The sequence below is a fragment of the Aricia agestis genome, chromosome 22 (assembly GCF_905147365.1).
Source record: "Aricia agestis chromosome 22, ilAriAges1.1, whole genome shotgun sequence".
Classification (NCBI taxonomy): domain Eukaryota; kingdom Metazoa; phylum Arthropoda; class Insecta; order Lepidoptera; family Lycaenidae; genus Aricia; species Aricia agestis.
This window is the reverse complement of record NC_056427.1, coordinates 315,272-368,629: the sequence shown is the minus strand read 5'-3', so window position 1 is coordinate 368,629 and position 53,358 is coordinate 315,272. Positions and strand designations below refer to the sequence as shown.

At 38.5% G+C, this 53,358-nt stretch overlaps 1 protein-coding gene across 1 annotated transcript; it reads right to left on the bottom strand.

The window, feature by feature from the left end:
* Positions 1–2,506: 2,506 nt before the first annotated feature.
* Positions 2,507–38,232, bottom strand: LOC121738005 (putative serine protease K12H4.7). Its single transcript, XM_042129799.1, has 11 exons — positions 38,215–38,232; positions 36,623–36,771; positions 34,639–34,826; positions 18,108–18,218; positions 16,809–16,942; positions 16,106–16,244; positions 12,701–12,846; positions 10,560–10,688; positions 4,862–4,994; positions 3,654–3,845; positions 2,507–2,749 (listed from the first exon to the last, which is right to left on the bottom strand). Exons 1-11 carry the CDS (start codon positions 38,216–38,218, stop codon positions 2,593–2,595), a joined length of 1,482 nt encoding a protein of 493 aa, XP_041985733.1. The 5' UTR covers positions 38,219–38,232; the 3' UTR covers positions 2,507–2,592.
* Between the last annotated feature and the right edge of the window lie 15,126 nt (positions 38,233–53,358).

Sequence of the window (53,358 nt, the reverse complement as noted above, 5' to 3'; positions counted from 1 at the left end):
GCTGAAGTAACACAGTTTTGAGGAACATTTGACTATTTGCGTTTAAAAATAACGGAGAGAGATCATTAGATAATAATAGATTTTCTGAGAAGCGTTTTTTAAACATCCTCCCTCTTACTAATAAATATATTTTATGCAACATATACAAGGTTTGCTTGCCTCAGGGCCTGTTTCACCACTTCCTGATAAAGTGCCGGATAGGCTATCCACAACTTATTTGACAGATTCTCCATACTCTATCTGTCACGTTAAGTGGTGGATAGCCTATCCGGCACTTATCAGGAAGTGGTGAAACAGGTCCATAGTCTGGCACGTTGGAAACGTCACATTTTTATGTCGTGTATCTTTTCCAATATAGTACTCAACCCACAAAAATTACGTATCGAGTTATCAGTGCAGTCATGTTCTTTAGATCATTTAAAACAAGATTGCATTTATAGCTCAACAACAAAATAGTTGTGGGTTAATACACAGCGGCCAGCAGGCTTAGCATGGCCACCATAGAATTTTATTCTTACGGTAAAGTAGACAAAGTGGTGGATGTATAAAATCTCTTAGTTTGTCCGCAAAAACTGTCAGCATTTCTATTCCTTCGCATTTCTACAATGGCCATGCTAAGCCTGCAGTTATACTGAGCGTAAATATTATGTTTGTTAGTAAGGAGGAAAGTATCTACCCTCCATATACAAATTCCTATGTCGAGAGCTTTTTAAAAATATCTTTGTAATCGTATTATTAAGAAATTAACATTTTTGGATGCTGTTTAAATATTTATATATTGTATAACTTTTTGGGGATGTGGTCTGTTTCGGTATTTTTCACAAATGTTGCGTAAAAAATGATATTTATATGATTTTTAGCTTTTCTATCAATTTTTATTTTATATCGAAGAAATGTATTTTCTGTATAATATCTACGAAATCAATATTTTGGTGTTATAATCATAAGTACAAACAATGCCATATTTTTAGCGCATACAAACCAAAGTAGACCTGCGTCCCTGGTAATCTTTGCCGAGGGACATTATAAGAGTGATGAGTGATGACCACAGCCCCTATATAGCGCATTTCAAGATCAAATTGTAACATTTTATATTAGATACCAATAAACCATACAGCGATAGTGGTGTTGTTATTTTAATAACCTCTTCATGTATTATGGGTTCCTGGTACTCAATTATTATAACTTGGTAGTATTATATAACCTCTTTACTCGGTAATTACTCATAACTATATGCGTTTATAATTCCGTAGTATAACTTCTTTACTCGGTAGTATTATACTCTTGAGTATAATTACTATATTACTATATATAATATAATTTATAAACGCATATTTAAGAGGTTATGAGTATAATACTCATAACCTCTTAAATAGTCGTTTATAAATCCGTAGTATTATATTATAACCTCTTTATATATTATGATATGCGCACCTGGTACTTCAAGTATTATAGCTCGGTAACTGTATTATAGTATAACCTCTAACTCGGTAGTATTAAAATACCTTCATACACTATACGCTCGGTACTTTAGGCTCTAGTCACTAGAGAGAGATGTTTGTCGCAGTCCCACTGTCCACTAGAGCAGAGGTTCCCAAACTTATTTTGTGTACCGCCCACTTTAAGAACAAATTATATTTTAGCGCCCCCATTGTTTCTATTTAAAATGCATCCTGATGAAATAAATCACCCCTAAGCCTACACAACGCCCCCATTTTTTTCTGGGTCCCACACCGCCCCCTTAGCGCCCACAAGGGGGCATTATCGCCCACTTTGGGAAAGGCTGCACTAGAGTCTAGTGGATAGGACTGTAACAAATATTTATGGATAACAAGGATTCCCACAATGATCGTGAAGCTATTGCACAATCCCTCTACATGTTAGCCATGATGGGTAACCAAGATTGCGAACCTGGTATTTACAATCGACATCGATCATGAGCAAATATGCCCATCTACACGTTCGCAATCGTGGCCATCCATCAATGGCCAATGACATACTTGAGAGGGAACGAATCAATTAATGATAGCTTACACTAGTTTTATTATGTAGCTGTCTTTTGTAACCGTTTCTATTGAGTAATTAAAATAACAGAGAAAAAGTTTTTATTTACATTAACAGTAGTCTATTTGACTATTATACAGGCTGTTAACAAAACTAAGTGATAATACTTTAGGGTGAGTACTGTGTATGGATGGATCCTGTATAGAGTTCGCTGCAGTAGCGTCGTTAGGGGGGGGGGGAGGTTTTGACGCTGGGCGACCGCCCAGGGCGCCGGAGGGGCGCTAAAGGCAAACATAAGGGGCGCCAAATTTTTTCAACACTATCAGCAGTCACCCTGGGCGCCGAAGAAATCTCGCCCAGGGCGCTGGTAGTCCTAAAACCGGCCCTAGTTCGCTGTGAAAGTGGCAGCGCAGAAAGAGTATCTTTTTTATATGTATTATATTATGTAAAAATCACAAAAAAATTTTGCTCTTTCAGCGCTGCTACTTTCACAGTAAACTCTCTACACACATACACACCCTAAATTATCATCACTTTGTTTTGTCACACCTATGCCCATGCGGGGCCACAGCAGCACCGCCGTCAAGTCTACTGCACCAACAGCGCGATAGCTAATAACAGCACTGATGCGGTGAGTCCACCAGCTCCTGAAGGTAGACTTCTGCCGGTAGTCCAGTAGACCATGTGGTCTACTACGGCCTGTTTGGTCTTCTCCAGTTCTTCCGTCTCGCTGTTACCGAGAGAACTGGAAAGAGACGAAAAATATAAAAATGCGTGTGGTACTCTGGGATTGCCGCGGTATAGCTACTGCATAGTATTTTTAACAATGTAATATGCAATTGTAATTTGCATACGTCTAGTCGTACGCACTCTAACACCGTGACAAAGTCTAGCAACTCCGCACCTACCGACACCGGTTGGAGTGGGTTGTGTTAGGTTTTTTTCGTTACATAATTTCGTGTTTTGGTCGCCGCGCTCAAAACCCGCGTAAAAGCTATGCAATAGCTTAAAAATATGTTACTAACGCGATAAATATCAGTATGTGTCTAAACACAGTAGGCCGAAGTTAGGTACGCGGCGTAAATTCCGCATGATTACGCCCGCAATGTCAAACGCATACAAATACGGACGGAACGCGACGGAATAGTGTGTCATCGGTAATTTAAAATACATTGTGGGCGTAGTCATGCGGAATTTACGCCGCGTAACTTCGGCCTAGTGTGTTTAGACACTTAGGCCCGTATAAATAGTCAGTACTCAAGATGCATCTCGGTCTCAAGACACGGTTCAAGCTCTGTGATTGGTTGGCTGTCAAAATTTGGACCAATCACAGAGCCGAACCGCGTCTTGAGACCGGGTCGCATCTTAAGTACTGACTATTTATACGGGCCTAACTCTGTGTGTTATCTCTTCAAGCTTAAATTGTTGAACCGAATTTGGAATAAGCATACCTTGATAATGTTTATCATTTAACCAGAAAACTGTACGTTTCCCCGTGAAAAACGAAGTTCGGCGCAAAAAATAAATTCTCAATAATTACGTACGTACATTTTTGAAGTCGATTTTTATCTTTTTAAAATACTTTTATTTAGACTATACCATAAAGTTAATATACCTATACATATATTAAGTTTATGGACTAGACTCACCTCACAGCTCTACAGTGTGACACGCCGTCCACGACATACACGGGCGCGTGTTGGTGCGCGTCGGACGCGTTCGGCCCGACGGGCGACCAGGGGTCCGCGCCGCCCGCGACCGACACCACGCGGTCGGGCAGCTGCGACCCCCACAGCAGGTTGGTGCGCGATATACCCGCGCGGAGGAAGGTGGGCGTGAACCTGAAAATATATAAGTAAAAATAATATATTTTTTTTCTGAACGTCAGGAAAAGGAAGAAAAATAAGAGAAAGAGTGGTAAAAATAGGACTGTCAAAGACGGAGTATAAAACAAAGCTTAGGGTGTGTTTGTGTCCTCCACATAGAATTCATCGTGAAAGTGGCAACGCTGAAGGAGTTAATCTTTTATAATGTAGATATGCCGTATAGGCATATACATGACGTTAGGGCTTTTTTCATAGAAACGTAGAACTCTATCAACGAAAAAAAAAAAGTGTCCATGGCGTGATGGACCACAATTAATTAAAATTCATAATATTATTTCAATTATCCTTGGTGCGAAAAATCTAAATAATAAAATAACAAAAAAAAGGATATGGACGAACAGTCCATAGACGGCCACAATTTTATAATAAAAAAAAACTCTATCAACGCTGCGTTTTTCACATACTCTATACAGGGTGTAACAAAAATAAGTGATAATACTTTAGGGTGTGTACGTGTTCCTTGTAGAGAGTTCACTGTGAAAGTAGCAGCGCTGAAAGACCAAAATTTTTACAATTCGAATTTCGAATTTCTATTTTTTTCTACTTGACTCGTATTTCTTCATCATCATCATTTATCTATCACCACCATTATATATCCCCTAAATCCATTCAAACACAATCAAAGTTACACAACATAATACAACCATCAGCAAACTCATGACGATCAAACAGTCATCAACTATCACCCCAATCCCCACCAACAAAATCCAAGTTACCAGGCCAACATAAACTCACAAGTCACAGCCATCACATCTCTACAAATCAAGTAACCAGGCCAACATAACATCACCATCAGTGACTGAAAGCTACCAGCAGGCTTAGCATAACAAACATAGAAACGGGAAAGAATGGACATAATGACAGATTTTAGTAACGAAATGGTGGATTTCCTTTGTTTAACTGTAGTAGAAAGAAACCGATTCTACGGTGACCATGCTACGTCAGAAGCCTGCAGGCCAACATATACTCACATCTCTCCGAAGAAGTCCCTGCACATCTGGTGGAAGTACTCCAACGGGACAGTATCACGGAACGGCTGGTCCGAGCTGGTGGTGGTCTGGTACCAGCCGTACTCCACGCAGGTCTGGTAGGTCCACAGGCGCACTGGGGGAAAAAGTGGGGTTAAGTTGAGTTGGATAAATGTGGGGGTGATTTGAGTTGGGTAAAAGTGGGGGTGAGTTGGATGAAATGCTGAGTCATTGCACAGCATTTTTTTATCAACTTATGCAATTATCGTCTAGTCGCACGCACACAAACACCGTGCCGAAGTATGCCAAACGTACGATGCACGGCTTTCAACGCCGCACTGCTGTGCCGGTCGGAACGGGGGGTGTTAGGTTTATTTTCGTTCCGGTGTCTTTTTTTATGAAATAAGGGGCCAAACGAGCAAACGGGTCACCTGATGGAAAGCAACTACCGTCGCCCATGGACACTCGCAACATCAGAAGAGCTGCAGGTGCGTTGCCGGTCGGTCTGTATATAAATCAGTACCTAGTAACCGTACCTTTCAACAAAGTCGGCTACTACTGATTTTTTCTATGTTCTTTACGGGATTCAAAATTTAAGAAAGGACACAGCATAGTTTTAATCCTGAAAATGTAAGTTTTCGGCGCAAATGAGAAAGTTGCGAGCAACATTGAGTTACTCATATTTTAATTTAAACTACTCAGCTACAAAGTCATTTTAACTTTGCTCAAACTTCCCTATTGACAAAACAATCAACTTCAAATGCAGACTTGAACAATAATTTGACAAAAATATTAATTTAACTTAAATATAGCGACTGCTAGCGACCGTCTTCTTACGCGACTACGTAAGCTAAAAAGAAGGGTGACGATTTTCGCAGTTTATTACATAGATATACTAGAGTATATATAGTATATAATATACTAGATATACTAGAGTCTAGACCACGCCCGCAACTCCGTTGCGCCAAAATATATTTATCGCCCGGGAATAGGATAGGATTTTTATACTATAAAATGCACGGTCATTTTATAGTATAAAAATCCTATCCTATTCTTTTTCCCGGGACTGAAAGAAATTCCATACAAGATTTCAGCATAATCATTTCAGTGGTTTAGGCATAAAGAGGTAACAGACAGACAGACAGACAGACGGACAGACACACTTTCGCATTTATAACATGTATGGATAATTGTCGCTTATATTCGCCTGTCTATTCGCAGTTCGCTAGTCGCTTCGCTGTTCGCGCCGCGGTCTCTTCTATCGTAGCACTACCTTTAAGCTTTAATTTAACTTGTAGTTAAATTCTAATTTCTAAACTTAACTGTTAATAGGTTTCTGATTCTGCAGGGAGTGAGGAGTTGCATGTGCGTTATTAATTCTAGTGTAATATTAAATGCAATTCGAGTATAATTACTATTGCATAATACTGGCCTTAGAGAAAATCGACGGTTAGTAATAACATACATAATTTAATCCTTCCTAATATTATTTATGCGAATGTGTGTCGGTTTGTTTCCTCTTTACTCTTAAACTGTTGAAGTATTGAAAAGAGAAAAAAACCAAAATTAGCAACAGAAAACATATTTTTCTAAATATTTAAATATTTTTATTTTCATAATAATTTATTATTATTTATGAACCTTCTCTTTAAAATTTAACATGGGAGAGCCATGCTTCGGCACGAATGGGACGGCTCGACCGGAGAAATACCACGTTCTCACAGAAAACCGGCGTGAAACAGCGCTTGCGCTGTATTTCGCCGAGTGAGTGAGTTTACCGGAGGCCCAATCCCCTACCCTATTCCCTTCCCTACCCTCCCCTATTCCCTTCCCTTGCCATCCCTACACTCCCCTATTCCCTCTTAAAAGGCCGGCAACGCACCTGCAGCTCTTCTGATGCTGCGAGTGTCCATGGGCGACGGAAGTTGCTTTCCATCAGGTGACCCGTTTGCTCATTTGCCCCCTTATTTCATAAAAAAAAATAGTTTAGGTGCTAGGATAGTCTACCAAAACATTGTTAATGGAATCAGGCGTTACTTTGCGGAAATCCATAGTTTAAATTTAGTTTGTTATTATTTTTAGCAATATTCCGCGAAAACAACTTCCACCTTTAAGTAAATGAGTGAGTGTACGCATAGGCATGCGTACAGCACCTCCCTCCTCCCACACTGCCTATGCGTACACTCGCATGCAAGAACTTGCAAACACCACCACCACACAAGCAATAATGTTGGCAAATCCGTGCAAGGCCCCTCACCACCATGCAGGTTGAAAACCTCGACGCGCGTTTCGCCCCAACACCGGAGCATCCTCAGGATGTGGACTCTACGAACAACGTCCGTTAGGTCCGTTAAGTAATTATCAAAATGAGCTTAATACTATTTTCCAAATTGCGATATCCAACGGATATAGTCCAAAAATCATTAATAATATTTTGAAAAATAAAAACAAGAAAGAACTGGTTAAGTTTTTGTACGCAGGTCCTATTGATAAAGAGATAGTTAGATATAAGTCCAGTTTGACCTACATGGGAGAGGTATCTGCACGCTTATCCAAAATAATGAAAAGCAACGATATGCATGTCGCATTCAGGACAAATAATACTTTAAAACATCATTTGTGTCATAATAAAGACCAGATTGATAAAAAATATCAATCCGGTGTCTATAAGATCGATTGTCCTGAATGCGATAGTATATACGTGGGTCAAACTGGACGCAGCTTCGAGACTCGGTATAAAGAACATATCGCGGCTTATAGAAATGGTCATCATACTGTGCCCGATGGCCATTCCTATAAAGTTTTACATAAATGCGATAAAGGCTTTCGGCTGAGCGTGTTGGAACAATTAGAGATCATAAAAGAAAAGAAAAATAACAGATTTGCATTGTTGAATGACCAAACTTGCTTGACTACGTCACCGCTTATTAATATGTTCGGGGGTACTAGTGAGAGTAGTGGGGGTAGTGGGGATAGTAGCGGGGCTCGATAGTGTATAAAAGACGGTGTTTTGGCCGGTGGCGGCACTTAACGGACGTTGTTCGTAGAGTCCACATCCTGAGGATGCTCCGGTGTTGGGGCGAAACGCGCGTCGAGGTTTTCAACCTGCATGGTGGTGAGGGGCCTTGCACGGATTTGCCAACATTATTGCTTGTGTGGTGGTGGTGTTTGCAAGTTCTTGCATGCGAGTGTACGCATAGGCAGTGTGGGAGGAGGGAGGTGCTGTACGCATGCCTATGCGTACACTCACTCATTTACTTAAAGGTGGAAGTTGTTTTCGCGGAATATTGCTAAAAATAATAACAAACTAAATTTAAACCAAAACATTACTCCTTTACCTTCTTTCGAGTAAAACAGCTAAATAACGAAATATCTCCTCCAATTAGGTCCTTGTATTACATATTGCTCTACAAGTAACAAGATATACAATATGTGTAATATTATATATACTTATTATACAAGATATATATGTATAATCACAAGATATACAGTATGTCGGAGTCCCGATCAAACAGTATATCAAGTATCAACATATAACTCATATAATATATGACAGACATTGAGGTACCATCTACAGAAGTCGCATGGTAGAAAAAATCTGGCTAAATGAAACTAAATATAAAATAATTAAAATTTATCCCCAAAAAAGAAAAAAATATATAAAAAATGAAATGTCTGTATCTTGTTTCATCACACTGTGCATTAGTCTACCTCTACTTTACTTCTGATTGGTTAATTAGATGCACCCTCTGTTTGCATGTGTGTCTAAGGAGTCTTTGGTTGTATGCAAGGTTAACGTTTTGAAATTTAGCTAAGATTTAGTAAAGCGTATGGGAGAGCGAGTGGCAAAAGATAGAGGCTGTCCGCAGGTTGGTACACGCGGGAACCGTACATTTTTTCGTAATAGAAACTCTTTTGTTCACAGGGTACCTAAAGTTTCTGTATACTAAATTTTATCTAGATCTGATCTGTCTCTAAAGCTTGATGAGATAACAGACAGGCAGACAAGAGGCAGACACAACATTTCGCACCCATTTCGCTTAGCTATCGCTTTGAGCATGGCGACTAAATCAGAAATTCCGTAACGAAAATAAACCTAACTGTCTAAATTCTGTGTGCGTGCGACTAGACGTATGCGTGTAGACTAGCTATCGCTTTACCGCAGCCGTCCCCGAGTGCCACAAGTATTTTTTAAACTATTGCATTAAATCGCGTCAAAATAGAAAGGACCAAATTTTCATTAACCGCGAGTTCCACAGATAGGATACATCGATGTACCAACGTAATTGTTCTCCGAACTCCGCGGGAGGACTGGGCAAATATAATTGTTACAATATGTAATGTGGAGGTAGGGGAGACAAAAGAGGGAGGTAGGGGGAGGTAAAGGTAAAGGGGGAAAAGGGGGAGGTTGTTTAGGACGAAGATTGAAGGTAATATTGTTTTCTTTTGTTCTAGTAACTTAATAATACTCAACTATTGTTAAGCATCGAAATACCTCTACAATAATAATACTAGATGACGCCTGCAACTCCGTTGCGCCAAAATTAGTTTATCATGGGATTCAAGGTACCTACCTATACTTTCAGTAAATGGGTTTAGCGGTTCCCGCCTCTCATAGCATAATATCACCAAATTGCATTAAAATCGGCTCAAATGTTTAAGCGTTTCCTCTTCAGGACACAGACAGACACACTTTCCTAGTACGGTATATCCCACAACCTGCACATTTTGTGGTGCAGTTTAACATAACAGTTATTTTTATTTATATGTAGAATGTAGTTTTTTTTTTTTTTTTAATGAAATAAGGGGGCAAACGAGCAAACGGGTCACCTGATGGAAAGCAACTTCCGTCGCCCATGGACACTCGCAGCATCAGAAGAGCTGCAGGTGCGTTGCCGGCCTTTTAAGAGGGAATAGGGGAGGGTAGGGAAGGGAATAGGGTAGGGGATTGGGCCTCCGGTAAACTCACTCACTCGGCGAAACACAGCGCAAGCGCTGCTTCACGCCGGTTTTCTGTGAGAACGTGGTATTTATCCGGTCGAGCCGGCCCATTCGTGCCGAAGCATGGCTCTCCCACGTATATTTATTATCATCAGTCAGTCAAGGTGTTATGACGCGAGCCCTCACAAAGCTTGGCTTTTAGCTAGTATTATATGTAATACTAGCTGTTGCCCGCGACTTCGTGTGACTTCGTGGACTTCAGTTTATAGCGCGCGGTGTCAACAAAATTAGTGTCAAAAGCTTTTTAAAACCCTGGTACCCCTTAAATCAAAATACCCAAAACTGTTATGAGTTTTGGAACTAACTTAATTTGAACAAATTTACGCATTTTCACGCCCTTACAACCCCTTTTTCCACTTAAAAAGTAGCCTATGTCCTTTCTCAATCTGTGTACAAAATTTCATTACAATCGGTTCAGTAGTTTTGGCGTGAAAGCGAGACAGACAGACAGACAGACAGAGATACTTTCGCATTTATAATATTAGTATAGATAGTATAGATTAGTCCGATACGTCGATTGTCCCCCGCTTTCCTCCACCGATCTTAACCCCACGCGCGGCCTGTTTAAGTAAGTAAGTAATAAGTTTATTTCTCCGAAAAATTACATATGCAATTTGTGGGAGACATGGAGCCCAAACTAAGCCAAGGCCTGTATATTGGTACCCCAGGCCCGCCCTCACAAACAATGGAGTATACTCACTGACAGCATCAGGAGCATCATAGCTGGTGTTGGTGTGACCGGCAAGCACCTCCTGGTACCGGGTCTCGATGCAAGGCTGAGTCCAGGGCTGGGAGGTTATCCAAGTCGACAGACGCTCGACTGGGTCTCCTGAAAAGAAGCATTATAATGTTAAATTAAGAAATTTAAAAAACAACTTCCGAATTTTGATTTATGGCCCTGTATTCCCAAAAACGGTCGATTTTCAAGATTTAAAAGTGACAAGGGACATAAAAATATAGTATTTAAATTCTGAAAAAAATATATGTGCTAGTTAAGGATCTAACACAGTGGAATTTATATGTATTCCATTACACAATATCATGAACTTCACTCGATAGAAAACAATCCCAAAGTTACCTCCTCCTTTAACGAAATTGCCATACTATGTCCAAATTATATATGCTATACGTGGGAGAGCCATGCTTCGGCACGAATGGGCCGGCTCGACCGGATAAATACCACGTTCTCACAGAAAACCGGCGTGAAACAGCGCTTGCGCTGTGTTTCGTCGAGTGAGTGAGTTTACCGGAGGCCCAATCCCCTACCCTATTCCCTTTCCTACCCTCCCCTATTCCCTTCCCTACCCTCCCCTATTACCCTATTCCCTCTTAAAAGGCCGGCAACGCACATGCAGCTCTTCTGATGTTGCGAGTGTCCATGGGCGACGGAAGTTGCTTTCCATCAGGTGACCCGTTTGCTCGTTTGCCCCCTTATTTCATTAAAAAAAAAAAAAAATTGGAATTTTCAGATAATTTTTGCACTGAATTAAAGACAAAGAATATATCTAGGGCGTTTCGTTTTTTGACTCAATTTAATTGATGTATAAAATAACGACGAACAAAAAACTATAAAATTGCAGGCGCAAAGGTTCGGCTGGTACGCTTTCAATCACACACTTTGCGCCTGCAATAGGCTTGATGACTATTTTTTTTTCTTATTGGTAATTGAAAGACCCTTAAAAAATAGAAACATCGCTGAAAGAATGACTCTGATAGCTTAAAAATTCGCCAAGATATGACAATTCAAATATCTCATAAAATAGACCTGCCCGAAACGCTCCATACAAAGTGCTACGAAAGACTGACGTCAGTCTTTCGTAGTTTGTACGCATCGGGAGACAACTTTGTTCGACAGGTATATTAAATATTGCGTTTATGAAAGTGGTTTCATAACAAAAGTTGCTTTTAATTGCATAAGTTATCGAATGGTATACAAATATTAAGAAATTTTATTAAAAAAAAATCGACTTGAATATCCAACTTTGAAGGCGCAAACACAAAAAATACAAATGCTATCAAGCTGAAATTTTGGGAACACTTATTTTTCACCGTGATTTCTTTATTTTATTAAAAAAAATCGTTTAATATTTGACCTTGTCATCATCCCTATTTTATAGTTTTTTGATAACCCCCTATATACTAAATTTCATGAAAATCGTTGGAGTCGATCCCGAGATTCCAATTATAAATATATATTATATATACAAGAATTGCTCGTTAAAGATATAAGATAAGGAAAATAAAAATATTTTTTACGATCTTAAATAGTTCTTACTTTATTCTTATTAAGTATGGATTGTAAAGTACGCGTCGTTAAGTCCTACTTATTTCTAAAGGGCCCCCAGTTTATGAGTAGACCCCTTGTAAAATATGAATGTCCTTTCTTTCATAACTTACTTTAAACATAGTTTATAAGGGTTTGATATAGAGGTTCCTAGATGACGCCCGAAACTCCGTTGCTCCAAAATTCGCGCGGGAACCGTACATATTTCCGGGACAAAAATGTTTCGCCCTTTTCCGGGATTCAAAGTATCCCTATACCAAATTTCAGCAAAATCGTAACAGACAGACACATTTTCGCTTTTATTGGCATGGATTGCTTTTTGTCGTCTCATACATAGAGTTGGAGCTACCGAGCTTACATAAAACCACAAGAGCTTACCGTGACTCTCAGTGATGACGTCACACGCGGCGGGTATGTCCCCTGGCGTCGCGTATTGCACGAGATAGTGCAGATATCTGGAGGTACTAGTCTAGCATAAGCCAAAAGAGCTCACCGCTCTGATCTGTACAATTAAAGAGCTGGAGCTACCAGGCTCACATAATACCACAAGAACTCACCCTGACTCCCGGTAATGATGCTACACGCTGCGGGTATGTTCCCTGGCGTCGCGTACTGCACGAGGTAAGCGAAGGTCTCTGTTATCCCGAACCAGAAGAACGTGGCCACGTCGAGCGGGGACGAGGATTGCAGGAGCGAACAGGTGCTGTGAAAAGTTTTAGGGTTAGGTTAGGTTTGTTAAGGCATAAAAAAAGTTAGGCATATTGCGATGCGATGTATAATGAGCTATTCGAATTTGAACTTTATGTAATAGATAGAAAGATACACATTGAACTATCAATATACACAGTAGGTAAGTTCCGAAATATACCCCTGTGTATTGGCCAACGCTCGTGACGTCATGAATAGACACCGTACTATATATCGTAAATATGAACTTTTTTTATACTTTTGGATGGGCAAATTTATGAGGTTGGGGCATTTCTGTTAGAGACACAGAGGTAAAAAGTAACTCTTTCATGGCTGCTACTTTTACAGTGAATTCTATACAAGTGACATACACATTCTAATTCCTAAAGTATTATAAACTTGTTTTGTTACGTTCGGTATAACATATCGCCCATGACTATTAACAATGTCGGATGTGCAAAATCGTCATTATTGTTTTATTTCATAAAATATGTCCTTATAACCAAGGCTATCATGAGCTGAAAAGAAACAATCTGTATTATGCGTCGTTTCGGAAATAGCCACATTAAAAATGTCGTATATTACTAAGATAGCCCGCTAACAATGTCGGATAGTCACTACCTACGTTATTAACGGAACGCAGAAACGAGTAAAAGCGCACGATGTACCACATCCGACTATGTTAACGGAGGGAATGGACGTCGCGCTGTTTCTTGTTTTTTTGCTACCGTAGTTATATTTTTTTACTTTTTTAACGCCATTTTCAATGTCTACAAGATCAGCACGGCCAATTAAAACTTGGTACTCAACGCAATGAAGAAAAATATAGTAAAAGGCAAAAAATGCTGCTGGTAATATTATGTCCAAAGCTAACGCTAGTGCGGAAAATGGTATTTACTATTCTTTATAAAAAAAAATAATATTTTTACAGTATAGCTTATGTTTTATTGCTTTAGATTTGATTATGAGATAAATTTTTAACTTCATCAACATTAATTTATTGTAGGTAATTTAAAATTGTAGGATGTACCACATCCAACGTTCTTAACCGGTTTTTCAAATGTGTAAAATGTCAGTAGTACCATATACATTTTAATCGGTTTTGTAAATGGTTAAATTGTCGGTAGTGCCACTTCTGACATTGTTATGTGGATTTATAAATTGGTAAAATGTCGGTAGTACTAAATCATAATAATTTCATTTACTATTTTCTGTATTCCCCACACATTTAGGCACTATCATCTCTCCATCATATTTGGAATGTCTAGATGAGATCGATAGCCGGTCGTTCGACTTGCAAATATAATATTTTCCATTACACATCCGTGGTAGCCGCCGCCGTTGCCGCGTCAGCGTGGGCGCCTTATTTTGAGCTTTAATCAAACTGTCCTTACTTCTAAAATATTTGGCCCATGGTAATAATTTAAAGGACAATCCTATTTTTCACATAATTCCGATTAATATTTTGATATTTATGTAGGTAAGGATTAATAACGAATATGCAAAAAAAAATCACGCTAGAAGGAGATGATTTTAAGTAAATTTTTTAATAATAAATAAATAAAAAATGTTTTATTTCTGAGTAGATTTTAAGAAAATACTTTCAGAATGTTAATATTAGCTACGGTGTCTACCACCGGTTCGGGAACTATCCCGGCGAGAAGAACCGGATAATGATAGTAATGGTTATTATCCGTTAACCTTAAAATATAGACATAAGCTGCCTTGGGCTTTTTTGTAGATAATGATGAGCACTATAAACATGTATAACATTATTTTGATGTATCATCAGTATTTTTCGTAGCGGAAGCGAAATAATGAAATTTTTGGCAAATTTTTACCACTTTGAGTTATGTTTTTGCTATTTTCGGTAGGATCTTTGCAAATGATGTAGCTGTGTTCTTTGCAAATGATGTAGCTGTGTTCTTTGCTAATGATGTAGCTTTCTAAAAGTAAAAGAATTTTCAAAATTAGTAGAGTAGTCGAAATTGGTTTTCATCTGTGTGTAAAAATATATGGACGTATACACTTACACAAGCGTGATTGAACATGAATTCTATGAGATTAAATTGTCAACGATAAGTTCTGCTGTCATGTACCTATGTCTTTTTACCACACAGTGTTACTGATAGTGACATCTCGCTTGCTCAGGCCTTTGTTTCTCTTGTTGTTTTTCTCATATTAACTTTATGGTCGGGACTCGGGTACATTACGTCACGAATCACGACCACTAGTCAGTACACTGGGTTACATATTAGAACGCGCTTAAACTTATGCGTGGCATATGCTAGTTCAGTGCCAAGAACTTAACGTAAGTGTCAACTCCATATTTTGTGTATGAACGGTTTCAGATACGGAGAGACAGTTGGCACAACACCTCTATTGTTATGTGTTAGAATTTATTATTGTTTAGTGCAGTGTCGTCAATAGAATAATAACACTATCACTATTTACTATGTATAAAACAAGATTGAGTCTGTCTCTATGTTATTACGGCCGCACCAGAGACATTTAACGATGATTAAACTTAAATTTAATCAAGAGTTTGACATAATTGTATGCCCATTGTGGCTACTAGTACAGTTCGACAAGGCTTTATTTGAACGTGGCGAGAAAAGGAACTTTAGTTCCTTCTATCATAGAAAAACGTCATTTTTGACATGTGTTTGACAGTCTCCTTTACCAGCAGCGCTCCTGTCAATGTCACCCACGTTCAAATAAAGCCTTGTCGAACTGTACGTGAGCCCTAGAACAATTTTTTTTTATTACTATCAAGCAATTTTTTTGTGAATAGCTTCATTTTGATAAGACAAACAACATCTTTATCTGCGAAAATCTTGAAAGTGGTAGCTAACAGAGATAGAAAGGTATACTTACTTTGATTTGATGGTCCTTAAATATAGATTATTCTATTTGTTATATAATTTAAGAGGAACTATTAACCTCCTTCGGCATGGTGTTAGTGTGCGTGCGACTACAAGTATACGATTATAATTATTGCATAAGTTGATAAATATGCTATGCAATAGCTTTACCGCGGCAGTCCACGAGTGCCACACGTATTTTTTACTGCAAAATGTACGGTTCCCCAGCAAAGTTGCAGGAAAACCGAGCTAGTTATTTACAAGCTGATAAAATATCTTAGTTGGGTATCTTGGATAGTTTTTACTGCAAAATGTATCATTCCCCACATTGAGATACTTATATAATAATCTTAGATGATTCCCCACCAAAGTTTCAGGAAAACCTAGCCTAGTTAACCAGCTGATACTTACTTGAACAACTCCGACACCCTCTGCACCCCAGCCGTCGTGGTGATCAGCTCCAGCATCATGTCTACCGCCTCCCCCACCGCGTCCACACATGCCTGGCCCCCCTGCGTGCGCAGAGCCTCGGTTATCACTTCGAGGTATTCTGCAAGAGGTAAATCACCTTCTCAAGGATCTCTTAATATGTTATGGGTTCCTGGTACCTCAAATTTTATAACGCGCACAAAGAGAGGGACTAATAAGGGGGAAAATCGTTTATTGAGGGGAAACCATCCGCTTTTTCGGGATAAAAAGTATCCTATGTCCTTTCTCGGGACTCAAAATATCTCCACACAAAATTTCAGCAAAATCAGCGGGGCTAAAATGGTCGCTTTGAAGAACATGATATGAATCATAATATGATTCATTTTTCTAAAATCGCAAAATGCAACACTGCTTACAATTCATTTCTGTATTTTTGTACTGATTTGACATTTGTCAGTTTGACAGTTTTGACAATTGCTAAATGTGATCATTTTAGCCCCGCGGTTCACTGGTTTGGGCGGGAAGAGGTAACAGATAGATGACAGACATACGCACGTTCGCATATTTTATAACGGTAACAATGGATTGATAAATAGGAAATCCGACATTTTATCACCAATGCCAGTGTTTCTATTCCTTCGCATTCCCCTTTAGCCTTTCTTAGATTCCACCATCACCTCCATACCTGGGAAGTCCTCCTGAGCCCTCAGCGGTCCGCTGTCAGAGAAGGCGGCAGTCACGAGGTGCGGATAGCCCAGACGAGCCCACGTCGCCATGGAGCCGGCGTAGGAGCAGCCCACTAGAGAGACTGTTGCGTTTCTGAAACAAGTAGGATAGCTTAAAGAAAGTTCATCGACAGGGTATCGACATTCGACAGCAACGTAACAGGCTATCGGCAGAATTGTAGCGTTCCTGAAACAGCAGGACAGCTTACAAACAGGTATAATTAACAGGGTATTGACAGCAACGCAACAGGCTAAAGCTGATCGGCGATCGCACATTTGTCAGCAGTCAGCACCCTATCTACATACACGTACACGAAATTCGACACGTACGGTGCGGAATGCGGATGAATGTGCGAGGTTTCACATCATTTCATACAACGAGTCCTAAAATGCGGCGCGTGCCGCGTACGACGCGTGCGTTTAAGTCGCCTGGGGATCCGTCGCGTTTCTGCGACAGATCATGTCAGCTTACAAACAAAAAATATGTTATTTGACAAGGTATAAGCGAGACCAATGTAACCAAAGAAGTCTTTGAACGCAACAGGCTGTTCAGGGGGAATGTTTCGTTTCTGCCACAGATCATGTCAGCTTACCACTGACCTCCTTTACACAAGTACGCTGGACTTATGATACCCACCTGCTTTTTGTGCCTATTTGAGCCCCCAATGCGGGGGAAGAGAACTAAATCTGACGTGAATTGCTAATGGCCGCTTAATCGTTATTGGTTGTCATCACTAGTATTAGTTCCATTGACTTTTATAGAGATTAGTTCCAAGTACTCTCACTACTGCTATCAGCATTCAGCGCCAATATGCGACTTACAAACGTCATTTTTACGTCAGATTTAGTTCTCTTCCCCCGCATTGGGGGCGCTGATTCCTCTTCAAATAGGCAAAAAAGTAGCTGTCATTTTAAAGAGTATCAGTCCAGCGTATTTGTATAATGGAGGTCAGTGCAGTTTACACAAAAGTTAACAACGTTCAGCAAGTAATTTGACAATCCGACATGCTGCACACAGCTGCACATGTCATAATATCAGAATATTAATAGTATAATATATTAAGTCTATGATAGAAACGTTGTTAAACGTCAAACAAAACAAAAATAAATGAATTTGAATTTGAAAACTTTTTGTTTACTGTCTGTGCTGGTGCAGCTGCCTCTAGATGTACGCTGCTGCCCACCGAGGCCTAGGACGCTGCCGCCCCTAGGCCGCGGCCTATACGGCCTCACTCACTCACCTATGGGCTAGGTCTCACCTGTAGTATCCATCTTCGAAGTCATCACTCTTGACATGTTGTATGAACTGCACGAGGTCGCCTATCGCCTGGTCGACATTCAGGTAACGAAGATCCTCCACACTGGTATCCCTGCAACCAATAGATTAGGTAACTAGATTTCAAATTCGAATTTCAAATTTTCAAATTCTTTAGGTATTAAGCACAGAATAATATTATATAATAGCATTTAAATTATTATAGTCAAGACAATTTGAGGTGGCAACAGCGGTCATTGACCTTTCTAGTCCAGGAGCTACGTGAAAAATACTCGCACTGCATTCTGTTAACGGTAGGAATAAAATTGAATCCTTGTAAAGAAACAGACTATTATATTTTCATTAGAAATGGCAATCAGACATCGGACGCACGCCAAAATTAGGCGAGAATCGTACATTTTTAGAAATTCTTGGCCGAACTACGAAGGGTAAAGACGGAAAACTTTAACGAAGACATTGCTATGTTACGTTATTGAATGTACAGTAGGTTATTGGTGGAAAATCAAGCTCAATCCATACTAATTCGTACTAATTTATTATTATAAATACGAAAGTGTGTACCTGCCTCATGTCTGTTGTTCACGATTATAGCGCTTTAAACCGATTTTGCTGAAATTTGGTGTGGACTGTGGAGAAACTTTGAGTTCCGCAAAATACTGTAGTAATGGGATAATTTTTATCTCGGAAAAAATCCCGCAAAAAGGCAGCCTATTCGTTTCCCGTAATTGGGAATTACGTTCGTTTTTCTTCGTACGGAAAGAATTCCACACGTGTACGTTTCAACACTTTCAACTTTCAAGTGCAAAAGTTCGCGCTTGAAAAAAAACCGTACGTTTGCGCTAGTCTCAAGTCTCAACTCTCACAGAATTTCGAATACGGAAAACGAATTCGGAAATCGAATACAGCAAACGTGCGTTTGTAGCCAGCCTAAAGGGAACTCCATAACAGAGACATCGTCTGTCCGTCTGTCTGTAATCGTATCTTTAACAGTGACAGACTTTCACATACATTTGTTGCAATCACAAATAGTATGTCATTTTGAAAGCTATTAGGATTGTAACATTGTAAGAAATCTGAAAAAATAATTTCAACCTTATAATTTATAGGTTTAAAGTTCATATTTCACTGTAGTAATCTATTGCACCTGAAAAAATTAAATTTCGACCTTATAACTATGATGAGAAAGTTTAAATTTCACTGTTTATTTTACGTATATACAAACAGCTGTCCGTCTGTGTACTCAGCGACGCGTCGTAATGACAATTAGTTGCAGGCGTAGGGCTGACGAAACTGTACATTTTGCACAAAATACCCTGCTGACATTTGAGAGGCTTCTCTTATTAGTTATTAGAGACAGAGTCGAGTTATCCTAAAATTTTTAGGCCTTTTTAGGGTTCCGTACCCAAAAGGTAAAAGCGGGACCCTATTAGGTACTAAGGTTGGGTTGCACCAACTAACTTTAACTACAATGCAAAATGTCAAATCTTTGGTTAAAGTTAAACATGGACACCATCAAGACGCCGTATTTAACCATAATCACAGAGCTCGACAAGGTTTTAAATGCACGTGGCGAAAAAAGGAACTAACGCTGTCATCATACAAGAACGCTATTTTTGACAGTTGACAGTTCTCCTTTACTAGCAGCGCCCCCGCCCACGTTCATTTATAACCTTGTTGGACCAGCTGTCATCTGTCAATTTCTCCGGTCCAAGTTAAGATTAAAGTTAAAGTCAAATTTAGCCTTAACTATAACCATAAATTTAACTTTAACCACGCCTCTGGTGCAACCCACCCTGACACTTCGATGTCTGTTTGTGATTACAGCGGCAACAGAAAATACATAAATAATTTGTGAAACTTTCATCTGTCTACCCATCGCAGTTCTTGAGACGGACAGACGGACAGACAGCGAAGTCTTAGTAATAGTTTCGTTTTTATTGGGCATAATCTAAGGAACCCTAAAAAGTAAAAAGGCTCTAAAACCAAAGTTAGATTTCGCCAAAAGACTTTCTTTCTAACTCTTCTGGCAATGTATCAAGACAAAAGTTGTGTCAGACAACAAAATACTAAATAAACTTACTTTTTAGTTTTTACGCTTTTCAACTGAATTTTTGTTCATTCGGAAATAAATTTCGTAACAAATAGACAAAAAATTTCACTCAGACATCCATTATAATATTATAATCTGTATATATAAAACTCAAAGGTGACTGACTGATTGACATAGTGATCTATCAACGCGCAGCCCAAACCACTGGACGGATCGGGCTGAAATTTGGCATGCAGGTAGATATTATGACGGAGGCGTCCGCTAAGAAAGGATTTTGATAAATTCCAACCCCAAGGGGTTAAAATAGGGGATGAAAGTTTGTATATAATAATACTTCTTAACGCGAGCGAAGCCGCGGGCAAAAGCTCGTTAATATTATAAACGCGAAAGTGTGTCTGTCTGTCCGTTACCTCTTCACGTCCAAACCACTAAACCGATTTTGCTGAAATGGTATGAAGATACTTTGAGTCTAGAGAGATTACCCGAAAAAATATGATTAGTATAAGTACCGCGCATAAAGTTAATATACCTAGCGGAAGAGAGAAACAAAGGCCTGAGAAAGAGAGATGTCACTATCAGTAACACTGCGTGGTAAAAAGAGACGTGTGATACATGACAGCAGCACTCTTTTTTAACGTCCAGTCGGCACGTGTCGCACGTTGACAATTTAATCTCATAGAATTCATGTTCAATCATGCTTGTGTAAGTGTATACGTACACATATATTTACACACAGATGAAACCAATTTCGGTTTCGTTTGACAGCTCGAGATTGTTGCTCTATTCCGCTAGGTATATTAACTTTATGGTACCTACCGCGCGACAAACGAATTTTGTCGCGCGTCAATTAGCCACAAATAAAGTTGAGGTTCCGATATCGAGGAATATTAAATACGGCAAAACAACATCTGACGGATCAGGTAGTGTCAGCCCTGTTGCCGCATGACCCGGCGACTCGTAAGTGTCACTATAATGACAGTAATGATCACAGATTAGGATGTCCGTTTTGCATACGACAGTATATTATAAGTCTATGGTTATGCACATGCATGATGCAAGAGAACTCGGCGAAACATGGCGGTAGCGGTCATTGGCTCGCTCTCAAAAAACTTGTCATTTTCTATATAAACCGCGATTGACAATGGACTAGGAACGTCTGACACTTCATTGTCAATCAAATCAAAGTTTTTGACAAGGAGTCAATGACCGCCACCGCCATGTTTCGCCGAGTACAACTTAGAATTATAATTTATAAGCAAGGATGGGCTTGAATTTATTTTCTGTATTATATTTATAATACTAGATGTCGCCCGCAACTCAGTTGCGTTAAAATTCGTTTATCATGCGGGAACTGTAGGTACATTTTTCGGAAAAAAAATATTCTATGTCCTTCCCTGGGAGTCGGGACTCAAAGTATCTACATACGTAATTTCAGCAAAATCGGTTTAGAGGTTTGGGCGTGAAGAGGTAACAGACAGACAGACAAACAGAATATCATATTTATAATATAATAATTTACTAATATTGGATGCGATTTTAATGCCTGTCTGTCTGATGGCCCTTCACCCGTTTAGACCGCTAAAGCGAACTTTTAAGAGGAGTCCACACCGCCCTTTTTTCCATACAAACGTTGTCCCCTGTTTCCTCCCTGGATAATGCTAGTAGAGTTATAATTTTTTTCCTGAATATCTACGGCCACTAATACAATGTCCCTATGTTTTCTTTTTTTTCATAATTTAATTATTAAATAAGATATGAACGTTCAAAAACCCAAAAAAATGGCCAGATTTTCCGCTGTGTTCAAACGTCCAGAAAACAGATTTGGCTAGATTATACAAAAAAAGCAAAACATAGGAACACAGCTCAAGCCTTTTTTAAATCTTTAATGAAAAAAGTACTTAAATCGGTTAAGTTTTCGAGAAGGAATCAGGGGACAACGAATCGTTGATTTTCTGGATTTTCTGCAGTTGTCTCTATCGCGTTCTGCGGTATAGGCTTGAGGTAAGGGAGACAGCTATAGATATTATACGTACTTTTTTTTCATTTCTCTAGGCCTTGGTGTATCCTCTTAAAGACGGGAAAAGACGTACGATACATTTTATTCCGGAAAAATGTACGGTTGCCGCACTATAAACGGATTTTAGACTGAGTTGCCGGCGTCATACATAATATAATGTTATACAGTAAATCCACATGGCATCCAATTACATGTACAACAAAAACAATTATCTGATTTCAATTTCGAAACCATGCATAAATGAGTAGCTGTGATTGTCTGCGGTACTACCAATTATGGCCTATGTGACTGTGTAAGGGGACGTCCATAAGTTACGTAAGTGGCAAGGGTCATGCAGCATGCTGCTACTCGCTGCGGGCTACCAATGTTTTTAAGAGGATACAACAGGGGCTAGAGAAATGAAAAAAAAGTACGTGTAATATCTATAGCTGTCTCCCTTACCTCAAGCCTATACCGCAGAACGCGATAGAGACAACTGCAGAAAATCCAGAAAATCAACGATTCGTTGTCCCCTGATTCCTTCTCCAAAACTTAACCGATTTAAGTAATTTTTTCATTAAAGATTAAAAAAAGGCTTGAGCTGTGTTCCTATGTTTTGCTTTTTTTGTATAATCTAGCCAAATCTGTTTTCTGGACGTTTGAACACAGTGGAAAATCTGGCCATTTTTTTGGGTTTTTGAACGTTCATATCTTATTTAATAATTAAATTATGAAAAAAAAGAAAACATAGGGACATTGTATTAGTGGCCGTAGATATTCAGGAAAAAAAGTATAACTCTACTAGCATTATCCAGGGAGGAAACAGGGGACAACGTTTGTATGGAAAAAAGGGCGGTGTGGAATCCTCTTAACCCTCGACGAAAACAGAAGGTTGTTATTTTGATGGATGTTCGGCTTGTGAGCATCTATAAACGGGTGGACCGATTTTGATCTAGTTTTGTTTGAAAGCTGACGTGATCGAGAGTGTCTGAATCTATGTATAGGCATCATCATCAGCCCACAAAATTTGAGTCATGAAAGCTTATTAGTTTTGAATCGGGGGTTTTTGAATTTCTTAATTTAACAATAATAAGCTCCAGAAAATCCATACAATTTTACTTTTAATGCTTTGGTGTACTTATGTCTATATCTGTCTCCCTGTATCCCTTTAACATCTAAGGATAAAGAAAATTGGCCATGGAATGGATATACATTGACTCCGGAAAATGGACATAGGATACCAAAAATAATTTTGTATCGCAAAGGGAAAAAGGGGTCAAAAATTCTGAAATATAATAAGTTTTACGTGGTGTATGAATGTCCCCTAATGCTTATAAATTATATCTGTCCGCAATGTTTTAATTGAAAAGTTTAAACCACTGTTTCCACTTGTACCTATTATAAAATAATGAAAATTAAAAATGTATGAATAAAAATCTCTATTAATTAATATATTATAATCATATGATGTTTAAAGAAATTTTTAATTTGGCTTTTCACGTTGGTCTAAGATGAACAAAAACAAGCCATAACGAACGACAAATTCATCTATGCCCATGATCGGCGTTGGCAAATCATGATGGCAAACATGGTTTTCTAACACAGCTCAAGGTAGAAAGTGGACAAAACTATTATAGAAAACGACATAAAATTCTCCCTACCGCAGATCCTTACAGTGTGTCTGCCTGTCTGTCTGTCTGACGCCCCTCTTCACGCACAAACCACTACACTGATTTTGCTGAAATATGGTATGAAGATACATTGAGTCCCGGGAAAGGACATAGGTTATATTGTATCCAGGAAAAATGTACGGTTCCCGCGCGGTAAACTATTTGCTACGCAGCGGAAAACGTCATCTAGTTTTGAATAAAAACCGCACCAAAATCGCGCTTAGTACTCGTATCTACATACACAGTCAAAAATAACACCGCCTTTTTTGCAAGGAGGTTAACACACTGCCTCCACTTGACTGACATATTGGAGTTGCTGACACCTCATAACTTATGCGTCCCTGGTACATACGATATAATCGGTATAGTAGCTTGACAGTATAGTATGTTTTTATAAAATAATGGGCAAACGAGCAAACGGGTCACCTGATGAAAAGCTACCGTCGCCCATGGACACTCGCAACATTAGAAGAGCTGCAGATGCGTGACCGGTTGCTACAGTATGGGTGGATTTCTTCACTCTTGGCTAAAAATACCTAAACAACAGGCAGACAGACGGACAGACAGCGAAATATTATTAACTAGATGACGCCCGCAACTCCGTCGCGCCAAAACTCGTTTACCGCGCGGGAACCGTACATTTTTCCGGGATAAAAAGTATCCTATGTCTATTCCCGGAATTCAAAGTATCTCCATATTTAAACAAAAAAATTAAACAAAAAAATTCCCCGTTTTTTTTCACATTTTCCTCTGATCCTTCGCTCCTATTGGTCGCAGTTGAATGTTGTATGGCCTAAATCCTTCCTTAATAAATGGACTATCCAACATTTAAAAAAAATCAGTTCGAACCAGTAGTTTCTGAGATTAACAAGTTCAAACAAACAAATTGTTCAGCTTTAGACTGAAAGCATATTCATAAGTATAAGAATATTCCAGTCTACTCTCCACTAACTGGCACCAGCAGTACAATGTAAGCGCGTATGGCACTCTGCCAGTTGCCAGAGCTGCCAGAACTTATGGCACGTTTTAAAAACTCCATTTATTCTTGATTAATGACTATTCAGTATTTATGGGGGTTTCTTTTGAGAGTTTTTGTTGACGATTTATTAGTATGCTGATGATATGAATTTGTTAGCTTTAAAGTTAAGTTACTCAATGAATATTATACTATGTTTTATCCTTGTCTAAGCTTTTCTTATGTATCAGAAAAGGACATAACTTAATAAATAATAACCATGAAGCTAATGTTAGCTTCATGATAATAACTGTATTTAAAAAAAATCGAATTCAAAATTGTACGTAATTGAGAATTAAAACCTACCTACCTCCAAAACAACTGAACCGATTTTGATGAAACTTGCACTATAACCTAAGTTGAAAAATACCTTGTACAACAAAAAAGAATTACTGAAATGGTAGTTCCAGAGATATTATGCGAACTCAAACATAAAAACAAATTTAAAACCATACATAAATACTTACATACACCTTTGAAAGGCACATTTGTTCAGACGCTGATATAGACTAACATATTATACAAAAATTAATCAGTTCTGGAAATCCTCCTTTTTTCGGTTAAAAAGTCGGTTAAAAATATGAGTGACACTCAGCCTGGACTGCCATGCCGCCGTAAAACAATTGCATTTTTTATCAACTTATGCAATAATAATAATCCATACTAATATTATAAATGCGAAAGTATCTCTGTCTGTCTGTCTGTCTATCTGTCTGTCTTGCTTTCACGCCAAAACTACTGAACCGATTGCAATGAAATTTTGTACACAGTTATTCTAGAGTCTGAGAAAGGACATAGGCTACATTTTGATGTGGGAAAATATCTTATTTCCATGAAAATATCGATGAAAATGAATTCGCATTGCGCGTGGCCAGCGCTCATCCCGGGGGTCCTGGGTTCCAGTCCCGCAGGCGGAACAAAAAGTTTTCAATGTTCCTGGGTCTTGGATGTGTATTAAAATAAAATTTCAAAAATCTTAAACATATTTTATGTATAATACTAGCTGTTGCCCGCGACTTCGTCCGCGTGGACTTCAGTTTATAGCGTCAATCAACAAAATTGGTGTCAAAAGCTTTTATAAAAAAACCCTGGTACCCCTTTAATCGATACAGCTGTGCAGTGTGCACACCATAAGTATTTAATTTTTTTATATTAAACTTTATATTTTATGCCAAATTTTAAAGCTTATTTAGCTCCAATTACACAACTTTACCCATAAACTATTTATCATTGATAGATTTAAGGTTACGTCACTGCACAGATAAAGTACTGAGTTATTTAATACCGTAGAATAGATATAACAATCGAAAAAAATCGAAACTTAAATGTAAGATGATACCACGTCTTATAGGAAGACTTTTGAGCAAGCGTCAGCGCGATGTAGAAGACGCACGGCGCCATCTATTATGAACTGTTGGAACTAACTTAATTTGAACAAATTTACGCATTTTCACCCCCTTACAACCCTTTTTTCCAGTAAAAAAGTAGCCTATGTCCTTTCTCAGGCTTTAGACTATCTGTATACAAAATTTCATTACAATCGGTTCGGTAGTTTTGGCGTTTGGCGTGAAAGCGAGACTGACAGACAGACAGACAGACATACAGAGATACTTTTGGCGTTTGGCGTGAAAGCGAGACTGACAGACAGACAGACAGACAGAGATACTTTCGCATTTACAATGTTAGTATAGATTATGTGCACACTGCACAGCTGTTTTTGGGTATTTTGATTAATTAAGGGCCGCGCTACACCGGAATGACAGCGGCGAGGCGAGCACTTTCAGCGCTGCCATTCCGGTGTAGCGCGGCCCTAAGAGGGGTACCACTTACCAGGGTTTTAAAAAGTTTTTAAATTTGACACAAATTTTGTTGACACCGCGCGCTATAAACTAAAGTCCACGCGGACGAAGTCGCGGGCAACAGCTAGTAATAATATGTATGGACGCTTCACACCACGTCAGTCTGGCCCCGTGCTAAGAACCTGAAGGACTTTACGGGTTATGTACGAGACAATGGAAGTATACTACTTTTATGCATATATAATATGATCCGTTCCTGATTGTCATAACACAAGGTCAACTTAGCATGGGCACAGTATAGCAATATGACATATCCCTATATTGCTATACTGTGGCATGGGATCAGACGACGTGATGTACACTGTCTAATTAATTAGCTATGTCCACATTATGCAATTTATTAAGATATTCAACTTTCGTTTGGCATATTCAATAATTGAATGCGTCAAAATCCACCCGCGTTGAAAGAAAAGTGTCATAGCGAGCGTTACGATTTCAACGCGCGTCACGGGCATGCGGCATGCCTCACGTGCGATGTTGACTGCGCTATAACGCATGCCCTTGATGAACAAAAAAAGGCACAGTGTGGACGAAGCTACTGCTATTGTGTGCATGAGTATAATAGAGATTTTAGTCTACTTCTTTTTAATAAAACAAAATTTCAAGTTTTTAGATAAATCTTGAGCACAATCTTAGAGGTAAGAGAGGTTTATTAATGCCTTGAGTATTGGGCCGTGCTGCGGTGTGTCCAATACAGCCCACACCCACTATAGTATAGCTCGTGCAATGACGTCACAGTGCCAATCTGCACCGATTTACAAGATTAAAGGATGGCTGGGGACGCTGTCACACCGAAATGTAACATTTGCAAATTCAAATTCTTTAAATAAAACATACAAATAAATACAAAAATACATTTTTTTGCATTTGATTATTTCGACGAAATTAGAAATGTATGGGATTTGATATATTACATTATAATGTACGATGCAGAGCCTTAATATATTAAGGCTCTGCATCGTCCAAATTTTTTAATCACACGCACACCGTACTTTTTTCCGACTTACAAACTATCATATTATGTCCTTTCTTGGGACCCAAAATTTATCCACAATTTTCGTCAAAATTGGTACCACGGATTTAGCGAAAAAAGAGAACAAACAGACAAACTTTCGCATTTATGATAATATTAGTAACTGTAAAGTGAGTAACTGAATATTAAAATAGCATATAAGCTATATAATAGCAACAATCTATTACATCCAATCTAAAATATTACATAGTGCAGCACAGCTTAAAAACTTAGTTCAAAGCATTAAGTCTGGAAGCCTGGTATAATCCTTGTTCAGGGATTACCAGGCAGTCTATTGTTAATTCACGAAGGTACACTTCCTGTAGAGGCTGGTCCCCTGGTACTCCATTGTATGGAGCATTAACATGCAGACGGTGAATCCAAAGACGAACCGTCTGACTTTGAAGTATTTACTTTGAGCACTTTATATCTAATCTATTTACGTGGTAGAGCCATGCTTCGGCACGAATGGGTCGGCTCGACCGGAGAAATACCACGTTCTCACAGAAAACCGTCGTGAAACAGCGCTTGCGCTGAGTTTCGCCGAGTGAGTGAGTATACCGGATGTCCAATTCCCTACCCTTCCCTTCCCTAATCCCTTCCTTACCTCCCCTACCCTGTAATCTTAATCTTAAAAGGCCGGCAACGCATCTGCAGCTCTTCTGATGTTGCGTGTGTCCATGGGCGACGGTAGTTGCTTTCCATCAGATGACCCGTTTGCTCGTTTGCCCCCTTATTTCATAAAAAAAAGTGTCTAAACACACCATGCTGAAGTTCCGCGGCAAAAGTTCGGCTTAATTCCGCCTGCTACTAAATAACCGATGACACACCATGCCGAAATTCCGTCGCATTATATTGTATGCGTTTAACATTGCTGACGTAATCATGCGGAACTTCCGCATCTGATCGAATGTCGTATGCGATGGCTATGCAATGGTCGCGACGCCTCTACATGATGGCCGTGTTCAGTTGTGTTCAGGTACTTACCATGGGGCCAGACTGACGTGGTCTGAAGCGTCCATAGATATTATTATTATTACAGTTTGCTACGTAAGAGCCGTTTTTTTTACGCACCGTATTGTTAGTTGTTACACTAAAGTAGCAAACTGGAATAAATTCAACATCATAATAATATTATGTCCAAAACAAATATTTTATTCGGTTTTAACATGAACAGTAAGATCTCCTCGAAGAAGAACTCCTCTGACAACAATTCAACAAGCTTCATCAATGAGCGTGTTGTTTATTTCGGTGTGACGGACGGACACACAATTAGTGCGAGCGGCAGGCATGATCTCGTTAATACGTGGGTTCGAATCCCGGGCTATAGCTGGACGATATTATAGTTACATGCATATATATAGTACTTTAGTACCATGAAGTTAATATACCTAACGGAATAGAGAAACAAAGGCCTGAGCAAGAGAGATGTCACTATCAGTAACACTGCGTGGTAAAAAGACGTGTGATACATGAAAGCAGCACTCTGTTTTTGACGTCCAGTCGGCACGTGCCGCACGTTGACAATTTAATCTCATAGAAATCTTGTTCAGATCATGCTTGTGTGTCACACATATCGACTGCTCCTAGGTAGACTATCGTAAGCCACAAAATGGCAAAATTCGTTTTATTGCGAAAATGCATAGGATTAAGTTAGATTTTTTAGGATATACAAGAAAAAATATTTAATTAGAACTACAACTGCCTTTTTTTAAACGTAAACTGTAGTATGTTTGAAACGCCTCCGACGTTATTTATCGTTAGTCCCTTAGCGATAGTCTACGCGGAGTAATACGGGACCATATACCCGAATTTACACATTGTTTGTATCAGTTGCGATTGTCTACGCCGGATGAACACTAACGTAAACTATAGTTTGTACCACTTACAATAGTTTACATTGGAACTTCATTCGAAAAATATATAGCAAGTGTAACTTACGATTTCTTTCGTTGGAATTTTAGTAATGATAAATATCGTATGATAATTATACAATATTCTACTACGGAAACTATTATTTTTTATTTATTGTATCTATATCTTACTACGTTCTACGTCGTACTATTCATTAACATACGATATTTTACCGATCTATTTTTTTAAAACAACTATTATTTATGAAATTAGGGGCAAACGAGCAAACGGGTCACCTGATAGAAAGCAACTACCGTTACCCATGGACACTCGCATCACCAGAAGAGTTGCAAATATGTTTTCAGGTCGTATTAGTCTGGAAATACTGCTGGTGGCAGTTTGTTTCAGTTTTACTGTGAAAGAATCATCAAGGTGATGAGGATGGTATATTTCGATGGCAAAATATTGCAGGAGGTGCGATTACGAGTAATAATTCCTCGGAGCACCTCCCAATGATATAGCAGCTGATAGAAGATGTAGATCGAAGCTACATTTGAGGGTAATTCCAAGGGGTCTAGCTTGTTTGAAACACTATGGCTCTCTTCAATGTAAGCTATCTTTCGTTGATTACTATCCAGAGGGAATAGTTGGTATTTTGTCGCCCATAAGAACATTATTCCACGTGAGGCCGAATCTTCGCCTTGTATACTATCTCGCTCTGTTAAGAATACTAAACTTATTTAAGGCTAACTTGGCCTTAGTCGTTTATCGCCCAAAAACGGAACATTTTTTGGGGATGATAAGTATCTCATGATCTTTCCCGGGATTTAAGGTATCTCCATACCAAAGATCAGAAAAATTGGTTAAGCGGTTTGGGCGTGAGGTGGTAACATACGCATAGACAGATAGACAAACATACTTTTACGTTCATGTGGTGTAAAAGTATACATGTATTTGTACTTGGTTTATGTTTCATGATTTCTTTTTTTGGCCAGGAAACTTTTAAGACTAGTATAGTATCCCAAATGATCCTCTTCCTATAGTCATATTCCTCATGTCAGAGGGTCGTGACTTATCCTTTCTATGACCTTCCTCCTAATGATGTTACGCCAACTTTTCTTTCCTATTTTTGGCCCCTCGAAGAGCCTCGTAGACATTGGACTCATTAATTGTGATGTGGATTTCAGTCCCAATCGTTAGTCCTAACGATTGGGACTGCAGCCCGAGGTCTTTCTCCCTCAGTCTAGCCAGTGACTATTTTAAAATTATCTCCTTTCTTTCTGGCTATGTGTCCATAGTATTGTAAGATATATTGAGGCAGGTGGTAGAGAGCCATGTTTTTATGTTTAGCTTAGCCAGGATGGACGCATTAGTTCTGAAAGAAGTCCATGAAATTTGGCGCATTTTCCTTATCGAAGGCGTCCTATGTTGTGTCTGCGGTTTATAGAATTCAGAGTCCATTTAGATCCGTAAAAGAATATGGAAAATACTTCCGATGAACAAGTTCCGTTTTATTTTTTAAGAAATCTTTTAGTCACGCCAGGTTTTACGCATTTGAGATTTAGCACTCTTAGCCATCCCAATTCTTCTACGGTTATCTTGTTCACAGGAGCCATTTTTCGTAACAGTGGACTCAACAGGCCTTCAGAACAATCCTCAACATGAAATAATATATCTATTACCTAGCAATGGTTTATGGTTTTCTAGATGATGTCCGCAACTCCTAACGTCAAAAATTCGTTCGTTTCGCGAATACCCTATATTTTACCGGTATAGAAAGTATCCTATGTCCTTTTCCAGGACTCTCAAGTATCTTCATACCAAATTTCAGGAAAATCAAACGATTTTCCTCGTTTGGGTCTGAAGAGGTAACGACAGAGACACATTTTCGCATTTATTATAATATTAGTATTGAAGTATGGATTGTGATGGATACTTATCTTATACTTTAAGTTATACAGCATATCAGATAGATTTTTAAGTAAGTATGTTAGAAAATTCCATTATGCCATAGAGCAGACCTTTTTTATTATTGATGCTTTTCAAGCCAACTTAGCTGATTACATACTATATTTTAGCACTTTTTAGCACATCATTAGTATAAATCGTGTCAACGACCTACTTCTAAAATTTAAAACACACTTTTAAAGGTAAACATATATTTTTTGCAACGATAATTTATAATAATTCATTTTCTTAAACATACTATAAATTCGAATTTGGTTATTCCGCTGTAAATGAAGATATGTCTTACATACCGTACAAAAACGTTAAAGAAGTCCCCTGTATAATATGGTAAGTAAACTTTACTATATTTTACCAAGGAAAAATTTCAACGTAAACTGTAGTTAGTGCTAGTTGCAATCATTTTCGTTGTAGATTTTCCAAAGAATAATATCGCAACAATAATTTTAGCTAAACCAAACATATAATATAGTATTTTATTGCATAAGTTAATACCTAAACCTATTGTTTTTGCTCATGCCAAATTTCATAACAATCGGTTGAAAAATGAAGTCGTGGTTCAAATTTGCAACTTCAAACGCTCCTCCTGTAAAGTTGTATTTTTGATGTTGCGACAGTCTACCTAGGACCAGTCGATATTTTTACACACAGATGAAACCAATTTCGGTTTCGTTTGACAGCTCGAGATTGTTGCTCTATTCCGCTAAGCAGGTATATTAACTTTATGTGTAGTACTGTGTAATCAGGCGCGGTCCGAAGGGGGGGGGGGGGGGGTCACGGGGGACATAACCCCCCCCCCAAAATCTGGGACAAATGGATAAATCTCAAAATCTTGCCAAATAATAAAAGGAAATTTCTAGCTACCCCATAGCAGCGACAAATATGCCGTTTCTATAGAAAATGGCAAGCTTTTTGACAGGGAGACAATGACTGCTACTGTCCCCCCCCCCCCTTTACTGTCTGACCCCCTCCAAAAGTTTAGGCTGCGACCGCGCCTGTGTGTGTAATACTACAAATAAACGGAGGTGTATGTGTGTAATGTGTATGTGTTCCTATAATATTATGTATGGAGTTCACTTGTTTTTTGTCTTTGTTTTTTTCTGTGTTTTGTATGTAATGGGCAATCGCCCCAGCGCAGCGCGGCGCGGCGTCATGAATTTTCCCATACAAAGGTGAAAAAAGTTATTCTTTCAGCGCTGCTACTTTCACACTGAGTCAGGGGGTCAGGACACATCTTACAAGTCAGTCTTCTAAGACACGAGAATTGTCAGTAATCCTATTAAGAAAATACTCAAATTTTGTTAGAAAAAACACTAAAATATCAAGTTTCAACTTTCAACATCTTATTTTCTTTTCAAATTTAATAAAGTACATTATTTGCACTATAAAATAAAATACACTTTCAAAGCGAAAATCTAATGTTATTATTAAAATTCCCTTTGCAAAATTAAACTAAGTATGTAATACAAGAATGATATACGAGCTACGACGCCTGTTGAAATAAATTAGCAATATAATTAGTCTGACTTGTAAATACGTTTACATAATATTTTATTAGCCTTTGTTACTAAAAACCGGCCAAGTGCGAGCGGGGCTCGTACTTAGTAAAAAATATACACAGCCGATTGCCGAACATAGAACCTACTCATTTTTTTGGAAGTCGGTTAAATGACTTTTGAGAGAGTGATTTTGTTGTAGCGGCAACACTGATCGGCAACAGAAATAATATTTTGAATGTGTAAAATTTTGAACGTCTACCTATCACAGTTTAGGAGGTATAGGATGGAGGCAGATGAACAGTAAAGTTTTAGTTTATGGTTAATACAGATCCTATATTGAACTATAAGTTATATATTTTTTAAATGAAATAAGGGGGCAAATGAGCAAATGGGTCACCTGATGGAAAGCAACTTCCGTCGCCCATGGACACTCGCAGCATCAGAAGAGCCGCAGGTCCGTTGCCGGCCTTTTAAGAGGGAATAGGGTAATAGGGGAGGGTAGGGATGGGCAGGGAAGGGAATAGGGGAGGGTAGGAAGGGAATAGGGTAGGGTAGGGGATTGGGCCTCCGGTAAACTCACTCAATTCACGCCGGTTTTCTGTGAGAACGTGGTATTTCTCCGGTCGAGCCGGCCCATTCGTGCCGAAGCATGGCTCTCCCACGTATAAACTTAAATAACATACCGCAAAACATAGCTGCTGCTCATTTTTTGGAAGTTGCTTAAAATATTTAGTGGTTCGTAAAAAAATTAAGAAATCCTATGAAAGTAGATACCTCCGAGGTCAGCTTACTCCTAAAACTCATGATTACCTAGTACTCTACTGGTATTTTGCTATAATTTATCTTATGCTGCGGCCGCATAGTGCTTATTTACTATTTTATACCATTGGACGATCTGCTTGTATCGTCCACGGTCCAATGGTATCGTCTCATAGCACGAAGCTTCGTTCGATGTCGTAAATAATTTTAAAACAAAAATTGACATTCACTGCAGGGATACTAGGAATAAGCACAAGCTAGATATACCAATAACCCGGCTGAGCAAAGTAAGCATATATCTTTCAAAGGTCAATGTATACGCCTATACAATAAAATCCTAGACGACGTCCAAAATCTTTTTAAAAAGTTGTTGAAGATCGTTTGTGTGCTAAGGTTTATTTTAAGGTAACTGATTTTCTCAATGATAGCACACCTTGGGAAAAATAAGCTGACTGACCATAGGTCGCTTAAATTATATAAATGTACCATATTTTTACTTACTTTACTTACATACTTAGCGTAAATTAGTTTAAACTAATATTGCTATTTTCCACCTTTTTGGTAAAGGGGCACGGCACGGGGCCACCGTGCGAGTTTCTTACGCCGGTTCTTCTCGCCGGGTTTAGTTCCCGAACTGGTGGTAGGCCCCATGTAGACACGACGTTCTAAAAGTGTTAACTTTGTTAACCTATTTGGAAATAAATATTTTTGATTTTGATAGACGCATGTTCGGCCGCGGCATTATAATTTGGTTACGGCGTAACTTCTAGTACTTCATGAGTAGTATTTGAAAGCGGGCATACCAACTTATTTTTAATGCTAGCCTAGTACTCACGTAGAAGGCCTCGTCAGGCCATAATATCTATGCTCCGTGTAGAACAGGCCAGCTCCAATCTCCGAGGCCAGGTCGTAAGGCAAGCCGGCCTGCACCCAGCCTGCAGAGATGGCCCACTCGCCGCCCACGAAGATCACTATGTGCGTTCCTGAGGTGGCATTCTTGAGGTCAGGGTTGTAGAAGTAGCGCTGGGGCGATGACAATAAAAATATGAATCTGGTTTTAGAAGATATAAAAAATACGTGTGGCACTCGGGGACTGCCGCGGTAAAGGCATAGCATTTTTTATCAAACTATGCAATTATAATTCGCATACGTTTAGTCGCACGCCCACAAACACCGTGCCGAAGTCTGCCGAATCGAAACGACGTTAGACCAGGCGCGGTCCGAAGGGGGGGTCACAGGGGACATGACCCCTCCCAAAATCTAAAGTCAAATTGAAAAATCTCAAAATCTTGCCAAATAATAAAAGGAAATTTCTATCTATCCCCTAACCACCACTGCGTCCGACCTTAGACAGTTGGCAACCCAGAACCGTCCGAGGGTGCAGATAAAAAAATTGTGTAGTGACTATTGAGTGACCCCCCCGCCCCCTCAAATTTCAGGCTGCGACCGCGCCTGCGATATGGCGGCTCTCGACATAGGCGAACGCGTTGGCCAACGCGTCTGCAGACGCGTTGGCCCAATGTGTAGAACGGGCGTTCGCGCGTTGGCCAACGTCTAAATACCTACGGCCAACGCGCGAACGCCCGTTCTACACATTGGGGCCAACGCGTCTGCAGACGCGTTGGCCAACGCGTTCGCCTATGTCGAGAGCCGCCATTAGACGATGCATGGCAACGCTGTACCACTGTGCTGGTCGGAGTGGGGATGTTAGGTTTCTTGAATCGGTCGCTGTGCTCAAAGCCCGCAACAAAAGCTGGATGCAATAGCTTAAAAAGTTTTTATTATTGGAGAATAAAAAACAATGCTCAAAGTCCTCATCAGGACGAATCAAATGAGTCCAAACTCGATGGGGCTATGTGGTTTTATTACGGAGTTCCTGTAGCCATCTTCCAGTCCCGTCATCAGATCAGTTTCATGCAAGTTTGAGTTTAAAAGCTTGTAATAACAAAAATAGAGAAAGACCTGTTATAAAAGTCTGACTTTGTTACATGACTTATTACTTAGTCCAGGCACTTGCAACAATGAAACTAATCTACGACATTCATCTTGGCTTTTTATCCCAAAACTATCACTCGTACGGGCAGTCACCGCGTACTTTGTCAGTAACAAGGTACGCGGTGACTGCCCGTCGTCTCATACATCGACTTCCAGACACAAAACTGCTGACATATTCACACATACATGGTCCCTACTCCCTTCAGATCTATCCTAACGAAGATGAAGCCACGAGGTGGTCATAGCAACTCCATAATACAACCTGATAGCACCATCGAGTTTCGACTTGTATGATTGGTCTTAACAGTCAGATATCTTGTAGCCATTCACCATTTAAAAACTCTCGTCTCTAAACCATAAAGTTAATATACCTAGCGGAATAGAGAAACAAAGGCCTGAGCAAGAGAGATGGCACTATCAGTAACACTGCGTGGTAAAAAGAGACGTGTGATACATGACAGCAGCACTCTTTTTTTGACGTCCAGTCGGCACGTGCCGCACGTTGACAATTTAATCTCATAGAATTCATGTTCAATCATGCTTGTGTATGTGTATACGTACCTACACATATTTTTCACACAGATGAAAATCAATTTCGGTTTCGTTTGACAGCTCGAGATTGTTGCTCTATTCCGCTAGGTATATTAACTTAATGGTCTAAACACACCATGCCTAAATTACGTCGCGTTATATTATATGCGTATCGCATTGCTGACGTAATCATGCCGAACTTCGGCCGCGTATTTTCGGCCTAGTGTGTAGACACCATCAAAATATGTAGTTAAGATTAAACTCCTAACACATTATGTTATCCTAGTACTCACCATCTGAAAAGTCTCCGTATTAGAAGCATCAAAATGGTTGAGCCTGACGGGCAACCAGCCCTCCACCACCTGGTTGCGGGAGACAGGTGGGGGGGCAGGTGGCTCCAAGGTACGGAGACCAGCCACGGAGGATAGGAGGAGCAGCCACCCTGGAAACAAGGGCATCTCATGGTTACTAAGGTAAAAAATAAGTATTTCCGGAACAATACGACCTGCAAAGTGCAAACCTTCAAGAAGAGAGCGTATTTCCTCTTAAAAGGCCGGCAAAGCATCTGCAGCTCTTCTAATGTTGCGAGTGTCCAAGGGCGACGTTAGTTGCTTTCCATCAGGTGACCTGTTTTCTCGTTTGCCCCCTACTCCATACTCCTTTCTATTTCTTTGCGGGACCCAAGGGCCAATACAGCTTTAGTATGCCCCTCGGGATCCCTGAGATCATATCAAAGGGTATTCGTGGTTGGATACCGCTGTCGATCCTGGCGACCGCGACACAGTAGCAGAATGTCGTGGGCCAAAGCACGCTCCAAAAATATTTGTAAAAGTTTGTCTGTTTGCATCAAATGAGCTATGAAACTACCAATGGTCCAATTTTGATGAAATTTGGCATAGGTATTGTTGCAAAGTCACATGGCGCTAGCGATATTTAGACTATGATTTTCTGACTATAAATAATAATAATTGATTTTCTGAGTATAGCAAATAATGATACTTTCGTTTTTAGGGTTCCGTACCGAAAGGGTAAAAACGGGACCCTATTACTGAGACTTCGATGTCTGTCCGTCTGTCCGTCTGTCTCCAGGCTGTAACTCAAGAACCGCTATAGCTAAAATTCTGAAATTTTCACAGATTGTGTATATCTGTTGCCGCTATATTACAACAAATACTAAAAACAATATAAAATTAATAATTAAGGGGGGCTCTCATACAACAAACGTAACTTTTTTTGGCCTTTTTTGCTCTATATCAATAATAACAACAGGTAAGTACTTGAATTTTTCTCAAAGTCCTTATTTATATGTGTACTTTAACATTTAATAATATACATATAAATAAAATTGGAGTGTCTGTTTGTAAAATTGAAAGAATCGTTTTTTACTAAATGCATATGAATGTATATAGGGCACATATACCCAAATAGCAATTTTTACAATTTTTGTCTGTCTGTATGTCTGTCTCTTTGTTCCGGCTAATCTCTGAAATGGCTGGAGCGATTCCGGCGGGACTTTTTTAGGCACATAGCTGATGTAGTAAGCAATAACTTAGGCTACTTTTTAACCGACTTCCGAAAAGGAGGAGGATATATTTCACTTTTTTTATAAAGGAACCTTAAAAAGGGATTTTTTTTTTCTCTTTTTTATTATCTTTGTTATCACAATTTGCTGACGCGGACGAAGTCGCGGGCAACAGCTAATAATAATATTAAAATGAAATAAATAATTAAATGATTAATCCCATACAAAAAACACAATTTTTGGCCGAATTTTGCTCTATAATGGTACGGAACCCTACGTGCGCAAGTCCGACTCGCACTTGGCCGATTATTTAAACTGTAATCGAATCCTGCTAGTTCTTAAACATAAATTAATACAACTTACACATTTTATAGCACACTTCACTACAATATACTATATCAACTAATTAAATTATCATTATCGTACTAATTTCAATATCAGCACTAATCTCATGCAATAATAGATAAAAGTGGTGTAAGTCAGATTTTGGATTTTTGACTGCAAAATGCAAATATTAATTTAACTTTTCTACTTTATTCACATAGTGTTATTAAGACTGTAAATCTTTTTGGTTGCCTGGAATACTGTTTTTAGGAGTAAGACCGCTGATTCGAGCATTTTTTTTTAATTGTTTGTATTAATAAAGCATAAATAATTTATTTATTTATACAAATTTATATTATAATATATTCCTCTTACAATATTCTTATTTAATCAAAACCTGCAAAATATAAGGATATTCACTCTTAAAGTCAAATTCCTCTATCTGCTAAAATTAATTTTCCTCAACAGTACTTCGTCTTGTGCGTCAACACATTATTCATACCTGTTTACTATTCCTCTATCGTTTATAGACTTCTTGTTAAATTAACGTGTACCTGATAATACAATAATATTGACATTTATGTGACAAATACCTATTTCAGGATTGAGATTTGTTAGTAATTAGTCATGAAGATTCATTACTAAGGAAATGAGATGTTTACTATGTATATAATTTTTAAGTACATGAGGACTTAAAAATTATATACATACTTACGAGTTACGAGGCTTACTGATTTTGCGCATTTTGTCCAAAATCATAATATATCAGTTATATGTATTGTTAGATTATATTATGTCACTTAATACAGGGTGTAACAAAAACAAGTGATAATACTTTAGGGTGTGTACGTGTTCCCTGTAGAGATTTCACTGTGAAAGTAGCAGCGCTGAAAGACCAAAATTTTTTTTCACTTTTGTATGGGCAAGGGCCCGAGCGTCACGAGTTTCCCCATACAAAAGTGAAAAAAAAATTCGTCTTTCAGAGCTGCTACTTTCACAGTGAACTCTCTAGAAGGAACACGTACACACCCTAAAGTATTATCACTTATTTTTGTTACACCCTGTATACAGCTCACACTCAATTATGTCAATGTATTATTTTAAAATTTAATCCCTAAAATATTACTGTTATCATATTTTTGGATGACAGTAATCGCTACGCATCTAAAATATAGCGGATCTATAGGACACAAAATTATTATGACCTACATTAAAACTAAGGTTAGTATGTTATTATCTTGAAAAAAATATAAAAGAAACACGCTTCCCAAAAAATTCAAAAACTGACTTATATCACTTTGCCTGATCGCTTCGTCTTATCATAATGTGTCGATTAATATTAGATAACTGAAGAATTAAAATATTTTGTTCAGTACTTGAGATTGATAAAATGTATGTTGGTTTGCGTTACCAATGACCATAGCACCTTAAATATGGATTTGATTAAGGTATCAATACCAATATTATTAATAATAATGCGAAAGCCCGTATGTTAAATCCGTAGGCAAATATTCACATCCAGGGAAATGTACGGTTTACGCGCGATAAACATATTTTGGTATGATTAATTGTAACTTTTAGTTTACCAGGGGACAGGGATTCAACTGCCACCTTAATTCAGTCGTTATGACCGATATGCGATAGGTCGTTATGTTATGATAACTGCATATTAATTATTATTAATATTATACTTCGTTGCGCCAAATTTCGTTTATCGCGCGGGAACCGTATATCTTTCCGGGATAAAAAGTATCCTAGGCCCTTTCTCGGGACCCAAATCTCATACCAAACTTCTGCAAAATCTGTTCAACGGTTTAAGCGTACACAGGGAACAGACAGACAGACACACATTTATAATACTAGTTTGGATAGATCGTACAGCTAAGTGGAAATATACCTAAATAAATAATAATAATTTGAAATTCGGTCGTTCTAACCGGTAGGTCGTTATATCCGTTGTCAACTGTATATTCTGCACAAGTATCCTGCAGGCCTGCGGGGCTAAAATGGTCGCTTTGAAGAATCACATTATGAATCATGTTATGATTAATTCTTTTAAAATCCTGAAATGCAAGTCTGCTTGCAATTCATATCTAGTAATTCGTACTAATTTGACATTTGTCAGTTTGACAGTTTTGACAATTCATTTGCTGAATTGATTGAGAGGAAATGCTAAATGTGACCATTTTAGCCCACGTCAGATAAAAATAGCTTATTTTCGTAGCTCTCCCCAATATTGCCCGACTAGAATGTCACACGTGTGACTTTAGGGGAGGGGGCCAGGCCCCCCTCATTGTTTATTTCCAAACCAACTAGCAACAGACTAGTTATAGCCACGATTAAACTACCATGGTCTTAACCAGACCAGTAGCTTAGACCCTTTCGAAAAAAAAAGACCATTTTAGCCCCGCTGGTAGGAAAGTGAATTCAGAACATTACTATATCGGTCACGTGCAGACCAGGTGCTCAGAAACAATAGGAGGTGACTCATTAGGAATACATAAGCCATAAGGGCTAGCTATAATACTAGGTGACGCCCGCAACTCCGTTGAGCCATCGTTTATCGCGCGGGAACCGTACATTTTTCCGGGATAAAAGTATCCTTCGTTCTCGGGACTCAAAGTATCTCCATACCAAATTTCAGTAAAATCGGTTCAGCGGTTTGGGCGTGAAAAGGTAACAGACAGACAGACCCACTTTGGCATTTATAATATTACTAGCTGTTGCCCGCGACTTCGTCCGCGAGGACTTCAGTTTATAGCGCGCGATGTCAACAAAATTGGTGTCAAATGCTTTTATAAAAAAACCCTGGTACCCCTTAAATCAATACAGCTGTCCAGTGTGCACACAATAAGTATTTCATTTTTTTATATTAAACTTTATATTTTATGCCAAATTTGAAAGCTTATTTAACCCCCCAATTACACAACTTTACCCATAAACTATTTATCATTGATAGGTTTAGCCCCAATTTCACCAACATCTGTTAGTGTTAACAGCTTGTTAAAATGTCCTGTCTTCTCTTTCATTCATATGAAAAACGAAACAGCTAACGTGATACTAATTCGAGCATTAACTTTAACAGTCGTTGGTGAAATTTGGTCTTAAGGTTACGTCACTGCCTGCACAGATAAAGTACCGAGTTATTTAATACCGTAGAATAGATATAACAATCGAAAAAATCGAGACTTAAATGTAAGATGATACCACCTCTTATAGAAAGACTTTTGAGCAAGCGTCAGCGCGATGTAGAAGACGCACGGCGCCATCTATTATGATTTTTTTTAACAAATTTACGACCCTTACAACCCTTTTTTCCAGTAAAAAAGTAGCCTATGTCCTTTCTCAGGCTTTAGACTATCTGTATACAAAATTTCATTACAATCGGTTTGGTAGTTTTGGCGTTTGTCGTGAAAGCGAGACTGACAGACAGACAGACAGACAGAGATACTTTCGCATTTATAATATTAGTATAGATTATGTGCACACTGCACAGCTGTTTTTGGGTATTTTGATTAATTAAGGGCCGCGCTACAGCGGCATGGCAGCGGCGAGGCGAGCACTTTCAGCGCTGCCATTCCGGTGTAGCGCGGCCCTAAGAGGGGTACCACTTACCAGGGTTTTAAAAAGTTTTTAAATTTGACACAAATTTTGTTGACACCGCGCGCTATAAACTAAAGTCCACGCGGACGAAGTCGCGGGCAACAGCTAGTTATGAATAAAAACAATATATAATAAAGTAGGTATGATTAGTTCTGTTACAATAATGAAGTAAAAAATAATACGCCATCTGTTTTCATATATTAGAATTAAAATGTTGATTGCATTGATATATTTTCTGGATGGAATATAGGCCAACACGGTACACTCGAACTCCTTAGAAATGCAGTAGGAGTTCTATAAGATAAGATAGATTGATTATTATTATACCAAGTGATAATATTATTAAACATAATATTCTAACGTATTAAAAACTATAAACAAAAACATAATAACTAATAAGTATGATTAGTTCTATGTTACAATGAAGTAAAAAATAAAACGCCATCTGTTGAATCGTATTAGAACTAAAATGTTCATTGCATCGATATATTTCTGGATTTTTTATAAATATTATACATAAAATATATTTTAGATTTTTGAAATATTATTTTAATACACATCCAAGACCCAGGAATATTGAAAACTTTTTGTTCCGCCTGCGGGACTCGAACCCAGGACCCCCGGGATGAGCGCTGGCCACGCGCAATGCGAATTAATTTTCATCGATATTTTCATGGAAATAAGATATTTTCCCACATCAAAATGTAGCCTATGTCCTTTCTCAGACTCTAGAATAACTGTGTACAAAATTTCATTGCAATCGGTTCAGTAGTTTTGGCGTGAAAGCGAGACAGACAGACATACAGACAGAAATACTTTCGCATTTATAATATTAGTATAGATATTAGTATAGATTAGTATAGTGATGATGAGGTTAAAGGACTAGGTTTTGAAAGATGAGCCATAATGTTTAAAAACTTATTTTGAGGCGTTCCGCATCGTATGTTTAGAATGGTTAGTACAATATTATGTTAAATTCTGTAAACCTGATCAAATAGTAAGGCAGAGGGAAAGTGGACCGCCGGCGCAGCGTAAGAGAGGAAGGAAACACAAAGTTTTGTTCGACGTTTGACAACGTTTCTGTCAATATTCTGATATGACGTATTCAACATGTCGGGTTAAGGTCGGATTGTTTACTGTGTGTGCTAGTAACGTCCTCTGCTCGGACCTCTGCGTATTTTTACCCCATTGTTATTTCCTCGTATGAAAGAAGTGACACATTGTACTCAGCGAATTGGGCATATATGTATAAGGGTCTGTTTTAACGCTTTCTGATAAGTCCCGGATAGGCTATCCACAACTTAACTTGACAGATAAAGTATATGAAGAATCTGTCAAAAAAGGCGTGGATAACCTATGCAGCACTTTATCTGAAGTGCTGAAACAGGCCCTAAGTATTTTTTTACCGCCGTAAAATGAACTTTTTATACTTGCTCCAGGACTCAGACGGCCGCCCCGGCGCGATAAAGTAATATACTCTTCTGTTGTGCCTGCTGCTGCTGTTGCACGTGTTCTCGCGACCTACCTGATTAAATAGCAAGGTAGAGATAAAGTGGACCGCCGGCGCGGCGTAAAGTATAGTTTTCACAGAGCCAGTACTGGCTGCCAATAAGACTAGCAGTCAGTATTGGCTTGGTATATGCCGCGTGTGAACAGTTTTCCAAGCCAGGCCAAAATGTTCACACGCGGCATATACCAAGCCAATACTGGCTGCCAGTCTTATTGGCACCCAGTACTGGCTCTGTGAAAACTATACTTAAGAGAGGAAACGAAAGAAAAGGTGTTATGTCTCATACGTGCAACATGAGTCACATCCTCGTTAGTGGTACAGCTGTCAAGTGTCAAGTTGAGGTGAATGTCAAACGTGTGTACAGTCGTCGGAATTTTTTTTTAGCTGATTTATTAGATTTGCTGAATTTTCAGAAAGTCTTTATTAGTCTCTAAAGTAAACCGGTGGTAGGCGTCAGGTAGACATTATGAAAAAATTTCAAATTTACTCGGAAATAAAACATTTTTTATTTTTATTTATTTAAAGTCTCTATTATTTCCAACTTTATAATTGACTTCCAAAAAAGAGGTGTCTCTATTATATCCAACTTTATAATTGACTTCCAAAAAAGAGGAGGTTCTATGTTCAGATGTGTTTTTTTTTCTATAATCCTTATCTAATATCTTCCTACCTCTCAATAAATTTAAGGAATGCTTTGAAATTCTTTCAAAGGGCTTTGGTATAATAAAGTACACTGAACCGGCAACTAAATTATAATCGAAATATCGAGCCACAACTGCTCAGAACTTCGGGAACCATACATGTTTGAGGAAAGGATACGATTGTACTTATTTTGAACTGAGAAAGATCTCAGGACCGATAATCAACTCAACTAATAATAGTCGTAATAGACAACAGACAGACAAAAATACACATTTTACCCTTATTTAAGTCTCTTACTTTCTAATTGCTCATATAAATGTTTTACAAATGGTAAGATAATTGTTAATTAACCATGTTCAACAAGACAGCTCAACATTTCATTTCCTCCACCGTACATATTCTTAGAATACGTCAATATACAGACAACACTGATCGAGTTAATGTGACGCAGGAAGCGCCACATTGCCTAATATGGCACGTCAATTGTAACATGGCGCGTCACGCCAATTTAGAATATTCGGAAGTAATTGATGTCTTCAAGAGATTCGTGCTGTGATATCCATACTTAACGAAAGTCTGTCTGACCTCTTCACGCACAAACCGCTAAACCGATTTTGCTGAAATTTGGTACGGAGATACTTTGAGTCCCGGGAAAGGACATATGATAGTTTTTGTTGACCAAAATGGACGGTTACCTCGCGATTTTTGCCGCAACGGGGTTGTGGGCGTTATCAAGTATACTATAATCTATATATATAAAACTCAAAGGTGACTGACTGATTGACAAAGTGATCTATCAACGCACAGCCCAAACCACTGGACGGATCGGGCTGAAATTTGGCATGCAGGTAGATGTTATGACGTAGGCATCCGCTAAGAAAGGATTTTGATAAATTCCAACCCCAAGGGGTTTAAATAGGGGATGAAAGTTTGTATATAATAATACTTGTAAACGCGAGCGAAGCCGCGGGCAAAAGCTCGTGCTATATATAACATTTTAACTGATATACAAAAAGGTGGTTATGTTTGTGAACGAAAGAGACAAGCTATAGGTCACTGACCGTATTTCTTCGTGTTCGCTGACCGGGTATTGAGTAATAAGCCTTGACTTTCTATTGTAGATCAAATTGACCTCCTTTCCGTCTTTGATAGCCTAGTACTATGATTCATCCATGCTTATTGCTTACATACTGTCCATACTAATATTAAATGGGAAAGTCCGTCCGTCTATCAGTAAGTCTGTTTGTCTATCCATTTACAACAGCTGAACTGATTTTAATGGAATTTGCTAAAAGATTCGTCTCGGCATAGGATATCTATATTTTGTCTAAAGTTTCTGGCAATAGCTATAGTATTGTAAAGTTAAATAGATGTTTCTTGATGAAAACACATCTACACATAAATAAAAATTACTGTGTTAAAGTACAAATCAATAGACGTGATAGTTTTTCCGTAAAGTGTACCACAAAATGTACAGATGTGGTATATATACTAGGGCTCGCTTCGCTAGCCCTGACTAGTATGGATTAGATTTGATGATGAATTCTCTGAGTCATCATATAAAAAATAACGGTTTTGATACAGGAAAACTTACTTTTAATACCTGTGGGAAAACCTAATAAAAATCCCCGAGGAAAAATGAATGACTGTACCGATTTGAATAAGATTTGGCATACAAAAAACTACTGGAATGATTTTGACCATACTAATATTATAAAATATGCGAAAATGTGTCTGTCTCTCTATTACCTCTTCACGCTCAAACCGCTGAACCGATTTTGCTGAAATTTGGTATGGAGATATTTTTGAGTCCCGGGAAAGGACATAGGATACGTTTATCCCGGAAAAATGTACGGTTACCGCGCGATAAACGAGTTTAGGCGCAACGGATGCGGGCGTCATCTAGTTTTCACTTTTCAGATAAAGTAGATGACATCTGGGAGGGAAGTAGGTTACATTTACACGTGGGAGAGCCATACTTTAGCGCGAATGGGCCGGCTCGACCGGAGAAATACCACGTTCTCACAGAAAACCGGCGTGAAACAGCGCTTGCGCTGTGAATTGTGATTCGCCGAGTGAGTGAGTTTACCGGAGGCCCAATCCCCTACTCTATTCCCATCCCTACCCTCCCCTATTCCCCTATTCCCTCTTAAATGGCCGGCAACGCACCTGTAGCTCTTCTGAATTCTGATGCTGCGCGTGTCCATGGGCGACGGAAGCTTTCCCTCAGATGACCCGTTTGCTCGTTTGCTCATTTAAAAAAAATGTTACTGGAAAAATGTACGGTTTGTGTGCAGTGTGTGTTTTGTCATGTACTTACTAATTTTATATCAATGTTAAAAATAGTAGTGCTCTATAATTTTTACTTTTCAGTTTTTACCGAGGCCTCTAAAATTTCATTACGAAATAACACATAAAAACTTAAGTAAAACTGTTTGAATGTATGTCACGGAATTTCTAAATGAGTTTATTACATTAAAATTTGTTCCATGAACTAGACTAACAATACGTAATAAAATGTTAGTTTTAGATATATTGTGAGAAGTAATAACTAATTATATCATCACTAGATGAAGCCCGCAACTCCGTTGCGTCAAAATTCGTTTCCGACCGACGATGTATGTTGACGACCTCTGTGGCTCAGTGGTGAGCGCGTTGGTAGCTCAAGCCGGGGGTCGCGGGTTCGAATCCCGCCGACAGAACAAAAACTTTTCAATGTTCCCGGGTCTGGATGTGTATTAAATATGTGTGTAATATAATAAAAATCTTAAATATATGTATAGTATAAAAGTATTAAATATATTTCCGTTGTCTGGTACTTGTAACACAAGTCCTTTAGGTACTTAGCACAGGGCCAGACTGACGTGGTGTGAAGCGCCCATAGATATTATTATTATTATGTCCTTTCTCGGGACTCAAAGTATCTCAATACCTTTCAGCGAAATCGGTACAGCGGTTTAAGGTCGTGAAGATGTAACAGACACACAGACACACTTTCGCATTTTTAATATTAGTATGGATTAGCTAGACCAGTCATTCTCAACTCTCAAGGAGTCCTAGGTCTCCGCAAGGCCTTGTGGGGCACCGCGAGCGTTACATATTAAATTGTTTATACAAATGTCACCAGACACGTCCAGCATGGAGATAGACAATTCATTCAAGACAAACCTTATAATATGGGGGTCCGTCAAAAATGTTTTTTCTTAAAACGGTTACTAACTTCAAATCAGAAACTAATTAATACATACAAAAAAATACATTCGCACCACCTCCACGACGGTAGCAATACTGCGAAGCCATACAGTATATTTACTGGTTAATTATTATTAGTTGTACCAAGTCAGGGTCAGTAGAGTTAGGCCGTGTAGCTTCAGAAGCTTGGCTCTACATGAGAATTGAGATTCCATATAATATGATGTCCAGCTGAAACTACGAATAAAGCTGAAACAAGAATTTTATGTTACCTGATTAAAACAATATATATCTTTTCACAGGAATAATTCTTTGTTATAAATTATAATAAATAATATTATCAAAATACGAATTTTGGCGCAACGGAGTTGTGGGAGTAATCTAGTAAAATAATAATTATATTTGTAGGCCTAATTTATGAATTTGGTAAGCCACAAAATATTAAATTTAAGGAAAATCGTGTATGGTATTCCCTGCTATTCGAATTGTGGCGGTTTTGGATTACGTCTGTCGGTTTGTACTTTCTGTTTACTACTCATCACATGTGCATACGTGATAAAACGCAGTGATTTCATCACAATCAGTCCAGCGGCTTAGGTAAAATACAATGAGAAGAAAATATGTACAGTATACGTGCTCAAAGTCAGTAACTTTATCAAAAACGATTCAGCGATTCAATGATCCATTTTTTTATGAAATAAGGGGGCAAACGAGCAAACGGGTCACCTGATGGAAAGCAACTTCCGTCGCCCATGGACACTCGCAGCATCAGAAGAGCTGCAGGTGCGTTGCCGGCCTTTTAATAGGGTAATAGGGGAGGGTAGGGATGGGAAGGGAATGGTATAGAGGAGGGTAGGGATGGGAATAGGGTAGGGGATTAGGCCTCCGGTAAACTCACTCACTAGGCGAAACACAGCGCAAGCGCTGTTTGACACCGGTTTTCTGTGAGCCTGTGGTATTTCTCCGGTCGAGCCGGCCCATTCATGCCGAAGCATGGCTCTCCCCCGTCAATACATACTAGCTAATAATATTATAAACGCTAAAGTGTGTATGTCTGTCTGTCTGATACCTTTTCACACCCAAACCGCTTGACCGAAATTATGGAGATACTCGTACTTTGAGTCCCGGGAAAGGACATAAATACAAAATATGATAGTTTTAATTCCGGAAAAATTGGGTTTTTTAAATTGAGGGGCAAACGAGAAAACGGCTCACCTGATGGAAAGCAAATACGCAACATCAGAAGAGTTGCAGGTGCATTGCCTAATCACGGAAAAATCAGTGTCATTTTTAGTGACAGCTCCACATGCTCTTGTCACAGTGTCACCTCAGTGCCACTGCCTTTGTAGGTCTGTCCGTATGTGACTATAGTTATTAGACATTAACAATACAAAGTTAAAATAATCATTGGGTTTGTCTGTGGGCGCCTGTTGGTGGTTTCGGTAAAACCTTTTAGTAATATTTCCCAAAACTTGCAATATTTTTATACCGAATTTCGTCGATATCGGTTCGGCGTTTTGAGCGTAAAAAGGTAACATACATTACATTTTCGATAGTATAAAATTAAAATTTCACTCAGACTCAGAGTATACCAAATTTCATAAAGATCGGTTCAGTTGTTTAAGCATGTGGATGTAACAGACAGACACCCATTTATCTGGAAGCACGGTCGTACCTCTGCCGAGACGAGCCAAGCGAAGCGCAAGGGCACTACCTACCTTTTCTCCGAAGTGTTTCGTCGTATTTAGGGCTCCGTACCCAAAGGGTGAAAACGGGACCCTATTTATGAGACTTCGAAGTCTGTCTGTCCGTCTGTTTGTCCGTCTGTCTGTCCGTCTGTCTGTCTCCAGGCTGTAACTCAAGAATAGCTAGAGTTCTGATTTCTGAAATTTTCACAGATTGTGTATATCTGTTGCCGCTATAACAATAAATACTAAAAACAAAATAAATTTAGTACTTTTCCCATACGACTAACGCGATTTTTTGGCCTTTTTTGCTCGATATCAATAATGGCAATAGGTAGGCATTTGATATTTTCACAAAGGCCTTAATTATATCATGTCTACTTCAATATTTACGAATAATATTATTTTATTTTTATTTTATTAAGACAAACACACAATTTTTCGCCTATTTTTCCTCTATAACGGTACAGAACCCTTCGTGCGCGAGTCCGACTCGCACTTGGCCGATTATTTTGAACCCTCATAGAGTTGGTTTCCGATGTACCAGATAGTTCATATGCTCAGGATATGATATCAATAGTAGACTAATTAATCAGACAAAGTAGAAGGCGAAGCCATATTATTTACTGGTATATAGAATTTGTTTAAATTATGGTCAGTAGAGTTAGGCCGAGTAGATTGTCTCTACATGAGATCTCATATCTTTTCACAGGGTACCTTATGTGGTCGTCTCGGCTACATTTTACAAGAAATGTTTTTGGTGGGATAGTATTAATATGAATGTGAAAGTTTGTCTGTCTGTTTTCTTCAACGATTTAGATAGAAGTTACTATCATAGCTTTTAACCCGGAAAAATGTGCGGTTCCGCGCGGCTCTTTGCGGCCAACGTTTAGTATTACTATACATTTCTAATTAAACATTACCCATTTAACACAGTCAGTTAAGCAATACCAATAAGTAGGTCTTAAAGCAGGAACCTCTTATAAGGAGACCACTACAAACCTTAGTACTTACTGTATATTACTCATACAGTGGACAAAGCATATTTGTGGTACATGATTCATATTATAGTCAATGTAGTAAATAGTATAGGCATGTAGTATACTTACTAGAAGGAATACGTTTATCGCTCGGAAACCGTACATATTTCCGCAAAGAAATTGATCCTATGTCCTTACTTAGCTTCATACCAAATTCCATCTTTTTTTTATGAAATAAGGGGGCAAACGAGCAAACGGGTCACCTGATGGACAGCATCTTCCGTCGCCCATGGACACTCGCAGCATCATAAGAGCTGCAGGTGCGTTGCCAGCCTTTTAAGAGGGAATAGGGTAAAAGGGAGGGTAGGGATGGGAAGGGAAGGGAATAGGGTAGGGGATTGGGCCTCCGGTAAACTCATTCATTCGGCGAAATACAGCGCAAGCGCTGTTTCACGCTGGTTTTCTGTGAGCCTGTGGTATTTCTTCGGTCGAGCCGGCCCATTCGTGCCGAAGCATGGCTCTTCCTCGTCTAAACGTCTTATACTTACGTTTAGATTTTAGAGTGAAGAGGCAACAGACAGACAGATAGGCAGACTTTTTCATTTGTAATATTATGTAAAGACTAAAAGTTTTCAGCGATAAAAGTATCCTTAGATGTCCTTCCCCGTATTCTATGACTGAGCTTAATTTCATTAAAATCGTCCCAGTAGTTTCGAAGACTATTCGATGCAAAGAAACCCAAACAGACACACTCATCATCAAAGAAACCTAAAATAAAAAAAAATACGTGTGACACTCGGAGACTGCCGCGGTAAAGTTCTTAAATTCGGTAAAATTCTTTATCAACTTATGCAATTATAACCCGCATACGTCTAATCGCACGCACACAAACACCGTGCTAAAGTCTGCCGGACTGAAACGACGTTAGACGAGTGCTAGCTTTTTTTCGACCTCTGTGACTCAATTGGTTGAGTGTGTGGCAGCTCAAGCCGGGAGTCGCGGGTTCGAATCCCGTTTTCAATGTTCCCGGGTCTGGATATGTGTATGATACACAGCTTCATGGTATGATATAATAAAAATCTTAAATATATGTATAGTATAAAAGTATTAAATATATTTCCGTTGTCTGGTACCTGTAACACAAGTCCTTTAGGTACTTAGCAGTCAGCACGGGGCCAGACTGACGTGGTGTGAAACGTCCATAGATATTATTTATTTATTTTTTGTTACGGAATTTCTCAATTCGGTTGCCGCGCTCAACGCCCGCTATATAAGCCATGAAATAGCTTCAAAACTGCACTTCATACATTTTTGCTAAGATCTTTTTGTGCACGGCCTGTTCAAAGTACGCGGTTAAAAACCGCTGAACCGATTAATGAAATGACTATAGGCACGTACAAACGGAAAATACTATTACGAGAGGAGTGAATCCTAAACCACAAAATACTATAATATTGACAATGGACATGTTGTATGTATGTCATCGTAAGCGAGATTGTATTGTATTGTATATTATTATTTAATTCGTTGAATAAATGGAAAAACCTCTAGAATATTATGCCTACTATCTAGTATTAAGTCACTATTTACTACATACTACATAGTAAAACAGTAGCTGTCCGATGTCTGTCCCTATCTTATACAATACAAACATACATATACAGGGTGTAACGAAACTAAGTGATAATACTTTAGGGTGTGTATGTGTTCCTTGTAGAGATTTCACTGTGAAAGTAGCAGCGCTGAAAGACGAATTTTTTTTTTCACTTTTGTATGGGGAAACTCCCATTCCAACCCATCAATCCTTACGTTGGTCTTTCAGCGCTGCCACTTTCACAGTGAACTCTCTATCATCACAGAGTAAGCGACTTTATTTTATACTATGTTGTAAAGTGTAAAAAATCACATAACTATAAGAAATAGTTAGCCAAACATACTATTAACAGAGTTGACAGAATTATGTAGAGTATGTCGACAAGTTTGACGTATAATGACAGAAGTCGTCGCTAGGGACGCGTTGTTTATATTTTTCACATGCAATGAAAATTAACAGAATTTAATTTCAAAATCTTCATTTTAATATCAGCCAGGGCGCCAGCCTTTTACTTATCCTGGCGAAACCCGAAAGATTTGACAGGTATTAATTCACGTCCTACGTTTGGCCCTACTAGAGATAGGAATAGCTCATATTAGACATAAATTTTATGTCAATTGTGAGCTATTCCTATCTCTAGTAGGGCAAAACCAGAGATAGATCAAATATTGGGAACGGCCGTTAGCAGTCAAAGTACAGCTGGTTGTTATGTCTATTGTGCTATTAACTACTATACTATGACAAGTATGAGTGCTTTGACCGATGGTGTGACATATGACATCATAATCATCATTTTGTCATGACAATGTCATGACTCAACCGACCCACGCATCCATATAAGTTCTATGGTATTTTCTATGACTAATATAAATTACCAAAAAGTCCGAAAAAACTAATTCATAATAAAACGGCCATTCTCAGGTTTGGCATTATTTGCCTCAATACCGTTACAATTTTTTTATTCGCTAATTTGACTTAAACTCATTAAAATATGAAAGTAATGAAAGATACGAATACAATAATAAATTTGGCGTGGTATAGTTAATTATAGTTTTTTAGATAATAAGCCTTAAAATTGTTATGGGTACGGTAATTAGACAAATGTAAAATTTTGTGTAACGGTAATTAGAAAGCATTATAATTCTATCTAAAACATCATAGAAAAACACTGATTAATAAGTTGCACATGTACAATTGTCACAAAAGGGGTAGAATTAACGATGTCCTATACAACCATAACCTGCCAATAGTAAGAAATAGTTTTCACTTTCAAAATAAAATCTGAAAAATGAGAAAATAACAACAAATATTGTTTTAATCGGTAGATATTTATTAAGATCCAGGTACGATGAACCTAAAAATAATTATATTCTAAATCTCTTTGGACAGAATAGCAACTCAAACGTAGCTCACAGCTTTTACAGCTATTTTTGTTTTCTCGTAATTTTACAAGTTCATCTCTATTTATGAACACTAATTTCTCGATTTTTTTTCCATTTTTTCTTTTTTTTTGTCTTTTGTAATAAGCTCTAAAGTTTAACTCATTACTTTTTTGAATTTTCTTCCGCCATTTTGTTGGAATTTCGCTGATAAGCAGTATTTTCTTTTATAAAGTATACCTCTCTTTCACTTTTTCCCTTGATCTTTTGATATAAAACTGGATAATTTCAAATTTTTACTTGACGTTTCCAAGGAACAAGCCTTCTTTTCTCCAATTTCTTCTCTGGTCATTCCCATCCAAAAAAAAATTGTATATAATTTTATGAATACTCAGCATGTAGATATCTAAATATTATATATATCACAAAGGGACTAACTGACATAGTGATGTATTAACGCACAGCCCAAACCACTGGACGGATTTGGCTAAAATTTGGCATGCAGGTAGATGTTATGACGTAGGCATCCGCTAAGAAAGTTTTTTTATTAATTCTACCCCCAAAGGGCTATGAAACTTTGTAAATTTAAATAATAATA

Excerpts from the sequence above, each read along its gene's own strand:
- LOC121738005 (XM_042129799.1), bottom strand. Across the intron at positions 16,943-18,107 it reads TTCGAAGATGGATACTACAG|AAACGCAACAGTCTCTCTAG; the intron begins GTGAGACCTAGC and ends TACTTGTTTCAG. Across the intron at positions 3,846-4,861 it reads AGGGACTTCTTCGGAGAGAT|GTTCACGCCCACCTTCCTCC; the intron begins GTGAGTATATGT and ends ATATATTTTCAG.